At 38.2% G+C, this 71,003-nt stretch overlaps 4 protein-coding genes and 2 pseudogenes across 9 annotated transcripts; 3 read left to right on the top strand and 3 right to left on the bottom strand.

Moving 5' to 3' along the window:
• LOC147280504 (putative carboxylesterase 18 pseudogene) overlaps positions 1-134 on the top strand; it is a 1,602-nt pseudogene extending 1,468 nt beyond the window's left edge.
• Positions 135-1,902: 1,768 nt separating this feature from the next.
• Positions 1,903-8,221, bottom strand: LOC147280503 (eukaryotic translation initiation factor SUI1 family protein). Of its 5 annotated transcripts, none has more exons than XM_086249710.1 (9): positions 8,043-8,221; positions 6,814-6,925; positions 5,707-5,897; positions 5,490-5,584; positions 4,972-5,400; positions 4,677-4,785; positions 3,211-3,856; positions 2,546-2,680; positions 1,903-2,209 (listed from the first exon to the last, which is right to left on the bottom strand). In XM_086249710.1, the coding sequence occupies exons 1-8, from the start codon at positions 8,175-8,177 to the stop codon at positions 2,556-2,558; spliced, it is 1,842 nt and encodes a 613-aa protein (XP_086105836.1). In that variant the 5' UTR covers positions 8,178-8,221; the 3' UTR covers positions 1,903-2,209; positions 2,546-2,555. The 5 variants fall into 5 exon arrangements, with proteins under 5 accessions (XP_086105836.1, XP_086105835.1, XP_086105837.1 ...); XM_086249709.1 differs by having other exon boundaries at positions 2,551-2,680; XM_086249711.1 differs by having other exon boundaries at positions 2,551-2,680; positions 5,707-5,846.
• A 1,754-nt stretch (positions 8,222-9,975) lies between these two features.
• Positions 9,976-11,187, bottom strand: LOC147280502 (uncharacterized). The gene is made up of 4 exons (XM_086250899.1): positions 11,047-11,187; positions 10,866-10,942; positions 10,397-10,609; positions 9,976-10,266 (listed from the first exon to the last, which is right to left on the bottom strand). Exons 2-4 carry the CDS (start codon positions 10,932-10,934, stop codon positions 10,213-10,215), a joined length of 336 nt encoding a protein of 111 aa, XP_086107025.1. The 5' UTR covers positions 10,935-10,942; positions 11,047-11,187; the 3' UTR covers positions 9,976-10,212.
• A 5,824-nt stretch (positions 11,188-17,011) lies between these two features.
• LOC147280501 (two-component response regulator ARR17-like) lies at positions 17,012-22,609 on the top strand. Its single transcript, XM_086251988.1, has 5 exons — positions 17,012-17,329; positions 18,477-18,556; positions 19,575-19,652; positions 19,925-19,995; positions 21,896-22,609. The coding sequence occupies exons 1-5, from the start codon at positions 17,206-17,208 to the stop codon at positions 22,089-22,091; spliced, it is 549 nt and encodes a 182-aa protein (XP_086108114.1). The 5' UTR covers positions 17,012-17,205; the 3' UTR covers positions 22,092-22,609.
• A 12,881-nt stretch (positions 22,610-35,490) lies between these two features.
• On the top strand, positions 35,491-46,597 carry LOC147280500 (dynamin-2A-like). The gene is made up of 22 exons (XM_086250689.1): positions 35,491-35,943; positions 36,712-36,762; positions 36,850-36,970; positions 37,267-37,359; positions 37,460-37,521; positions 37,630-37,747; positions 37,981-38,317; positions 38,718-38,865; positions 39,728-39,829; positions 39,923-40,042; positions 40,513-40,596; positions 40,731-40,858; positions 41,417-41,501; positions 41,666-41,804; positions 42,901-42,977; positions 43,526-43,582; positions 44,248-44,389; positions 44,489-44,643; positions 44,905-45,018; positions 45,107-45,174; positions 45,328-45,503; positions 45,911-46,597. The coding sequence occupies exons 1-22, from the start codon at positions 35,800-35,802 to the stop codon at positions 46,147-46,149; spliced, it is 2,760 nt and encodes a 919-aa protein (XP_086106815.1). The 5' UTR covers positions 35,491-35,799; the 3' UTR covers positions 46,150-46,597.
• Positions 46,598-47,291: 694 nt separating this feature from the next.
• Positions 47,292-62,261, bottom strand: LOC147280499 (putative glycosyltransferase At5g03795; annotated as a pseudogene). The gene is made up of 6 exons (XR_015123393.1): positions 61,941-62,261; positions 61,588-61,841; positions 60,891-61,243; positions 60,286-60,384; position 59,009; positions 47,292-48,057 (listed from the first exon to the last, which is right to left on the bottom strand). The product of XR_015123393.1 is annotated as a putative glycosyltransferase At5g03795 (transcript).
• Between the last annotated feature and the right edge of the window lie 8,742 nt (positions 62,262-71,003).

Raw genomic sequence — 71,003 nt, 5'->3', positions numbered from 1 at the left:
ATAAAACTAGTTATTAGAGTGTACAATGAAAAAGCTTTTTTGTTTTTTTTGTTTTTGTTTGGGAAGATGTACAATAAAGGCTTTTTGTTATGGCTTTTGTAGTTTTCGCCCCAATAGCATAAAAGTTCTAATTTTGTGTTTAACCAATTAAGGATACGACACGTGTATAGAACATTGACTCCAAATACTCATATGTAGCATACTTTTCTCTCTCTTGCAACCTCAGCAACCTCTCTCTTCTCTCTCCTCTCAATTAATTAGTTTCGAGTAAAGTCTTAAATATTGGTATCAATGCAAATATTGAGGGTCCAAAAATATGAAAATTTCAACAAAATATCTTATTGGCAAAAATTATAGAAAAACAGTCAAAATTTGGAGAAAAATAAGAAAATTGAAGAGACCTTTATTTAATTAATAATCCATTATTTTGACAAGAAAAGTGAAGAAATTTAATTACATAGTGAGTTTAGTTGATATGGGATGAATATAGTGCATGTTGAGTCTGTTGACGACACTATTACTTAGAAAATGTTCACTATTATTTTGTACCATATAAGATATACAGCCTAATGCATGAGGTTCAAAATGTTCATTCTCTTCACCATTTCTATGTGTAGAGTATAGAATTAATTCAATAAATTATATACTATGAAAGTCCCAATTCCAAGAGAACAAAAATAGTAAAATTTGAGTATGAAATAAGTTTATATGATTTGGACAGTATATGATGCATGTTGACAAAAATGTACTCATAAACTGTTTAGTAATCATTAAATTATTATTTTATTTATAATGAATACTTTAATGCAATTGTTTGTATGTGATATATATTTTATATGTTTAATTAAGAGTGTGTAATTAACAATAAAAATCATAATAATAACATTATTTTAAAAGATTATTAATCCAAGAAAGATATGTTGTTATCTAATAGATTGAAGAGAAATGTATGTAAATGGCAAAGGAAGCATAAGATAAGGAAGATTTAAGCTGCACGTTATATTTGTTAATAATTATTTTCAAATTGACAATGTTAAGTTGTTAACAAACAAAGTTGCTGTACCGTGGGGGTGGTTGGCAAACATATTGGTTGATATTGGAGGTACTATGTCCCGATTCACAGCAAACCTTTTCATTTCTTAAAAAAAAAAAAATTGGTGCCGGACCCAATTTTTTTATTAGTAGCTCCAACATATTCTTTACACACACCCTTATTTTAAAACAATTTATAACTTATTAGTAAACCCAACATATTTTCCTAAACTACCCTTATTAAAACTAATATCACACCAAATAATTCTACTTACTATACCCAACAAACATACTCAACCCCAACATCATCGCCACCATCTCCCAAACCAAACACCATCACCACCACCTCCCAACCCCAACACCATTAACAGTTGCTGCCCCTGCAACTGCCGCCTCTCATCACCATCGGAAATCCTGATAGACCTTCGCAAATACATTTTTCTAAACCAAATTTCAACATTCATAACTAGATCAAAATTCAACTACATAAAAAATCAAGTTGAAACTCAAATTATTCGCATGTGCGCACTTGGAGCCCAGAAACACGCTACCAAGAGATCGGTAGATGCAGATGCCCATCTACATCTGAATTTTAGGTTGCAAATGTCTGTTTTTAAGTTATAAATGCATCTTTTTAAATTACAAATGATATATTTTAAATTATAAATATAGATTTTAGATTGCAGATGCATTTTTCAAATAAAAGTTTAAGTTGTAGATGCATGTTGTAAATGCAATTGCCGAGCACTCAGTAGGATTTGTGGGCTTCTACTTAAGTTTTATTCATCATAGAATCCAACATATAAATGAAATGTAAATGGGAAAGAAGAGTTGAAGCAAATAACATCTTCTTAAAATAATAATAATAACTGAAAGAGTGCAAAACATATACATATACAATTCCATAGGTCAGCTGAAACGCTAGAATTATTAAGCTAAAAATATATCTCTCAACTACAGATAGCATAAAGTAAACAAAATTGAAAATTCCATGGTACCTCTGCATTTTCCATATCTCCTCAGTATACAATCAAGTTCAATAAAGACATTAAACCCTTCTCATTTTTCAGTTCTCATGTATGGGTTGTATCAAGCACTTTTGTGCACTCCACTTTCTCCACAACAATCAACAATGCCAGTACCTCCCATCCCAACCATAATCTCTTTGCAATATTACCTGAAAAAAAATGAAAAGAGAAAGCAAGAAGAGGGAGAATAGATAAGATTAAAATTAAAAACTGGAAACTGTTTTAAAAACAATTATGTCTTCTTTATTCTTCATTTTAAAACTGGAAACTATTTTAAAAACATTTATTTCTTCTTCATTTATCCTTTTTTATTTCTCTCTCCAACCTCAAACTCTTTCCTTAATTAGAAAAAAAATAAATAAATAAATAAACATAAACATTACTGAACGGGCTCTTGCAGATTGACAAGCAATAATCCACATGCATTAACAAGAATAATTTTCCCAGAGTTGCCTCTAACTACCATCAAGAAGAATGATGTATACTTAACCTTTCTCAACCTCTCCTGGTTTTATCAAGGACCTCAATATATTTCTTCGGGACCCCATATTGTTCAATCATATGTTTCGCCAGATCATCAATCACGCCACCTTGAATCAGAACCTCATGCCCTTTCTTACCTGAAATGAGAAACATGTTGTGTATTCATCAAGCCCTTGGGGTTAGCCCAAAAGGTAAGGATGGGTGGGGTAATGGATTAGGATTAAAATAGGTTTAGGGTTCAATTCCCTCCCATTTACAAGAAAAAATGTGTTCATAAAAAATCCTAGGAAGGTATCCTCAACTGTCAAAGCAAATACCATCCCCAGACAATCAAATTGGCAAGGCGCATTTTGTAGCATTGGAGAAAGGTTATCAAATTATACTATATGCGGGCAGAAACAGTATTCACTAAGCCTAACAGGAACACTGATAGTGTCTTACTTGGCATGGCAAAAAACAGGATCCTAATGTTTTTCAATATAAAAAAAAAAAAATCACTTCTGCATATCAAACAAAAAAAAGGCAGATACATAAATATTATCTACTGAAAAATTTCCTCACATTCTAATTTTCCTAATAAAATGCTACACACACATGAAGAGTGAAAAAGAGAAAAGATAATCTCTAACAAAAATTAAATTCAGTCTACTGTAATGAAGAATTGCACCTGGTAGTTCTGCCACCGTTGTACTGCAGGCAAACTTCTTCTGTAGCTCTGATGCCAAAGCTTCAGGATCCACCAAGAAAGTTTCCAGCCCTGATAATTTAGTGACTTTTTTGTTACCTTGCCGCCTTTCAGTCATTATCTGGATTGTTTTCAAACCACCTTTACGGACAACCGAATCACTTCCCCTCGTCACAATGTGATGGGCCTGCATCCGGTTTACAAATGCTGCTCCTAAATCTCTCTTATGAATTTCTGTTGGGTATGTTGAACCTTTCTTTATGGCTCCCTTGAACAGTGCATCACATAATATTACATCCAAAACTATAACAGATTTATCCGTTGGTTTAACCAGGTTTTCTTTTTCAACATATGTAAACACAATATCAGTGGCTTCTGAAGCACTGTACAGCTTTCCTGTGTCAGCTCCTACAGAAGCTAATACTGGATTTACATGTACACTTGGTTTATAGATCTCAGCCACTTCAAGCATTTTGGATGACCGACTTTCACTGGCAGTATGCACACCAGTTTGAACAGTTTTCTCCACTTGCCGTTTCTCTGGCTTGAAAGATGAGTAATCTTGATGTTTGCGGTTAACAGATAATAATACAGACTCCTTTTTATATTTATCTTCTTTCACTGTAATCTGTGCATGTTTTAGCACCAAAATGAAGAAACAAACATAAGCAAAGAGAATGTGGATTAATCTCAGTAAAACTTAACTGTAAAAAAAGAAAAAAGGGTACAAGAACATCAAAATTTAATCACCTGTCTCTATTAAATTCTACCTTGCTTATAAGCAAAGATTATCACCCATTTTCAGAACAAACCAGAGATTTCTCTAACAAGTTAAGCCGAGATATGAACAGAACTCAAAAGTCAGGACTAATACCTATTACCACAAAACAACTTACCATCTATGCATAAATCCATAGAAAAGTGGTCCATGAAACATTTTTTCCAATTATATAGATTATCAAACTAAAAAAACGGTACCAATTTTTTTTTTTAACAAGCATATTTTGTGTATGAACACACCAAGGGGACATCACCTAAGAACACAGTATGTATACAACAATTACTTGCTAAAGCCTCACACCTCACTTCCACATCCTATGCATTTATCATTTGGTCCACTTCAAACAATACCTCTTAGAACTCAGTTTACGAATGAGATCATCATATGCACCAAAAAATGGTGAAAGAAACTTACAAGGAAAAATGAAACTTTCATACAAGCTGAAACAAAAATAATTATGATTGTCAAGCACCCAGCGCAACAAACATACCCATGCACAAAGTACAAGAAGGTACTAAGAACAGAATAAACATTCACAAAATGTGTTCACGGCTTGCCCAATCAAGAAAATCAAAAAATACCAATGCAGATAAAAGCTCTCATAAATGACAGGTAACACTTTCATAGTGTTCTCTGTCAAGAAGAAGAAAATAAAAGCAGTACGCACCAATCCTGTAGAAGACTTAGCTTGTAACCACTTCGATAATTTCTTGTACGATGATTTCTTGATGTCTAATGTGATGCCTGAAGGCCTACAAGGTAACACATGGTTGGACCTGCAGTAGCCACAAAACAGTGACAGAATTTTAGATAAATCTAGTATATACATGAGAGAGACGGAGCGAGAGAGAGAGTGAGAGAGAGCAGGCGCGAGAGAGAAGAGAGGGAGGGAGAGAGAGAGAGAGAGAGAGATATATATATATATCACACAAGGTTTCACAAAAATTATATGTTTACCATACCATAGTGTGCTTCCAGGCATGGGAAGGTCTTTATCTTTGACAGTTGTATGCAATGCTTGCAAAAGGCATTTTTCCAAAAGCATGTCCACATCCTCAGTGGAAAGATGATGCCGATCCTCCCCAATCGACTGATCAGCAGAAGCATCATCTGTTACCTTCAGATCACCAACATGTACAGTTATTTCTTCAGCAATCTCGTTCCCAGTATCAATCTGTGTCACTGAAGCGGAACTAGGTTCAGAGTGCACATCAGCAACATCAACAGATCGCCCCATTTCTTTATCATTAGTGCCATTCTGTTGATCATTTGCACCATCAGTTGTAGCATCATATGAATCAGAAGTTTGAAATGATGAGAAGGTGGGATCTTCAAACACAGCATCCTCATAAAAGCCTGCATTTGGCACATACGGGCATTCAACTGATTCCCTGGAAAAAGAAGATTCCAGAAGAATGTTAGTTACAAAAGCTTTTCAATTATCTATCAATCTCTAAGCCAGTTTCCAAACAATACTTGCCAAAGTAAGTCACGATAATAGTGAGTAATTTTCAAGGCCTTCCCTCGCAACCCAGCTTTTAATGCTTCAGTGGTGCTCATAGTGGTAGTCCCCACCTGTAGAGATATTGACAAATAAGAAGATTACGCCCGAAACATAATTTAGACAAATAAATGAAATACAGCTTGTCTTGACAGTCCTAAAAGCATAGCATGTCCTATCTGCAGGAGAAGCTTACAGCAATGGGAGCTGGATTTCCTGGAACTTTTACTGCCCATGCTTCCCCTGCTATAAACGAAGGTAGACCTTCAGAAGGTATGCTGATACCGGGGAACATCAAATCCGCCCCTCCAATGACATATCGAGAAACCTCACCCCCTTTCAGCATGAAAGAAGGCAAAAGATCAGGGACCTTCCAGAGAGCATAAACTGAAATGGAAAACCATCAACCACACAAAAATGTGAATATCGTTCCAATATATTGGAGAATAGCATATTTTCACAATTTCTCGTGCTCTATCAGAGGCTTCTTCAATTTTTCATTGACCCAAATTAGGAAGTGAAAAAGCATAGCTTATGTTTCTTAAGGTTCCTAAATTCTTTAAAAAATTTCCTACGTACTTTTATTTTCCTTCGTCATACTTTGCAGCCACCATTACTCCAAACCGAATTTAGGGCCACACTTTTCACCTATATTATTTTATTTGCTTTATCCATAGGGTGTAGGTGCGGTGTTTTCAAAAAACCTCTTAAGATAAAATCCATTAAACATTGATTCTAGATCAGTATGCATCTAAGAACTAGTTAAAACTAGGCAAAGAATACATGATACAAATATTGTACCTCTTATGGAAACCTTTCAAACATAACTTGTACAACTTATAACCCAACCTAAGCAAATCACAGAACACTAAAACAAGCCATCCTAGTTCAAAACAGAAATAAAAGATAGCTATTTCAAGAATAAGAATTACACTTCGCAACTTCAGTAGAATAGTTAATTTAAGAACAAGTCAACATCATGTTCCATAATTTCCATTTGTAACTATTTCTTTCATCAATGGAAAACAGGAACTCAAGTAGCATTGTTACAGCATGAAAAGTAGATCACATTAAAGCAACTATATATCTTATAAACCACAAGTTTCTCCATATAAACCACAAGCTCAGCATGATGTAATGTAGGACATTTCATGCTTAAGACAATCAGATTTTAAAAGAAAATAATAATAAAACATTTGAACTATGTTATATTAGAATTTATTTCTTTGATTAGATTTTCTTCAAGAGTTATCATAGCAATCTACACATTAAGGAAAGAGTAATTGACAAAATGGCCTGATACCTGTGGGAAAAATTTCTGTGCCACGCCCATCAATATCAAAAAATATAGGAAAGCTTCCCTCTACACTGTATACATGGACTCGATTTTGAAACTTCGAAACCGTTATCTCCACCTAGAAGATTAATTTCAAACAAAATATGCAGTATTCAGTAACTAATATTATTTTATCCTAAGTTCATCATTTCCAACCAATAAAAAAAAAACACAGTTCAACATTTCAAAAAATGAATAAATCCATTATCAAAACTTCTCCCACTTATTTATTTTTTAATTCAGTACAGGATGTTTAACTACCAGAACTACCTTAAGAATAATTACATTTTAGTTAATGGTACAAGCACTCACTGTCTTTGGTAATAACTAGGCGCAAAATTTTACTAAGGATGGCCATATATCATGACAGCACATAACAAATGATAACCAAAACAGGGAAATTAATTGAAATAAAAAATAAAAAAAAAACATAGGGAAAAAAAGTCTAGCAAAACCCAAATAACAGGCTAATTTCCAAAAAGCTAATTGCCTACCAAAGTGAATGTACAAAAAAAAAAATGAGAATCCAAATGAGAGTACATTATACATTTACAAAAAATAATAACATATGCATTAATGTATAACCTTCATTTACATTATCCATTCATATTAAAAAAGAATTGGTCATCTTCTTCCACGAGGCATGCCCCTTGCGCCGCCTCATCATCAAAGCGAGCACCTTATGGGACATTTGCTAAACCCACCCTGCGCCTCAGGCAGTTTGCCGGCCCCTCAAGGCGCACCTTGATAAAGCATTTTAAAACACTGGTCACCAATTGGGTCTAAGTACTATATGCACCAGTCACAGCGAATACTACGAAACTAAAATTCTGGAGAACATTGAAAATGGCCTTGTTTTCAAATGCTAAACTAATTCAATCAGGAAACAATAGGGTATTCGAACCGATCAAAAGTATTAAAACTAAATAAATTAAAAACCAACAACTAAAATCACAACAGCCCTATTTCCAAAGAGGCTTCCAAAACAAACCCAGAATTCAATTAACAATAACAGAAAGCATTCAAGTTTATGGAAAAAATCATGAAACAGAATCAAATTTATCCAATACATCAATCCCAAAACCAAAACCCAGAAACACACTGAACTCACTTTCTAAATGGAAAATGCAAAGCACCCCATAAACCAATTAATCGAAAAACGGCAAATAAAAGCATCATTGTGAATTAAAAGCGACCTTGGGAGGGAGTAAAGAATCGATATCTGATTCAGAAGCTCTGGGGAATTTGTCTTTGACGGTTCTCTTGAGCTTCTTCCTATCTGCCCCGGACAGTCTCTGGTGTGACCTTGCTTCCACTGCCTTCTTGAACATCTTTCTCTTTTCTCAGCTCCTGCTTGCTTTGCTTTCTGGGTGTGTGTGTTTTTGCGTTTCAGGGGGTTTGTGGGCTTTTCTAATATCAACATGGGTTTAGGGAGTCGAAGCTTCTCGACAAAACTATTAGGTCGGTGCGTTTATGCCCTCATGTTGGGTTGAAAAATGGGCTAGTCTGGGCTGGGAAATGGACCGTTCGGTGCTGATCCGGCTCATTTAAGTTGGGCCCATTAGTGCTTTGTGTTCTAATCATATGACAACTACTTTAATAATTGTGTTATATTTGTGCTGGCATAAATAGTTAAGAGTTAAGACCTACATCTGGTACAGTATTCTAATCATATGACAATTCATTTAATAATTGTGTTATATTTGTACTGGCATAAATTGTTAAGACCTACATCTGGTACAGCCCACGACCAATAGCTCATTCATACTCGTGTTATGACTTACCGGCCATCGGACCCTTTTTTTCTTTTATTTTCTTACACTTTGAAATTTATCTTATTCTACTTTTTTTTTTTTAATTTTACTTGAAAAATGAAAATTTTCCGTTGAAGCGTTTTTAAAAAGAACAAATTTTGAAGTTCGGAATTTTTCTTGGCGATGGGTGCATATAGAAGCCTTTTAACTTATTTGACCATGCCTATTTCCGTAACGATCTTGGAGCCAATTTAAGTTGCCAAATTTGGCATATACATACATTAGAATATTAAAAACCTTTTCATGTTAAATGTGATGTTTTGTAAATTGTAACTCTAATGCTTGTTGGCCGTTTCTGTTTGAAGATTTTATGGGGTTTACTAGAGGTCGTTTGGTGACCAGTTAGGTTTTTTTTTTTTTTTTTTTTTCTCGTTGTTTTTTGTTTCGTGGGCCGTTAGGCCCCATCTTACCAAAAAAAAAAGCTCCAGTTTTTAGATTTTGTAAACAAGAAATCTTGACATGTTAACAATATTTATCCATTCAAACAATTGAGACGAAACTGCTTTTATGTAATAGTCATACATTGAAATTAAAAAAAAAATCGTTTTTATCAAATGCTTTGTTGGACTTACTTGGACTTTGTTGTTAGTGTTGTGCCTATTTCTTCTTAATTGAAACATTGTAACCTGGCTTCTCTTCAAGAATGATATTTTACAAGGCCGGGTAGAACTTCAAAACTCCATGCCTTTCCAATTATACAAACATTCATTCCATTCGGTAAAACCCGCCCTCAAGCTTTCATTTTTACACCCTCTCATGAGTCTTGAGACACATTAAGACCCTAAATCCTAAACGGGAAATGGAGAATTTTACTCTTAATTCGTAAATGAGAAGGATTTTATTCACCCCACAATCCCTATTTTAATTTCAAAGTTCTTCCAATAATATGATATAACCCCAATTGCCAGACTGCCTGCAACAACTTCATATGCAGTAACAATGTTGCAGTTCACTAGAGAGAGTCATACCATCAATCGAGAATAAGGGCTTGTTTGGAAGTAAGTCTGTATAAAGCAATTTTGCTTAATAGTGCTTTCACTAGAAGCGCTTTTGTTAGAAATTTATAAACTTTTTTGAGAAAAATTCAAAGTGCTTTTTGTTAATATACTTAGAAACACTTCCTAAAAAAGCACCTACCAAGGGCTTCACCTAGAAGCGCTTCCACGTGCTTTTAGAACTCAAAAGCTATTTTTTTTTTTTAAAGCTTCTAAAAGCACTACCAAACAAGCCCTAAACCAAACCTCTCACTATCCTATACCAAACATGCATAACAGTAAAAAATTATAAAACCACCGCAAACCATTCAATTTAAATATCAAACGGGTAACATAGTTATATATCCAGAAGCTCAAATGCAAAATATTCAAAACTTTGATGTGCATCAGATAACTAAAAGTCAGAACAATTTGTCTATCATCAATGCATATAATAAGCCAAAAAAAAACAAAAAAGAAAGACAAGCACTACTACATTGATAAGGTAAACTAGTCAGTCTCAAAGTACCAAAAACAAGCAAACTGAATGGACTATCATATCATGCTGAAAGGAGCTCCTAATCAAACAAGCTGAATCCCATGTCATCATCACTCTCTTCCTTAGGTTCCTCCTGCAAAATCAAATTCGAAAACAAAACAAAAACCCACATGCACAAATCAGAAAACCCCTCAAAGACTGAACAATTAGGGAACCACATTTGATAAAAACATCATCATCATCATCAAATGAGCCAACAATACCTTCTTCTCCTCAGCTGCAGGAGCAGCGGCGGCAGGGGCAGCAGCACTGGCACCTGGGGCAGCAACGGCAACTGCACCGCCACCACCACCGGCACCAACATTCAGGATAAGATCCCCAATGTCTCGCTTCTCAGCAAGCTTGGCGAACAAGCTAGGCCAGTATGATTCAACTGTGAGATTGGCAGCTTTCACCAAAGCAGCAATCTTCTCTGCCTATTACAAACAACTTAAGGAGAAACACAGATCCACAAACAACATTTGTATTGTACCCACTTACAACAATTAAGCCACAAACTTAAACTCAGTTAAATGAAAAGAAATCAAAGTATAAACCCATATTAACTTTATATTAGTATTTAGCTTTCAGCCAAAATAAAAAACAAAATACGAAATAAGCAAAACACAATTATATGAACACATACACAAGTAACAAAAAAGAAAACCGTGAAGACTATGCAATAAAGGATACAGATATGGCGATTCCATCGTCGTGGAGGAGCAAAGTCGCGTATGTGCAAGCAAGCTCTGAAGTCGACATCGTTTAAACTACAACCCACAAACCACACCCAAAATTACTTACTTTTTTCAATACGAATAAAGTTTATAGTCCATAATAAGAAATTAGTCGGAGCCATTAGAGAGAGACTCACCTGAGGTAGACGAGATCTGCGATTGATGGCTGAGTGTGGTATCGAGAGAGTGCTGCGCTGCTGCAATACCACAATGCTTCTGCGCTAGGGTTTCTGTTTCGCAGGCGAGATATAGGTTTTAAGTTTCACTGAATTGGGCTCCCCTGATTCGTTTGAAGCCCATTTGGATCCAAATATGGACCGAGCCCATAATAAACACAGATTATGCGATGGTAGTTCTTGGGTACACAAAAGATTTCGAAGCCCATTTGGACAGTAAATTGAGTTCATTTCTGTTCAGTATCTTAAGTTTGCTTAAAATTTCAATTTAGTAGCTCATATTTAAAATCTTGCAATATCATATCTCATCTTTTCAATTATTGCAATGTCATACCTCCGTCAGTATGATTGTTAAGAGATCTCTTAAATGCTGATGCACTTACGTGACACTCTCCACAATAATGACTGGATGTCACATGGCATAAAAATAATTAAAAATCTAGAAACATGACACTTAATTATTAATTTTTAAAAAAAAATTTAGATTTTAAATTATTTATGCCACGTGGCATGACGTGTCATGTTGTCAAATCACGTGGCATCCAATCAGTATTGTGGGAGTGTCACGTAAGTGCCACGTAAGTGTCACATCAACATTTAAGAGATCTCTTAACAGTCATAATGACGGAGCTATGACATTGTAAGAAATTGGAAATATGAGGTATGACATTACAAGATAGTAAACATGAGGTACTAAATTGAAATTTGAAGCAAACTTGAAGTACTAAACTAAAATTAACCCTAATTCTTTTTTACGATACCAAAGAGGTCTTCTTCAAAAATTTGATTTTGTTTAGAGATTTTATGGACACCCGCTAGTGATTTTTGAACACTTAGAATTTAAATTGTTTACCAAAACAAAAAGGCCAAATGACACTTTTGGTCTATGTACTTTCATGAAATTTTCACTTTAGTCATGTTCTTTTAATTTTGGCAATTTTTGTCCTATACTTCCAATACGATAACAATTAATTCCAAATCGTTAACCTCGTTTAACTTGATGATGAAAAATTCGATGTGTATTGCACGTGAGTGGCATTTCAGACATCTTACTCCACCTAGATGCCTATATAATCTCATACATGTCCTTATATGCAATCAGTATGAAAAAATAAGAAGTTTCAATGTCAAACTGAATATGTTAAATGATGAGTAGGGGCTTAATAGGCATCTAGGTGGATTAAATATTCGAAATGTCACTCATGTGCGAAGCACATGCTTTCACGTCGAATTTTCTGTCAACAATTTAAACAATGTAAACTATTTGGACTTAATTGCTATCGTATAAAAAGTACAGGATTAAAATCGTCAAAAATAAAAGTACAAAACCAAAGTAATAATCTCATGAAAGTATAGGGACCAAAATTAACATTTGGCCAAAACAAAAACACTTAGAATTTAATTTCTTTTGTTCAAAATATCTAATTTTATCTTTATAATTTTTTTTTGTTACATTAGAGGGAACTGAACTTTAGACCTAGTCTAATCTTAAGTCTTACCCCACCCACCCTCACCATTTGAGATCTTTATAATTTATTAAATTTTAAAGTCAAATAAAATAAACAATAAAACTAATTTGGAAAACCTGGCCACCTCACCTATTTTGGCAATTTGCTACCAATGAGAAAATTTGAAATATAAGAAAATTACTGGCTACAACTTACACTCTTGAGATTTCATTTAGGGTGATTCACAATTTGCATCATATTTTTTCAATTGTTTCAATTTAGCAACCAAAATTTTATTTTTGATATAATTTGGTATTACCGTTTGTCTAATTACATGTCATGTGCAAGACCTTCATTTTGGCCAACTTGGAAGATTGACCAACGTATGACATCACACTTCCACAACCTTTTTTTTTTTTGTCAAAAACTTGCACTTTCATTCTATAAGCTAAAACAACCCAAAAGTGGGGGTACAAATAGAAGGCTCAAAGCCAAGCTCAAACCGAGCAGGAACAAGGACAGAACCTAACCAAAAGGAGACAAAGACAACAAAAACTAGCACAAGCAAAAAGTCAAGTAACCCAAAAAGAGAGCTACCAGTCACTAATGATGTGCAGTGATAGGTTCTGAAGTCGGAGGGCAGGGGAGGCCGTCGCGAGATAAAATGAAGACCAAAGAGGATGAGGGTCTATAGACCCAAGTAACGGGGCACATCCTCTTACAAGCTTTGGCAGCAATGAAATGCGCCGCCTGATTCGCAGCTCTGGGCACCCAAGACCAAGACGCCGCATGGAAGGAAGATTGAGCTTAGTGAATGGCATGAATTAGTGGGAAGATTCTCCAGTTAGTATTTGGAGTTGTTCTAGAAATAGCTTGAATGAGACTTTTACAATCATATTCGAACAAGACACTGGTGAAATATAGTCTTGGGCTAAAATAACTGCATCCAGAGCAGCGGTAGCATCAGCTTCCAGAGCCGAGGACGCAAAGAAATGCCTAGAGGAGCCCGCCATGATGGATCCCAAGTTTTTCCGGGCTATCACACCCCCCCCCCCCCGGCTTCAAATGTAAGGGGGTTCCAAGCCCTATCAAGGTTAATTTTTGTGAATCCCGATGGGGGGGAACCCAATTCTGGCGAGAGGGAGGGGGCAATAATAGGTCTTGGCGGGGGTTCAAAATCAGGAGGCTTCAAGAGAGATAAAAAGACTTTATTGGCCGTACAATCAGCACGGGAAGCAGCGACAGTAGGGCACGGGGGAACAGCTTCAAAAACAAATTTGCAACGCTCTTTCCAAATCTCCCAAATGAGGAAGGAAGAGATAGTGAGGAGTTGTTCATGGTTAGCTTTGGAAATATCTGCAAGAAAGGTTAGTAAAGAAAACCATTGTTGAAATGAGGTGAAATTGCTATTCAGAACTCTATAAGATATAGAGCTTGCAAACCAAGCTCCTTTAGCCCAGGGACATAGGAAAATAACATGCTCAATTGTTTCCTCGGCTTCACCACACATACTACACATGGGGTCTGGAATAATTCTCCTTCTGAAAAGGTTTGCAAAGGTGGGGACAACATTGTTTAGACACTTCCAAAGGAAAAGGCGAACCTTAGGAAGGGTAGTGAAATTCCATAAACGCCGCCATACTTTAAGATCCACTCGAAAGGAGGAACTCGGAGGTGACAATGAGGGTTAGACAGATAGAGAGTAAGCAAAGTGGTAACCAGAGTTGGCTGTATACATACCATTCTTGTTACGAGACCAAATGAGCCTATCCACCCCATTTTCGGAACCCAGAGGGAGGGATTTAATGGCAAGTATAGAGCTCTCATCAATAAAATTCTCAATTGAGGAAAGGTTCCAAGAGCGCGTGGACCAATCAATAAGCTCATTGACTGTAGTCGGAGTAGAATCAGAGATCGTAGAAGTAGTCCCCACCCTGCCTGAGAGGGAATTAAGGAGCCACCGATTATCCCAAATGTCAATGTTTGCACCATTTCCAACCTGCCAGATAACCCCTTTTTGAAGTAAATCTCTCCCAACTAAAAGGCTGCTCCACGCCCAAGAGGCCCTGACACCTTTGCCCGCAGAGAAGAGGTCTCCCTCAGGATAATAAAGGCCTTTAATTACTCTTGCACAGAAGGAGTTAGGCTGGTTAATTAGCCTCCAACATTGCTTGGCCAATAGGGCATCATTAAAGTCGAATAATGACCTGAAGCCCATACCACCATGATCTTTAGGAGTACAGAGGTGGTGCCAAGACTTCCAATGGATCTTAGTCTCAGTATCAGTCTGGCCCCACCAAAAGTTAGAGATGTGGGAATCAATTTCCTCACAAAGCACTTTGGGGACTTTAAAGCAATGCATTGGGTAGTTTGGGATAGCAAAGGCAATGGCCTTGATAAGGACTTCTCTGCCAGCAAGATTTAGAGATTTCTGCTTCCAGCCCTTTATTCGACTTAAAATTCTCTCCTTGACAAAGCACAAAGCCTTCTTCTTAGATCTGTCCCAAAGAGTAGGCAGGCCCAAATACTTGTATGGGTCTAGTGTAGCATTCACTTCCAGAATTGAGCACAAGGCAATTCTAACTGTGGGGGGGGGTATTTGAGGAGAAAAAGACATTAGACTTGTGATAATTGACTAGATGGCCCGAAGCTTCACAAAAGAGATTGATGATAGATTTCAGCTAGGTACAGTTGAGAGCAGAGGCCTTAAGAAACATGAGTGAGTCTTTCCACAATGTGGGCCCATACCACCATGATCTTTAAAGTACAATTGAGCCTTTCCACAACCTACTTGGAATCTAGGCCCGCTGACCACAATGCAAGACATCATGCTACTTGTCCTTGCTTTTCTTCAACTTTGTAAAGATGTAGACTTGTAGCTGTCCAAAATGTGGGCCACACACATGACATGTCAGCATTTAATGTGTAACTTGACTGTCAAACAAACAATATCAAATTGTATCAAAATTAAAACTTATCAAAATTAAAACTTAGGCATTTAAATTGAAAAATTGAAATAATAAAGTGTAAGTTGTGATTTAACCCAAACATTATGGGTGTAAGTTGTAATTATTTATACAATTTTAATTGATGAAGAAGCTTCAAATAATGGGAACCCTTCATATTTAGGACATTATTCAAAGATTAATCTTTCAAAAATGGCCAAACTATTTAGCCAATTAATTTATAACCATCAAACATAATTTATGTTATGAATAGTTAGTAAATGGATGTACATATTCATTAATGGATGTCATCCAATGTATTTGATAATATGTAGTAGTTTAGTCCATATAGATTTGAGAAATTGAGATGCTTATCCTGATTCATCCTTATAGCCTATAAATAAAGGACTTATGTAAAAAGAATGGGTTTTCTTAATTCCTGATCACTTCTATGTTTATAATATTATATTTAGAGATAATTAGGCTTGAGTTCTTTAGAAAAACAGTTTTTAGATGGAGATCGAGGGTGTTTTAAAATTTATAATGAAATCATTTTAATTCATAATAAAGTCTTTTAATTTATAAGAATTTTTTTTTAATTTATAATAAAGTTCTTTTAATTTATAAAAAAATTCGTTTAATTCATAATAAAGTCTTTCCCTGATTTGAAGGATATTTCCCTAAATTTGAAGAGTATTTCCCCTCCTAGGGTGTAGAGTGGGCTTTGTTTGTCCAAAATTTCGGAGTTAAAACCTAATATAAAACCGTCAAAGAAGAAAAATAAAAGAACTTTATTAAAACCTCTAAATCACTACCGGTTTTAGTTTAGGAAATACTCATACAATGGACTGGACTCTGAGTCTCCTTATATTTATAACAATTTTAATTTTATCTGATAAATTATGTTTATTTACATAGTTTAATGACCAAATAATTACCTATTTTGGTTATTTTTACATTTTACAATAATGACCCTTAAGAATGAAATATCTTGAAAAATAGACAATTGTAATAATTGAAATGCATTGTCCAGTGATCACCGTAAAGGTTACAACAAATTCTCATAATATGTTATATGAGTGTGAATGTGGGCTTAGGGCTATTTGAACACAACTAATTACTCAGTGTGAATGTGGGCTTAGGGCTATTTGAACACAACTAATTACTCACTCACTATATGTCTATACCACATTACCACCCACCTCTAATTGTATAATTATGCACAATCATAATTCATACAGTATCTCCCTTTCAATCGGTTTAGCTTCATCAAATATTCCAATACTAGTATTTATAAAAAAAAAAAAGGAAAAAAAATTCCAATACTTGTAACTTGTCTTCTACTTGTAGTCGTATCACATATTATGCAGAGAGAATTGAGTAAGCATTCGTCAAACTGATGGTGCGTTTACAATGCAAGTCACGATCAGCTGAAGGTGGGTGCAGGTGCAGAGTACAGAGCAAGAATTCAAGATTCCCCGACAACGCGATCTAATGATATAACGCTTTATCCCAACACTTTCGCATACCATCAGAAACCAGACCCCCTCTTCTCGGCAAAACGTCACCCCACGAACTCCATGTGGGGCCCACACATCACCCCCCTTCAACTCTCACTTCACCATTTCCACCTCCTCCTCTACATATAATAAATAAAGCCCCCTCTGCTGCATTAAGCTCAATTCGCCACCTTTCTTTCTTGGGAGTTGAGACTGAGGCATTCATTCATGGCCGAGCTTTCTGATCCTCCTCCTCATCAACCTGCCTCTCCCGTTCACGTTCTCGTTGTCGACGACTGCTTGCTTGACCGGAAAATTGTCGAGAAGCTCCTCAAAGCTTCATGCTTTAAAGGTAATTAAACAACCCACATTGCCTTTATACCATTTCAATCTCTTGGATTTGCTTTTTTTTTTTTTTTTTTGAGACTTTTCACAGCGCTTTTACCATTCCAATGTGGGTTTTTCTCTTCTTTTCTTTTTTTTTTTTTCCCCAGGAAAAGGTTGAATTTCCCCAGTAAATTGTCTATATATTTATGTTTTTTGATTTGTGCATGTGAATGTCTAAATTTGATTTACCCATTGGCATACAAGTGAAGCCTTGACCCTTGAGTTCTGATTCTGGAGATGCAATTTTGGTTTTTTTTTTTTTTCTTTTTTTTATGTGTAATATTATGCCACATATGGAATGCCCTACTAATTTTGGCTTTGCATTTACTTACATTAGTTTTCATGGTCTATATAGAAGGGTCAAGCTGAAAAAAGGTAGATTATTTTATTGGTTGCGTGCAGTTTTTCATTGTAATGATAGCAAACAAGATTAACAAAGTCAACTATTTCATTTTAGCATTGTGCACCTTAATATATGTAAATGCTACTGGTGCTGATGAATTCCTGCTAACATTGAATTGTTGAATCTTTGTATAATTGTGTCTTGATACAAAGTTTGGGTTTGCAAAAAGCTTCATTTTTTTAATGTTGGAGCCAGAAAACTATGTTCTGAAGATCATCCTAACTCTGCTTCCTGTTTGGTCGGAAATGATTTGTATGATTGTATCAATGGCTGAAATTGGTCTTCTAATACTTTCCCTCTGAATTCGTATGAAAACTGCAAACTAAATTAACTAATCATTGGAGTAATATGAGTTAATTCTTTAAAAAAGGAAATAGGAGGAGGGTCATAGACAACTTGCCAGCAGTCTTAGTTATCACCGTGATTAATTTATACAAGGTGCATTGGGTGCATGTACAATGGATTGCAGTGAGTTTCAGGTTCAATTTTGTAATTATAAATGCTAACTTGCATTTGTTTTAAAGGTATCTCCAAGTGAACAGTACCAGCAACGATTTTTTTTTCCTTTTGTTTTGGTCCTGGGATGTTTGTGAGCTTAGGTTTCCTAATCCGTCTGATAGGTTCTAAAAGTCATTGTTTAGTTGAACATGTGCATTTTGTTTCAATACTGGTACATAAAAGGAATCCTGGGCATCTGGTTTCATTGCAGTGACTACTGTTGAGAGTGGAAAGAAAGCGATGGAGGTTCTTGGAATGAAAGAAGAGAAGCTTGACAAATCAAGTGTTAATGTAAGTCCTCCTGCTTGCATCATCTTAATGTCTCATTATAGGCTCTGCTAGTAAATGTGACCAACCGACAGATCCTTTTGACCTCATCATAACCCAAGCAAGTTTCTCCTCTCTCCGTGTTTTTAGTTTGTACATAAAAATGAATCAATGATTAATTGTTTGGTGGACCAAAGTGCAGCATGTGTGTATTTATAATTGTTGGAGTAACATTATAATTTTCTATATTTTGGCCTTTAAGAACCATAAACAGTTTTTTCATAATGAAGTTAAAATAAATATGATTTATGTTTGCAATCCAGAACCTTAGATCTTTTGGTTGTCAGCTCTGTCAACTGGTAGCATTGTATCAAATTCTTTCAAGGATATTGTTATTCAAAATTCAACTTCATCTTTAAATCATTACTTCCAAGCTTCAACGTAAGTACAATCTTTGCTTGTGGTTTAAAGAAGTATAACTGGAAGTAGTAGAATAAGCTTATTGACTTGCTTCAAGGACTTGGAGTTTATACAGAGAATTAGATTTGGGTTCCTTGTGAATTTCAGTTTGAAGTATAATATGAAGTGACATTGTTTGAGATCAGCATTCTTGGGCAAAATCATTTTTTCCTTTGCTAAATGTAACTTTGGCATGGGATCGACTTACTTAAACTGACACTAGATATGCGGGGATGATGACCATTGGTGATTTAATAAGAGACTGTTATGCAGACAATACATTTTTGCATCTTTTACTGGCCAATTATTGGTGTTTTACCTATTGGAGCTCCTCATCTTGAAGAAAGAAGGGGAAAAGAGGCCACAGAGCTGCAAGTTGCTTTTGCAGAAAACTATGAATTAAAAGTCGTTTACTTATACAGTTGGTTAAAAACCAAGGGTGTTCTTATATGAATGATGTCTGCGTTGATGCGTGCTGATTAGTTTATCAACAATTACAAGTTCAGCTTTCATATATTCTTTATTGCTTTCTGCATCTATCGATTGACTAATCATGCTTTGTTATTTTCTGATTTTTGTGCAGGATCTAGACATTAACATAGTCCTCACTGACTATTGTATGCCCGGGATGAATGGCCATGATCTTTTAGTGGCTATAAAGGTAAATAGGACCTCTCTCTCTCTCTCTCAATTGTAATTGTGAGTCCCCTTGGTCAATTGTGACTGATGATAATGGCTGTATATAGTCATTTGGGCACATGCCACCCTATTTGAGCACATGCAACCATTTCCAATTGATTTTGCAATTTTAATGTGGTGGAACTGGTAAATAAGAACTCAAATGAGGCATTTGGCTCAAAAAAATGGTTCACATTGTTATTCATCATCCCTGAACTCATTTCTGCCTTCCAACTTCATCTACTTGATCCCCAGGAGGACAGCCTCATGAAATCAATTCCTGTGGTCATAATGTCTTCTGAATTTAATCCACAGAGAATCAACAGGTATTTGCTCCCATTGTAATCTGTATCTTTTATTAGTTGTTCTTGAATCATTGAGATCATGGCCATCTCAAGTTCGTTACTTAGTCATTATCTCATCTGGACATGATTTGCAAAATAAATGGCTGCTTTGTCTTCTACTGTTCTCTATTCTGTATTAGCTTGTTCATTATGAACTGTCAACATAATGTACAGTCAAAGAATTATAAAAGGATTTTTCTCTGAAAAATTACTTTTCCAATACACGGTTACTTTCATTATAGCTGTCCCTAATTATCTTTTCACTCAACTACTGATCAATAGTATGGAACCCCCTTCAAATTGTGGTAAGCATATAAAAGGATAATAATAAGAAGGCCCAAATTCTAAAAGGAATGCATCTCATTTGAGTGGCCTCTGGGTTTTCACAGTAAAGGAGGTTTCATGCTATTAAACTCATGCATAGCAGACTTGGATTCACAATTTGTTACACATAGTTATCTGTATACAAGACTGAAAAAAAAAGAAAAAAAAAAAAGAGTTTAGTGATTTAACCCATGATATGCATAGTTGTTCCTTGAAGTAATAAGCTGTTCTTGTACCAAGTGAAGTGTCGATGATATGAAATGCAAAGTGTTGATGGTTATGTACTTTGATTGCTTGAATGGTTACTCTTAACCTTGATGGTTGACTGTAAAAGACGATGGATGAGTCATGGTTGTTGATCACCATGAGTAATTGAACAATAGGACCAACTAGCACGTAGCAATAGAGAAACGATGCAAAGAAACTCTGGAAAACAATGTGGCAATATATGACAACGCACACACATATATTTTTATATATAGAATAAGACACTTACCATGTTCTAATACGTTAGATAATCTGACTGTTAATAGAGCATAGGCTTAAAGCATGTAAATAAATGACATGTAACTGGTGAAGATTCATCCAACGGCTTAGAACATGGTAAGTGCCTTATAAAATACTGACCGGTAAGTGCTTTAGCATTCTCTTTCTCTCTCTCTCTCTCTCAATCTACTCACACAATAGTGTTCAAACACGCTTACAATTAATGTTTTACTAAGGCAATATGAGAAAGACTTAGAGAATGTAAGTAAATGACACGTGTTTAATGATCATTGTAATCTTCACCAGACAGAATCTGTCAGTCTCTTATTAAAATACTGACAGGTAAGTGTCTTTAACACTCATATATACAAATATAGCGAAGTTTGCCAAACAATTTTTTCTCGGAAAAGAGGAACAATTTTTCTTTGATAGATTTAGGTCACGATTTGATGCTCTGATACCATGTTGAGAAAATAGAAAGAAAATCAGATGCATTTTTTAATCAGATGCATTAAATAGAGTATTACCATAGTCACATTAGAAAATAATAGCTAAATTACTTAATTTAGAAAACTAGATTACACCCCTAAACAAACTTGAAAAGAAATATTCTAACTAACTTAGAATCCTAATTACAATAAAAATTTATTCTTCAATATTGTCCATCAACATACCTTTCTGCAATGCTATTGTTCTATGATATATTGAAATTCCCCATTCCCATGGTTACTGCTTCTTGTACTGGCATCATGCCCACTCTCTAGATTGGGTCTTATCATGGCTTTTAATCCTCAAATCCTCTTGGTTAACTTATATTTTATTGTGGATGTTTTCTTAGCTTCAAAACCAAGGGTAAGGCTTTAAAATGTTAGAACTTATATAATAGTGTATATTTGCTTAGCTGTTGGTGTAGTCTTTGCCGAATTACTTCCACTGTACACTAGAAAAGAAGCTGAAACATTATAGCTTGATGTGGTCTGGTCAAGGTTGGTTTAAGTGGTGTCATTATAGTATCATATATGGTACACCGTGTCTTGAGGAACCATGTAACACTTGCTTTTGGACTTTGCAGGTGTCTGACAGACGGTGCTCAAGAGTTCTTACAGAAACCTCTTAAAGTGAAGGACTTGGAGAAGTTAAGAAGCTATGTAAGGCCAGCAATGCCAGTGCCCAAAATGGGAACAAAAAGAAAAATTCTAATTGACTTGATGCGAGAAAGTAATGAAGCAGAAAGGCGGCCTTGTCCTGCTGGAGTTGCTGTTGCATAACCTGATGTCTTTAGTCCGCTACAGGAAATGGCCAGGTGCAGCTAGCTGGAACACACAAGTTATTTTGGGGCTTTTGTTGATAAGTTGGGCTGCTTCTTCTTCTTCTTCTTTGTTGGTGTTTGGTGATGTGTTCGAGTTTTGTTGTAGAAATGTGCTTCTGCCATGTTTGTACCATAGAGCCTTCCATGTGAACGAATAAGAATAATTGCAAACCTTGCCTCTGCACTGGCATGCTCCAATTGACTTTGTTCAAACCATGTGTCTTGATACTCAACTTGAAGCTTAAAGCAACTTCTTTGCTGCCAAATCCCACCTGAAGCACATGTGAACAGTGCGCCATGTCCATGGATTTATTTACTTTTGGTTTCTTTGGTTTGTCGCATGCATATTTGTGGTTTTTTTTTCTTTTTTACTTTTGTTCTCGAGTTCAAGTTGTGTTCATTAACTGGATTTGGGTTTATTATGCAGTCTATGAGGACCATAAATGTTCAATTGTTAGCCAAGATGACATTTTATGTTTTCAGACTGTAACTATTTGCTTGGTGAATTCTAGTTTGACTATTATCTAGATTGAAAATTTGATAACATAGCATGTTTCACTAACTCTATTAGAACTACAAGGTATGCGGTAGTTTTGTTTCATACTTAGATGATGATGGAACTAAAACATGGGCTAGTATAAGAAAGAAAGTAGAATTAATATGATATCTTGATTATCATAAATTTGCATATGTAAATTTTTGGCTCAAGTACATTACATCCACCAACTATAGGGTTCATTTCAAGTTGGTCCATAAATTATAAAACATTTCAAATTTTCCCATTAACTATAGGGTTCATTTCAAGTTAGTCTACGAACTATAAAACATTTCAAATTTTCCCCATTATATTGAATAAAAAAGTTGTAAGTTGTTTTTTGCACATGTTGGAGTTTGAACTCATGACCTTGTGAGAAGAGTTAAAGTATGAATTTCCACTACACCACTTAACCACTTATGAAATTCAAGTACATGCAATATATTTATAGGCATACTGATACTTGAAATATAATAATTTATAAAATTAAATATAGTTAAAAAATATATCATTCCTTTTTTTTTTTTAAAGATATTATTTTAGGTCTCTATTTAAATATTATCATTGCAAAAAGTCTAAAAATTTTACTAGTTTATATTTTATATAATTTATAGTGTCTATATTGTCAACATATTACTAAAAGTCCAAAACTATAATTTATAATTTATATACTAAAATTATTAGAGTATAAAGTTAATTTTTAAGGTATAAGGTTTCAGATTTTATGGTTTAGTATATAAGGTTATGCTGTAGAATACCAATTATAATTTTATAAATTATTATATTTCAAGTATCAGTATGCCTATAAATATATTGCATATACTTAAATATCATAAGTAACTAAATGGTGTAGTGAGAATTCGCACTTTTACTCTCCTCAAGTGGTCATGGGTTCATACACAGCATGTTCCAAAAACACCTTATACTTTTTTTATTCAAAATATATAACTTTTATTTAATAAATAAAAAAATATATATAAATAATCCGGTTCGATTCGGTTTTTTTGTTAACTCGGTTTTATCTACCATTTTGTATGTTTTTTGTTAGTTCGTGAATCAACTTAAAATGAACCCTATAGTTAATGGAGAAATTTGAAATGTTTTATAGTTCGTGGACCAACTTGAAATAAACCCTATAGTTAATGGAGAAATTTGAAATATTTTATAGTTCGTGGACAAACTTAAAATGGACCCTATAATTGGTGGATAAAATATACTTGAGCCTAAAATTTTATAGGCTGGTTTGAATTCAAGTTCTCTTGGTGCCCTTTAGTTGTCTAGTTGAAAAGGAAAGGTGGAAAACGAAAATACTCATATCTTGTATTATATATATATCTAAATCTAAAATTCCCTTGATCCAAAAACTGCCCTCATTCAACAAACTAGAGACCTTGGACAGTTGCATAGGCTGTCAAGCCTGTCATATGGTAATGTCGACCACGCGCATGGATGTATTGGCAACTGCCATTGATCCAAAAAAGACTTCTAAGAACTCCAGCAGCAAAGAAAATATGTCCTTATAGCTACTAGAAGTTTTGATTATTGGTGCTTTTTTGACTCCTGGGTTTGACCGGACTACTTTTCCAAATATAGTATTTATTGCTTTCAAAATACATTTGACTTTGTCTGAAGTCTAAACCTTTTTCATGGTTGAATTGAATTAGGGATTGCAGTCTTTGGACTAAGGTGGGTTTTTTTTTTTTACCGTAACTCATCTGTATTATTATTAAGAGAAGACATTTATCTACCGTTGTTACGGGAAAATGTCAGTTAATTTATGCTCTTATTACAAAAAATAATTATTTTTTAAACCAAGATTATTATGGTAATTACACATTATCCAACTCTAAATTTACATGCTCATAATTTCCATCACATCAAAGCTTCTAGTTCGATTGAAGGAGATAGGAGAAACTAGCTTAAATGGCTATGAATTATGAGGTTGGGTACTACATAACATCCAAATTTGTTGCAACCTGGCTTAATTGTGTTGAATGACTCACTTTTCAATGCAACAGTACAACAACCTGTAGGTAGCAAATGATTATTTTTTTGTTTGTTTAGGTAGCAAATGGTTGGCTGTAGAGTTTCTTTTAAAATATAACTACTTAAAAAGCCCATAAAAACTTTGAGGGTTGCTATATGCACACCTCATATCCTCTCAATACACACCACTTTTAATCAGTTTGTGAAATAACAAATTTACCTCAATACAACAAGACCATAGTGGACAAAATTTAAAAAAAAAAAAAAAAAAAAGAACCACCATCCGATCCTAACCCCCCTTCCATGCCGCTGCCATGGAGCTCGCCGTCGGCGCTGGCGGTTAGACCCCACTGCCTCTCATCCCCTCTCCTTCTTTCCTTCTCTTTCCCTTTCCCTTTCCCTTTCTCTCTTTCCATCTCTCTCTTTCTCTTTCTGCCTTCCCCATTCTGTCTTCGCACTCTCCATGTTGGACGGAAGGGGACGTCGCCATAGGGAGTAAAGGTGCGAAGAGAGAGGGAAGGAAGAGAGAGAAAGAGAAAGAAAGAGAGGGAGAAGGAAGAGAGAGAAAGAGAGAGGGAGGAAGAGAGAGAGAGAGAGAGAGAGAGAGACAGAGAGAGAGAGGAGGTGCGTTGGCGACGATGACGGCGAGTCCAGCGGCTAGCCGGCAGAAGGGGTGGGTTGGGTCTTGGGCTTTTTTTTTTAGTGTAGGATTTTTTGGAAATGTTAGGATGTGAAATGAAAAATTATGAAAATAAAAAAGATAAAAGGGAGTGTAAGGAGAGTGTAGTGAGAGGATATGAGGTGTGCATATAGCAGCACTCAAAACTTTTAGAAAGGCAGGAAAGTGACCAATTATTCTTTTTAACTAATAAGGACATAAACGACGTCTTCTATCCCAATAACGCATTTCTCTCCGTTCTTCCCTACCTTGCTTCTGTTAAGCCCGCACACCTCCGCCTCTTCCTTTTCCCTCTCAACCATCCTCAGAAGTCAACCGACTCCAACTTTGGCGACAGTAAGCCTAAGAGGTTTGATGCTTTGAATTCGATGCAGATCTAGTCGCCAAAAAGGTTCTTCTCCCACAACTGTCGTATCAATTTCTTCCTCAAACTTGATTTTCTCTTCAAGTTCGATCAACCTCGTCAATGACCTAATGATTTCTCAGGTGTTGAGAGGCAAATCTACAAGTTACAGAGTTGCAAATTGCCAGTGGTGTCAAGCCAATGACTATCTATTAGAGAAAAAGTGATCATGCAATGCTAGGTGCAATTGCAGTTCAAAAATAAAATAAAATTTCTCCTACTTTCTACTTGTTTGCTAATATATTTTTGGATTGTTTTTTGTGTGTTTTTAGATATGATTTGTAAGTTTTAGGGGATTGTTGAGTTTTAAGATTTAAAATTTTGAGTTTTTTTAAAGATATATTAGTGTAACTGCATTGCAAAAAAGTAGTACTGCACTGCAGTAGCACATGCTCGGCGTAAAGTTCCGAGTGCTCGACTTCTTTTTTGTCCTTAAGAGTTAAACAACTCCATATATTGGCGTTTTAGTAGAATAAGTATAAATAAGGGACTTTTCAGTCAAAAGCCCTTCTTAAAGACGGACCGAATTGAAACTTATAAGGAAACTTTCACATCCCATGGTGGCGGTAAAGAGCATGCCTGCAAACATAATGTCCCATTCTTGGAATAACAAAGATATCTAAGTCACCTAAAAATAGTGAAATCCTAGGACTTTCTTATCCATTAAGATGAGAGATTTATGAGTCTACAATCTATGTGAGAGCTAGAGAGTTTTCCACTTTTCCTTCTAAGAAAAAAAAAAAAAAAGGTTCTTTAACTTTTAGGCCAAAAAGCACTTAGATTTTTTTTAAAAAAATTTGTCTTTCTAACAAAAGCGCTTCTAGTGAAAGCACTTTCTACAGAAATACTCCAAACAAGCCTTAACACTTAACACATCCAATGCGAGACTAGTACTCGACACTCTCTTACATGTGGACATACACGTAGGGAAATGGTCCTTTTTATGATTAAGATCGAGTTCTTATATGTAGTACTATTAAGGGTGATCTACACTTGGTAGCTCTATTACCATATTGAATATTCATCATAAAGATGGTCCTTTTTATGATTAAGATGTGTTAAGATGTATTAGGGAAATGGTCCTTTTTATGATTAAGATGTGTTAAGTCATTAGGTTGAGAGACTCAATGAGTACTTGGGCCTTATTTGATGTATAAGATTGGATTAAGGGCAAATTACACATTAGTATCTCAATTATACCCAGTTGTTCAAGTTAGTACCTTAAGGGCATGTTTGGTATACCGTATTAGACTCTGGATAGGAGTAAATAGTCCATATCAGTTGTTTGGTGTGAACTTGTATTATTTAATTATCTGACTATGTAAACCAGACTGGGCTTTAATACTCTCCTTACCTGATTAACTAATACAATCCACACACGCATGATTAGATTATACACGCTTATCTATAAAGACTTGGGAAAATAAAAACACGCTTTCTACTTAAAAACCAACAGACGCTCTTTTCATCTTCTTCTCCCTAGGGTTCTTCTCTACTATCTTCTCCACAAGTTAATTCTCTTCACTATTCTCCAGGTATCCATCTCTCATTCTCTCTCTCTCATACTCTCTCCAATATGCTTCTTCTCTGTTTTTTTCTCAGAAACCACAACATGGTAGCAAATTCCCTTGAGTCTTTGCTAATTAATGAAGAGAGCAATTTTTTTTCTTGGATCAGAAGCAATTTTGCTCTTTGAATGAGATGAAAAGACATGGTTGAATCATTAGGACGGTCTATAATGATACAAAATTGTTCAAGTCCATCAATATAAGCCTGCTGATTTCTTTCTTATTTTTTTTAATATATATTCGTTTATTTATTTATTTGTTAGGTCCTGACCAGAACCAATTTCTTCTTGTTTAATTATTTTTCATTTTCTTTTAGATTTATTCAATAGATTTTATTACATTTTTATGAGAATTAGGATATGATTTTTTCTTCAAATAGGGTTTTGTTTTTCTTCAAAAAGGGTTAGTTTATGTCCTCTTGTCCTATAGATCTTGGCAAAAACAAAAGAAACACAAATTTCTTGTCATATGAATCTTGCCAAAAATAATATGTGTCATATGAATTTCAATTTTCACTAAGTTATCAAAGAATTAAAAAAAAAAAAAGTCTGATTCACTGCTATCCGATGGAGCTTCAAACACAATACAACTTAGTCAAACTATTTATCCGGAACAGTACCAAACGCTTGATAATATTCTGGATAAATAGTCAGTACTCTCCGAAATAGATTAATACTATCCGACATAAATTAATCAGTACAGTCCAACATACCAAACGAGCCATAAGTTCAACAAGTTGCTCAAACATGTCTCAACCCTCATTTTTTGACAACTATATATCTCCGTTAGCTTTTTTATTAGGAATACCGTTATTGTCGATGTGGCACACACAGACCCCACAATTAAATGTTGACATGGCTTTAAATAGTAGCCACACAAACAAAAAATAATAATAAAAAAACCAATAAACTCTTAAAAATAAAATAAGTGAAAAAAAAAAAAGAAACAAAAGAAAAAATTAGAACCCACCACGTACCTGCAGCCTTCCATCCTGCCCAAATCCAATAACCCTCCTCCCTCACCATAGTCACGTACCTGCAAGACTACCCTAAGCCCAGCCCACCCCTACGCCCCAACCACCTCTCATCCCTACCACACTCACTGGCGAAGAAAGGCGCAGCAGCAACAACGAGACCCACGACTCGAGGAGAGTTGCAGCAACACAAGCTCGTCGCCGGAGAAGAGCTCGTCGGTGAAAAGCATGACGACCAGATCTTGAACTTGGCAACAGAGATCTTTAAATTTGGCCCTCTGTCCTGCGTTTTCTTCGTCGACGGCGAGGACTCGCGACTTATAATTGTTGCTCTTTATTATTCCTTTTGATTGTGCCAATCTTTCTTTGATTCGAACTCAATTATTGCGTATTTTTGGATTGGGTTTTCTCTTTGTGCTTGAAATCGTTGCAGATCTATGGATGTTTGTTGTTTTGCTATTATTTCATGTCGAAATCAATATGTTTCGTGGTTTTTCTATTTGTGTTCAATTGGAACCCTCAAATTGTGCAGAGAGTTAGAGGGAAAGAAACTAGGGAAGCCCCATCGAAAAAAGAAGCCTCGTCGGTGTAAGAAAGAGGCTGCTAGGGTTTGGGGGCAGGGGGTGGGATTTGTTTTTTGTTTAAATCAATTTATTATTTCATTTTAAAGGGTTTATTGATTTTTTATTAATTTTGCCATCCAAGTGGATATATTTTAGAAACCAAGTCAGCAAATTCTTAACAAAAAATCTAATAGTGGTATGTAGTTGTCAAAGAATGATAGTTAAGGCATGTTTGAGCAACTTTTTGAACTTGAGGTACTAACTTGAACAACTAGGTATACTTGAGGTACTAACATGTAATTTTCCTTTGGATTCATATGTATACACTAAATCTAAATGTCTAAATTCATATGTATTTAAGGAAGAAGATGAATTACATGGCCAAAAAAAAAAGAAAGAAGATGAATTAGCCATAAGTTAAAACTTATCCCCATTAGTCCCACTATTTTTGTGAGGATTGGAAGGAATAAGTTTTCTCTTATGACTAATTCATCTTCATCCTTCAAGTTAGAAGCTTCTTCCTTAAATACATGATTCCAACCATTTAAAATATTCAATCTAATCCTATGAGTTTATTAGACACTTAACTCATTCGATGGGGGATTAGTGCTCCCACTACCCCTCCTCTCTCTCTCTCTCTCTGATTTATGCCATAGAAGGTGACACTCTAATCTACTGATGGGGTTTTGATCGATGATGCGAAGGCTTTAGCTTATCCTTTCAAGTATATTGGTTTTAATTTGCTCTTTTAATTTAGATTGTAAGATTTTTGTCAATTCTTCAATGAGGCATATTGTCTTTTCTACCATTGATTTTGATTTAGTTGTGACCACACTTAGTAATTTTTTTTATAGATGAAAGACTGAATTTTATTAAAAATCAAGATCTATAATAGGATACACCAATTAAATACAATCTATAAGCTACACAAGGTCATCGTCTAACTAAAAGGACATACCATGTTCCTTCAATATAAAGCAAGCAGTCCTACTACGCTTTCTCTATTGATAAAAAAACACGAAAGATTGGCTAGAGCCAACAATTATCTTACCTCCTCCGTATGATGATTAACCATTAAACACGCTTGAAGAGAGTATGACTCCACGATAAAAGGCTTATACCCGCATCTACAATGAGTTGCACGCTCTGTTTGATTGCTAAGAAATCTAAAACAAGAAATCTTTGAATCCCCAATCAACATTGTAGTTTTCCTAATTGAATCACAATCATTTTTTATTCATAGGGAAAACCACAACAGACTTCTTATCAATCTACTATGTATTGAAAACCTTTTCTTCCTTCTCACTTCAAGGCTACAAAATATGACGTAGGCTTTAGAAAATGCATGACCACAATTTCTGTGAGAAGAATCAAACTAAACAAAACTGTATTTTATGATGAACCCTAGATAAACCTTTTCTAAGATCAAGAAAGGAACACATCCAAACTACACTCATTATCCATTCCTAAAAAAATTCAATCATTTTTTACTAAATAAGAAAATATAGCCTTTGTACCTCAATTCCACCTTAGTATCTGTAGTTTCAATATAAACAATAGTACTCTTTATAGCTCAAAGGTGCTTAATTGGGTCTAAAATTGCACTTTCATTAAATTGGTTGAGTAACCTTTTTTATCCTTTTAAATTGGTTGAGTAACTTGACTTGATGAAAATGACACATGCTTTGTTAAAATAAAAATAAAAATGACAAGTGCTTAGTCAAATGAAAGTGCAAAAGTTTAATTTGATGATAGATTTTTGTTCTCGGCCCAATTTCAATGTTTTAAAATTCTCTTAATTCCCATAATTAATTCCCTTTTTTCATACCCTTTGTTTTTATAAAGAAGTTCCTAATACCCTTTTTGAATGACCTATACAATGGGTGAACAACCATAACTCATATATCTTAAAATTGCACTTTCACCTGTTACATGACTAATATATATAATTTCCATCAATTAATTTGAGGAAACTAAATTACTCTTGTATATAAAGAATTGCTTGGTCCCCTACTGGCGCATCTCATTTAGAAATTTTGCCGAGCCTGATAACGTTTGCTTGTAACTAAGCAGAACATTAAAGTGATTGGTTGTATGAGATAAGTTAAGCAAGTGGGTGAGGCGTGTTGTTCAACACGTATGCCCCAAAACCCTTGGGTTAGTAGATCGAGCACCCTACCCACTATCGGCGAGTAACAAAATAAAGAATTGACTTGATCGAAACTACATGATTTAAGATTGAACCAAGCTTATAAGCCCTAATTGAATATAGAATATATCTCTTTTACAAGAGAGAGTAGAGATTTAAATTTGAGAACATGTAAAGTACAATGCATTCAAGGACAAAATTTACTTCAAAATTTATTAATTTAATTATTGCATTAAATCTAAGGATAGATGTACTGTCCCTCATATTAAGTTCCAATTTGAGATCAATTTGTTATGGGCTAAGAGTTTCAAAAGTTGAGAAATACCCATACAAAATAAGGTGAATTTGTTAAAACTCTAGAAAATCATGTGAATTTAGACACAAATTTTACTTAGTTATAAATCACACATGGCGGCTTAATTTATTTTTTTCTTATAACATGGAACATTGCCTTTTAATTTTTTCTTCACTCACTAATGGAACTGTAAGTTACAATTTGGTTATTTTAACGTTATTTACTATTATTTTAGAGTTTGGTTTAGGGTTTAGGAGGTTAGGATTTAGTATTTATGGCTCCAATTTTAAATTTTATAATTTAAATTCTAAATCAATTTACTTGAAATTCTAACTTTTGACGAGTAGCATTTTGTTGAAAATTTTACAAAAAAGATCTCTCCATGTTTTATAGCTTTAATAAATAAATTGGAAATAATTTTGTGGTATAAAAATAAATAGAAAAATGTTTGGATTTATTGCTCAAAAGAGTTGCAATTTAGGACTTATAAACTAAAAAGACCCTAATTTTAATACCAGTTTAATAAATCTTGTCTAGTAGGTGTTTGAATGGTCACCTAATATGTTTTAATAAATCGAATTGTGACTACTCAGACTAATGCGTGATTGTCATGCAGTCTCATTTATAAAGGTTAAGATCTATAATAACTTAGAGCTTATGATTTAAATCCCAAAATATAGAGACTATACTATAACCTTAAATATATATAAAAAAATTTAAAAGAGTGTTTCATCTTATATTTAAAACCAAATTTTTAGCTAATGACCATTTGGTGTAATGGATGACACTCAGTTATTCTTTTGTTGGAGGTAGTCTTGAGTTCAAAACTCATGAACTACAGCTGTTAATCAAAAAACTAAATTTTCACATATTCTAAATCCTAATTGTTCAAAAGAAATTCTTTAAAAATAAAAAACTTAAACAAAAAAATGCCTAAATAGTGAGAGTGAGTGGAGATAATGGGTCATGATTATAATCTCTCTCCGTTACATTCTCTCAAAATGTAACTAGAAAAAAAGCTCATTTTTTGATTAGATTAGTTGATAGTTAATAAGGAAAATTAGAGTTTAGTCATTCTTATATTTCTTTTTTGGATTGAAATCTTATGGCTTTATTTTTTTAAATAAAATCTCTGTTTTTCTAAATAAAGTCATTTAACTACTGCCATGTCAAAGAAATATGTCATTTTTTTTTTGGTTAATTTTAGGAAAAAGACTCCAACTTAGGTGACAGAGCCAGATCAGAACTCCTCCTTCAAAAATGTATTAGTCAGGACTACTACTTTACTTAAGCCTCAAATGAGGATATTTCGTCAAATTCATTAACATTTTCTATTAAAAATATTAAAATATTATTTTTTTCACTATTAAAATATTTATAAAAAATTTAAAAATAACACTAAAAGAATAAAATTAATAAAAATGAAAAAACAGAAAGAAGAAAAAATATAAAAAATATTTATTATTATTTTTTCCATTTAACAATTATAATATTTCTTCTTCTTTAATTTGTTTTTATTTTTTCTTCTTTTAGTTTTTTTTATTAATTTTCTTATTTTAGTGTTATTTTTTTAATTTTTATAAATATTTTAATAGTAAAAAAAATAATATTTTAACATTTTTAAAGGAAAATGTTAACTGATTTAACAGAATAACCTTATTTGACGCTTAAGTGAAGTAATAGTCCACTTTTGAAGATGGAGTCCTTATCTGACTCTACACACAAGTTGGAGTCCTTTTTCTCAAATTTTCCTTTTTTATTTTTATTTTTTGAAGATATAGGATACATGTTTATCCTCATACCCTATTAGGGTGTAGAATAAGGTTTGAGAAGACTGCATATTATGTTTTAACTCTGAGATTTTAGGCGAAGCCGACAAACAATTATCGAGAGTTTGAAGCAAAAACAAAAATGCATTACCAAACACTTGACAATAGGCGTCGAGTGCTCGTTGCTTGGTATACGTAAGAAAGAATAGAAATTAATGGACCAATATTATATAACGTGGAATATTTACATTATTAAAAGTTTGTATTATGTGATTTATCTACCTAATTAACTTGATTAAATCCACTGTCAGCAATCGGACCCCAATTTTTGTTTTATATGATCATTCAGGAACTAATCAAGCAGACACAACTCTGACGACACAGCAGCTAAAATCAGAAAACTCAGATTGACTTGTAAATATCACAAATCAAACCACACCAAAGAATTGAGTGACAACCTATGCACTCAAATGATCCATCAATGTAGGCATCCTAGTGCTATCAACAACTAAAGTGGTGTGTGGGCAGATTATCAAACTTCCATTTAGCATTCAAAGGTTAAGTTAACATGCTAAGGTGGTGTGTGTGATCTTTTGATATAATTTTCAGATTAATAATTAGCAACACAATGAAAATAAACAACAAACAAGGCACAAGATTGTTCACCCAGAAAACCACTAACGGTTAAAAACTGGGAGTTTTTTTCAGTTGACCAAGCAATCCAATATCAAGGGTTTCAATACAAGCAATCACACGACAAACTCAATCACTCTAGTCCTAATACTAAGTGGCATCTTATTACCATTGTGCATCCTTGTGCAAACACCTTGAAGCTAGCAATCAATCATTCATGTCGTTGGCAGCTCCTCCTTGAGCTCTTCAACGCACAGCACCGATCGCATCCAAGTAAGTGGATTCAATGATATAGATGTGAAATGATATGCAAATCTGGATTCTATAAAAATCAGCTTTCTCAAGGAAGAGACATGAAAAGGCTAATGGAGAATTCTTAATTTAAAAATCTAAATGAAAGTGTTTATGAATATGTGAAAAGATTTTGAACAACATTCAAACTCATTCAGATTTTAGAGGAATAACAAATTAAGAAAATCATTTAGGTTTTGAAAACCAAAGCATTTTTTTACTTGATAAAAAATGAGCACTCACCCAAAATGCCCAAGCATAAACACACGAAAAATACCTACTGAAAATATGCTCATCAACCCACGAAAAAAGTCTGAACCGATACCTCATATACCCGTACACCACACACACACTCTCACAGTGTCTGCTTAAGCCACGTGGAAGCCAATCAATCGCTATCCACAAGAGACAAATGAAGGGCATATTCCTTTTGTCCTAGAGAGTATTATTGTTAATGATAAGAATGAGGCGCTGTAAAATCAAATATTGCTTTATTTTGCAAAATAATAATGCTAGTTGTCCCACATTTTTTTTCCCACATTTGTATCCTACCTGATGTGTCATTACTTTACTGGAAGGGTATTTCTTTTTTCTTTTTTCTTTTTTAGGTTTTATTTTTTAATTTTTAGTATCCAATGTATGAATGCCATGTAAGATGGTATAAAATTGTGGTATAAAAATGTGGTAAGTGTAGCATTACTGTTTGCAAAAATCAGAAATGAAGAAGATGATGAATAGTGCTGAGATGTGTGAGTGAGTGACGTGAAAGTCATGAGATGCAATCAGATCTGATTGATTCAGTGAGGGAACCAAATCATGTGCTGTGCACATGCATGTTTAGAAAAACATAAAATGAGCTTTCAATGAAATGAGCTTTAATAAGCAAAACCCGAAATGGCCTCACTGAAGTGACTGTCACTTAAGTGTCAACCACTGTATGTGAAAAACATTGTTCTTTACGTTCATTGAATGACTAGTCAAATAGGCAAAAAACTTTTATTTTCATGAAATGAATGAAGTGCAGTATACCTTGGGTCTTTGTTCATTACTACTTCATTTTTGACTTCTTCAATACAATGGATCTTGTCCTTAATCTAGCCTAGAGCTTATGAGTGATTAAATAAAATTAAATACAATGATTTTGACAAGGAAAAAAGCTAATATATCAAATTCTATAAACTAACAATTATAATTGGAGTTTATTTAGAATTTTAAAAGTGCTTTAGTCTATAAAATGTAAAATTAAATGACCTGAATGGTAGTTTCTTAAGTTAATATATCAATTAACAACTGATGATAATAATTATTAGTACAAAACACATTATTATGGTATAATGCGATCACAAAATATGATTCAGCAGTATTCATCAAATGAAAAGGCTTAAAATTTAAGGAAAAAAAACAACATAGAGAAAATAGTGGAGCAAAATCATTAGATAGAGAGTTTAAAATTGAGAAATAAAGGAAAGAAACCGAAAGCCGAACCCAGCTAAAAACTCAAAACAAGATTCAAAATAAAAGAAAGCAAGTGAGAGAGAGAGAGAGAGAACGGAGAGAAGAGATTTCAAAACGCTAGAGAGAGAAAGTGGGAGGAAATAGAAGATAGAGACTTCAGAGAGAAAGAGGGCTTCTCCCACATTTCCTCTTTCCTTTTATTACTTGTCTTCCTTGGCAGTTTCACTTGATTTCTCTGAATCCCCAATTACCTCTCGATAGCAACAGAGAAAGATCTCTGATTTTCAAATTCCCAATCTCTAGGGTTTCCATCACATCAGATCCATCGATCTCTCCCTCAGATCTTTGACCGTCAATACTCTGCTGCCATGGAGGCGATCGAGGAGTTGCTGCAACTTTCAGAATCGATGCTCCAAGGCTCGGCTCTTCTCGCAGACGAAGATGTTGACGAAAACTCAAGCTCCTCTCGTAGGACTTCCACTTTCCTTAACGTTGTCGCTCTCGGCAATGTTGTAAGTCAACCAATCCCCTTTTGGATTCGATTCGTTGGGAATTTGATCTCTTAGATTTGGCTTGCTGCGTTTCCAATTAGCGATCTTTGAATCTTCGGTTTGTGTTTTGATCTTAATTGATGTGGGTTCTTGAATAGTCTGTTTGTTGTGTGTCCCAAACTGAGGACTAAGGCAAACATAGCTCCCAAACTCAGGATATTGAATCTGAAATCCAAACAGTTATTTGACCCAAAAAAAAGAAAAAGAAATCCAAAGAGTTAATGGAGGTTGATTTTGATTTGGGTTATCAAATTGTGTAATCTGAAAATGATCGACAATCACAATAATGATTTGAAGGCCTCAGGCAGTTTTGACGATCTGCATCTACTTCGCGAGCCGGACATTTCATGGTTCACTTTGCTTTGTGACTGTGAATCAACTGAAGGAAACAGTTTACACTGCTGCTATTCTCCTGTTTCCTTGTTAACAGGAAATAAACAACTTGCTTTTTGAGTCTATGCTGAGCTTATAGCGTGTATATTTTTGCTTGTCTGGATATGTGCAATTGTAGGTGCATTGTGCATTTGTATCTTATAGCTTCCTCAGGAATTCTAGATTTCAATAGTAATCTGCATACATAAACTATGATGAACTGCTTGTATTGTAAAACATTAAATATGGTATACTTTTATTTGTCTGTGACTATTCTTGTACTTGGCATACTGCCTTCACTGTCTGGAGATCCTCATATTTTTTTTTTTTTCCCCCTCACATGGTTGATGTTGTCAGGGTGCCGGTAAATCAGCAGTTTTGAACAGTTTAATTGGACATCCTGTTTTGGTAAGTACATAAAGTTTGTATTTACATGTGACCAAATAAGTGCTCTATTTTTATACTAAGGCTTCTTCTCTCTTCTTCTTCTTCCAGCCAACTGGTGAAAATGGTGCTACTCGGGCTCCCATTAGCATTGATTTACAGAGGGATGCTTCTTTGAGCAGCAAATCTATTATATTGCAGATTGACAATAAATCTCAGCAAGTTACTGCAAGTCAGTAACGACACTTTTTATTCTCTCATTAATTCAAGTTCATGTTTTATGCTGCTTTTGTTTAGATGTCTTTGGTCAACATTAGAAACCTCCTTTGACAGCTTTGACAGTATAATTAACCTGCTCTTTAGTTTTGAATGGCCTCTAACATATGCCGGTTGAAGCCTACTACATGACTCACAACCCTATATTATTGATGATGTTAGAAATACTTTGTGAAGTTTTAAGATTAGCTCATTCTCATTATCCCATTTTAAATTTCTAATGTGCCTTCCATGATTGGTGTTGTTATGCAGGTGCTTTACGGCATTCTTTGCAAGATAGGCTAAGTAAGGGTTCTTCAGGAAAAAGCCGAGATGAAATTTATTTGAAACTACGAACAAGTACAGGTTAGTTCATTATTGATAGGTAGCCTCCAGTTCTCTTCACTTAGTAAACAATGGTAAGTGGTTGATTTCATTATCGTTTCTAACATGTTTTTTATTGCAGCCCCTCCCCTCAAATTGATTGATTTACCTGGGCTTGATCAACGGATCATGGATGAGTCTTTGGTAAGTGGTTGCTTTCAGTTCTATGACACTGCCACTGCCTTTGATGAGTTTTTACTTGGTACTGAAAATGAATTCTTTAGTAGTAAAGTTTCAATGGTCCTTTTGTAGGTTGGTGAATATGCTGAGCACAACGATTCAATTTTGCTCGTTATAATACCTGCATCACAAGCGCCTGAAGTTGCTTCATCTCGAGCCCTCAGAGTTGTTAAGGAGTATGATGGAGATGGTAAAACATTGCTCTTTAACTTCACCTGAAGTTGCACATGAAATGTCGATTTTAATTGTTTTAATAATAATCAGCTGTATATTAATGCTTATGAGGCATTGCTATATCAGAGTTCCTATACCTTAATCCACTCCCCTCCATGCATCATTCCTTTTCTTCACCACATTCTCTTGTGCTTTGGTTATTGTTTTGTTGTTTGAGTGATTGAAAGGACAATCAAATGTTGATTACAGGTACCAGAACTGTTGGTGTAATTAGTAAAATAGACCAAGCTGCTTCAGATCAGAAAGCACTTGCTGCAGTCCAGGCTCTTCTTTCAAATCAGGGGCCATCAAGAGCATCTGATATTCCATGGGTTGCTTTAATAGGTCAATCAGTTGCAATAGCTTCTGCACAGTCTGGTGGTTCTGAGAGTTCACTGGAAACTGCATGGAGGGCTGAAAGTGAAAGTCTGAAGTCCATTCTGACTGGAGCCCCTCAAAGTAAGCTAGGAAGAATAGCATTGGTGGATGCTCTGGCGCAGCAGATTCGCAGTCGTATGAAAATCCGGCTTCCAAACATCCTTTCTGGGTAATGTTTCCTGAATTCTGTATTTGTTTTTTATTGTATTCTCATGCATCCTCGTACTCATGTGTTCTTTTGTACTTATTCTGATTCCTAGTGTTTTGCATTTCTATAATGTTTCCTGAATTCTGTTTATCTTTTTTATGGTATTCTCATGCATGCTCGCCATTCATATGTAAAAGTACTTATTCTGATTCCTAGCGTTTTGCATTTCTAAGTGCTGCTCGCATCACACTTGGCCATGCTAGTTGTATTGAAATAATAAAATTAGCTCAATCAATAGTAAAGATATCAATATCTGCTTAAGGCTTGCCAGTTGTATGACCCTACAGCTATTGTATTTTTTTTAAAAATTATTTTACTAGTAAATTGGTTTGTTTGACCTTCTATCTTTTATATTTGCCAGGTTACAAGGGAAGTCTCAAATAGTTCAGGATGAGTTGGTAAAGCTCGGTGCACAAATGGTGCAGAGTTCTGAAGGCACCAGATCTCTAGCTTTGGAGCTTTGCCGTGAATTTGAGGATAAGTTTCTCCAACACATTACATCTGGTGAGGTGAGTTCTTTTTGTTAAATGTTCACTCTTATGTTTTCTAAGTATTTTTTAAGTATTTTTGTTGTATATACTTTTCTATTTCCTTCAAATTATTAAGAAATACAAAAACAAGAAATTGGCTTTATAGAAGAAAGGAAGAGAAGTGGCAAAAATATACGATGCCTCTCAATGCCGCACCCCTCCTTAAAAGTGGATGTATGTTTATTGTAAAATATTTTGAACTAAAACACCCTCACAAAAAACCAAACCAAATCTTGTGAAGTACTAAACCCTCTGTTTTAATCAAGAAGTTTGGTCCATTGTTGTTTGACTTTGAGATCTTTCTAAAGGTAGGTTTAAAATCTCATTATTTACTCTTGGCCTTGGGTTTTTAGCTGCAGTCCATATTGTAATGTTAGAAGGGTCATTCTTCAGTATCTAATGCGTGAAAGTTAGCAATCACTCAATGATATAATGTCTCACTAGAAGCCGTATATTTAGAGAGGGAAATGATCTCTGCTTTAATTAACTTTTTAAGCAGGTAGGATTTGAAGGTTCTAACCATTCTCCTGACTAGGGTTAAGGTGTTGTTCCAAGGCCATGCTTTTCTCAGTTGCTCATTCTATTTGTTCTGTCCCTCAAAATGGATCATAATTTCCATTAGCTTCAAGTTTCTGTTTTGGTCAAAATAGCTCAGTTGCCAAAACTTTGTGGTTTCTCAGCTGTCTTCACTATTTTGAGAATAATTGAATCTTTTCAGGGTATTTAGTACTATTTAGTTTCCAAGATTTTACAATGATGAGATAGAAGGTTGCCGGTTTAGGTAATTGTTGCGGTGTTTCTTGACTTTTTAGCTCATCTGGCATTATAATTTTCTTTGCAGGGTTCTGGTTGGAAAATTGTTGCAAGTTTTGAAGGAAATTTTCCCAATAGAATAAAGCAACTCCCATTAGACCGACATTTTGATATCAATAATGTGAAGAGGGTATGTTTTGTCTTTGCCTTTTTCTCTTTTTCTCTTGTTTAAAAATTCTTTGAACTTGACATGACATTTTCTTTTGCTATCATTTTTTATCAGATTGTGTTGGAAGCAGATGGTTATCAGCCATATCTTATATCCCCTGAAAAGGGTTTGAGATCTTTAATAAAAGGTGTCTTGGAGCTAGCAAAAGAGCCATCACGTCTCTGTGTGGATGAGGTAAATCTAGACATGTCTTGTTTCTGTTGTAGTATGAGTTTGAATTTCTTGTCCCTTACAGTTTTCAAGTTTACAGAATGCAACTGTGTAATCTTTCCATTCTTTCTTTCCTCCTTTCCTATTGAGTTCAGTGCAGAGTGTTATGCTTTTCTGTTTGCGGAACGATGGAAATATACGACTTTGATCTATCTATGAGTCTTGAAGACTGTATTTTACTGTATAGTATTCCTTGTGTTGGATTCATCATTTGGTCCACACTGCCTTAGGTTTATTCTTGTATCAAATGCATAATGGTGAAATAATCTCTTTTGAATTTGACGTGCCTTATTATTTGATATGAATGGTTTTAGAGGGCTAGACCTACAATTAAAATCAGCCATTCACTACTGTGCAATCAATAGTATGAGCAATTGTAAGCCAACTCTCCAATAAATGCTTTATAAGGAACTCCTGGCTCATTGATTAAACAGGTACACCGTGTTCTGGTAGATATAGTTTCTGCTGCTGCAAATGCTACACCAGGTCTTGGAAGATACCCTCCTTTCAAGAGGGAGGTATGGTAACTTAATTTTGTGCAGTTTCTTTTTGCGGTTTTAGCTCTTTTGCTTTGCATAATTTTACAGTGTTTAATCTGATGAATAGAATAGGTGTGGCTTAATTAATTAATTTTTTTCCAATTTATTTCAAGGTTGTGGCCATTGCAAGTGCTGCATTGGATGTGTTTAAGAATGAAGCAAAAAAGATGGTGGTTGCACTAGTTGATATGGAGCGTGCTTTTGTGCCTCCCCAACACTTCATTCGCTTGGTGCAAAGGAGGTAGTCTCTATATTTTGTTTGACTGATAACACGTAATGGTCATTAAGGTTCCAGGCTCTAACATATATAAGCTTCTATAATATATTGTCATTATGTAGTATGGTTGCAGTCAATTCCTTTTAACTGTAGGTTTTGTATTGAGAAGAATCCTTTTATTTGTAGTTTTATGGCATGTTTAGTAGTTTCTTGCATGTTAAGATAGGCTCTAACATATATAAGCTTCTATAATATGTTGTCATCATGTAGTATGGTTGCAGTCAATTCCTTTTAACCGTAGGTTTTGTATTGAAAAGAAATCCTTTTAATTGTAGTTTTATGGCATGTTTAGCAGTTTCTTGCATGTTTAGATGGAATAATGCTTAATTAGCCATGTCATTGTCTTATAACTTTTGAGAGTTCAGATAATGTGTGTGAACACACACACACTGTGCCTGTACATGATTATGTCTTGTATCAACGTGTCCTTGTGGTTTTTGTATGAAATGGTATGTTTTTGTTAGGACTTTGTTGTAAATATGCAGCTTGATATATGATACATCAATTATTGGTCTATTACAGGATGGAGAGGCAGCGTAGAGAGGAGGAAGTGAAACATCGAGGATCGAAGAAAGGACAAGAGGCAGAGCAAGCAATACTGAACCGGGTATGAGACTCTTTCTAGTCTGCGAGTGTATGAAAGGGATATCTTAAGTAGAAAAATGTTGTTCTTTTACATATAGTGTGCTAAATATTTTGTTTTTCTTTATTTTCCTTTTCACTAATCTTATGAGCTTTTTAGTGACTTTTTTGTTTTTTATCTTGTCTTAGGCAACTAGTCCTCAAACAGGGGGTCAGCAACCTGGTGGAAACTTGAAATCAATGAAGGATAAATCTGGTAAGGAAGAGAAAGAAGTACAGGAGGCATCTGGTTTGAAAACCGCAGGTCCTGAAGGAGAAATAACAGCAGGTTTGTAAGCCAACTGTTATGCCCATTATGAACCCTAGGAACAGGAACAGGGGGCCATTGATATATCACACATTTGATACGATGAACTTGTAGTTTTCTGAATATCATTAATGCTTGTTCTGTTAGTATTAACAGAAGGCCCCGCTGCTGCCATTTTTTTCTTGAAGAAAAAAAAAAAGGCTTTTACGGACTAAAAGCTCCATTTACTGTATTATATAAATATATACCATATTTACATTTAGCTAAATACTTATTATAGGAGGTCATGTGAAATGGGCTTTTTTCAACTTAGAATTACCTACAAGGTGCTCAAGGAGGCAATTTCCTTTTCCATGCATGTTGGAAGTGCGTTATGCTCAATTTAGCATCCTTGAACAATCTTCAGCGATTAGCAGAACAATTACTTTGAATTCAATATAATCTTTTGCAACTATGCATGAAAATATACGTCAGAGACCTTTGAACCCTTTAAACCAGTCACTTTAGTCTGGAAATGTGGAAATAGCTTATCAGGTCTTGTATGCTCTGGTTCAAATCCCCGCTCCCCCAATTCTTAACTAATCAGAATGGTGGTATTAATTCTTAAGTGAGAGAACTTTGAACTTTGTGGAGCACCTGCGCAGTAAAAAATGGTCTCACTTTAGTCAGGAAATGTGGAAACAGAGGTATCAGGTCTTGTATGCTCTAGTTCAAATCCCCCCTCCCCCAATTCTTAACTAATAAGAATGGTGGTATTAATTTTTTACTGAGGGAACCTTGAACTTTGTGGAGCACCGTGCGTTAAAAAAGAAATGGTCTCATTAATCAGGGAAATTTGGAAATGTATATTTCTGGTCATTTATTTGTTTTGACAACTTTGCATCACTACTTTAGCTGTGTGAACTTTGAATTTTTAAAAGCACCTGTCCTACATTGTTAAGTTGGAATCCTTATTGTAGCTGACTACATTTCCTTTAAGTATCAGATGACCAACTTTAAATTTGACACCATCTTGTGTGGGTTTTCTATGGACCGTGCCATTTGCTTAATCATGAAGATCTTGTAAGTTTTATGTACAAATTGCATGTATTAATTTTAAAATTTCAACTATCTGCAGGTTTCTTATATAAAAAAAGTGCCAAAAATAGTGGATGGAGCAAGCGATGGTTTGTTTTAAATGAGAAGACTGGAAAGGTTTGTAAAACTACACTCCCCAAGTCTACGAAATCTAGGCTTATATAATTACAATGGATTATGGTGTAAAATTGTTCTCTTTGTTCTACTTAATGGGGTATAATTTCCATTTTATCACTTGGTTACTTTTGTGCTTATGTTTTGTTCTACTTAAACTCTTCTCTTTGTTTATTGTTGTCAGTGAAGAAAGCCTTGATGTATAGCTGTACATGGGTCTATTTTGTCAAGTTTTTTTAGTGATTGTGCCATATATATGTTCTTGATGCCTTTATTTGAGTCCTTATGAGATAGTCTTACTGCCAGATGCCAAATACATGTTAAATTCTGATCCAAGCAGTCTTATAAAGCATGGTGGCAACATGTGCAAGCTTGTAGACTGTATAATGTCCAAAGATTTAGGAATTGAGTCTTCTGCTGGCTTGTCTCACTTTTACTTGTCTGTATTTCAATTCAGAATTTTGGATGTAAATGTGTTGCTGTTGGTATTGCTACTTTTACTCTTGTGAATTGTTATCGGTAGGATTTACTTTGACTCCTTGTTTACACAGCTTGGTTACACCAAAAAGCAAGAGGAAAGGCATTTTCGTGGTGTCATCACTTTGGAGGTATGGAGAACCCTTCAATGCCTTATCTCTTTAAATATCAGATTGTTAGTTATGTTATTTCTCCAGTTTTAAGCCTTTTGTGGCATTTTACATTGTATCAGTTGGGCTTGCATAGGAAGTTACTGGGGAGTAATATGTGGTGTAGTTCAATGTAGAGAAAAGATATGTTTCAATGCCGATTTTATTCTTTCAAGTGTTTTGTTCTCTGAGGTTCTCAGGATAAATGTCACCAGATTTCTTGACTTGGTGGGCTTGCTTGATTATGGGTTTGTGGTTCAGAGGTGCTAACTGTGTTACCCTTGACTAGGCCTGAGATTAGTATATGCACTGGTTGAGTCTTACAAAACCAAGTTAATCCTTTGAAAGTATAATAGATATTTGGAAGTGCGAAATTCTTTGTATAGAGTTAAATGCTTGTTGGAGTTTAGTATGTGACCAGCATTGCAGATGCTAATGTTAATTTGTCACATCTCTTTCGTCTTCACTTAAAATTTAGAGTGATTCAATGAAGTATCAGCTTTATCATCTCGGTGTATGTATGAAGGCATTATATTGAAAACGTGAACACAGCATTTGCATGCTTGTTAAGGGTGTTCTGAACTTGCACCATACAGTATGTTACTGCACCAGTGGAAATGATGACCAAATTCATAAGTATATTGCAGGAATGTAATATTGAAGAGGCTTTAGATGATGTAGAAGAACCCCCTCCATCAAAGAAGGACAAGAAGGCTAATGGACCAGATAAAGCACCTAGTCTTGCGTTTAAGATTACCAGCAAGGTTCCATATAAAACTGTTCTGAAAGGTATATACTTCTCTTTGATCATTGTACTTCTCTGTAAGTGGATCTGCCCGGTTTTCCCACACAAGTTCATTATCAACTTGATTTCCATTTTTCTTGCAGCACACAGCGCCGTTGTATTGAAGGCTGAGACTCAAGCAGACAAGGTTGAGTGGATAAATAAGATTGGAAAGGTTATTCAACCTTCTAAAGGACTGAGGAGTGCACCAACTGAAGGTGGTCCTACCATGCGTCAAAGTCTTTCTGATGGTTCTCTTGTGAGTTACTGACTTGGGTCACTGTTATTAATTGTGATGTTATTAGTGGATGATCGTGCATTTGTGGAGTTTTGTTACATCATTATGATTCATTCATTCATTCAATGTTGCATTATTTTCTTGTTTTGTTGCCTGTTTTATCTTTTTTTATGCAGGTGTAATTTCTTATATGTCAATGCCCACTTTAATATTAAGCACCTGTAGCTTATTTTTTTTTTTTTATATCCAAAGTTCTGGAGTTTCATTTCAACCTTTTTTTAGGATACGATGACTCGAAGACCTGCTGACCCTGAAGAAGAACTCCGGTGGATGTCTCAAGAAGTTCGTGGTTACGTTGAAGCTGTTTTGAACAGTTTGGCTGCTAATGTCCCTAAGGTAAGCTTGCTACATCAGCTATGTATTTTTGATTCTAGTAATTGGCCATTTGGACAGTGCTTTATACATTTTGTGATTGGTTGAGCAGGCAGTTGTTCTTTGCCAAGTTGAAAAAGCCAAGGAAGACATGCTAAATCAGTTATATAGCTCTGTCAGGTTAATATAATATTTTCTTTCCTTTTATCTCTTTATTTATTTTTTTGAACTTGGACTTACTAAGCCCCGACAGGCTGCCTTTCTTTTGTTATATGTATCTGCTCCTCTAATTATAATTGATAATTAATTCCAATTATATTTGTATGTGGGTAGTGCTCAAAGCACAGTAAGGATTGAAGAGCTGCTTCAAGAGGACGGGAATGTTAAGCGTCGGAGGGAAAAATACCAGAAACAGTCCTCTCTCCTTTCCAAATTAACACGCCAACTCAGCATTCATGACAACCGAGCGGCTGCTGCCTCTAGCTGGTCCAACGGTGGTAGTGGAACTGGTATGTAGTTAAGAGCTGTCCTCATTTCATTGGGCTTTGCTTACAGACATTATCTAATTTAGACATTATCTAATTTCAAGCTTTGCTTATCCTTGTGTGACTGAATGAAAAAATAGATAATAAATATAAAGTGCTTATTGTTTACAGCTTATCTAGCCGATCTTACCTTCGTAAGTTGTAGGTTCCTTTTCTTTTTCTTTCACCTGGATAGACCTCAGATGTTTTAGTCCATAGAATTTATATGTAAATGTATTTATTTTTTGAGAGTATGTAAATGCTTCTTTGTTCTCTTAACAACGGCGGCTGTTAAATTCTTTGGAGCCTAATGTTAATTAAGAATATACCTTTGCTCTCTTGACTTTATCTACTTATTAATTAATTGATATTGTATGTTCTTAATTTTGCAGAAAGCAGCCCAAGAACAAGTGGTCCACCAGGTGATGACTGGAGATCTGCATTTGATGCTGCTGCCAATGGTTCAGTTGACCGTTCAATGTCCAGATCTTCATCCAATGGTCATAGTCGACATTACAGTGACCCAGCACAAAATGGTGATGTGAACTCTGGTTCAAACTCTGGTAGCCGTCGTACTCCTAATCGGTTGCCACCTCCACCACCTGGTTCTTCAGGCAGCAGATACTTTTAGACTCGCAACTAGACTGATATTAATTGATTTATATTTTCCTTGCATTCTTGGTGGGTGAGGCTGCTCTGCCCTACTTCATGATTTTTCTAGTAGGATCGTTAGTCGGAAAGAGGGTGTGTACATAGAAGAATACATTCCTATCAGGTTCTTACGGCTTGGCCCAGTATCACAAGGATGGATTCAAGGCATACTTGAAATCACTATCATATATTCCTCTATTCAAACTTTTTATTTTTATTTTTTCTGCTTCTAGAATTCTATTTTATTTTTCTTTTCTTTTCTTTCTTCTCCACTCATTTTTGGGTACTATAGCTGTATTTGCCTGTCATGATTTTGATTTGATATGTACTTTCAAGCTCTGGTGGCTCTGTAACATCTGGATTGTCCTCTTTCGGAGGATGGATATATATTATAATTCTCAATGTCATATATTTCGTTTTCAAGTTCACGTTTGTGCCACAGAGCTGGTCATGTGATGTATGTGTGATTTTTCAAGTTCACCTTGTAGTGATGTATGTGTGATTTTTTTTTTTCTTCTGTTTTTTGTGCCCTCTTGTACCATGGAAGATTAGTATAAGTTGATGAAACTACGACTCTTTGATTTTGGTTTTTATGTTGTCATCTGATGCAAGGTATACAGTGCATAGAAAGCCATCAGCTATTAGAACCTTAAATCTTATATACAATCAAATGAGAACAATAAAATGTGTGTTAGGATTTTAGTGTCGTTTGTCAGCCAATTTGATTAAAAAATGTTACAGATTTTTGCCATATCAAACTTGACAATATCAATGCCCTTGTTCTGATTATGCTTTGCTTAAACTTGGTGTATACAGTCCTGTGTAGGCGTTTTTTTAATTATTTTTTTTATTGTTGTTTAAAGTACAACAACTACATTCTTTTTTAATCCTCTGAAGAAACTAATAAATAGTCAGAAGTGCTCACTTACGAGACTTTGAATGTGAGAAAATATTTAATGGTTAGATTTGATACAACTATTAAAATCGATACAACTATTATAATCAATAATTGATTGGTGTGAATCCTATTGTCGGCCCAGCGCATTACTGAATAAATAGTAACAAAATCAATGTGATTGCTTTTTCTTTCTCTAAAGAGGAGAAAAAAGGAAAAAAGCAGCAAAATGTTGTTCTTGTTTTGTAGCTTTCTTTCTCTACTTGTTTGTGGGAACTTGGAAGTTGATCTCTTCCTTGAAAACATTGTCAATGTAGCTTCCCCCCCATATCCCCCATATAAAAAAATTGTTAAGCAGTCCCATATATCAAGGTGACAAGCTAATGGGAAACTCAATTCTTTTTGAAAAAAGCTTCTAAAATTCATCAACTTGATCCTCAATGTGAATGTTCAACCTCCTGAGCCAAATAGAATGAACAATCATATTGAAGACATCATATCTCTTGGAGGGTCCATTCAACACAAAATGCCTTTGCACCTGTTTCACTCTCCTATGCATCCTCAGGTACTGACTTTGAGATATTCCCATTAGTATTCTCTTGATGTTTGGTATATCCTTCACTTGTACTTGTACAGAAAATGACTTCCACTCAAGAACATCACTGAATGGTGGCACATAGCTATCTGAAATCAACACTGGTACACATTCTGCATATATGGCTTCCACAATTCTTGGGCTTGCCACTTCATAACCACTGGGGCATAAGCAGAACTTGCTATTCTTTAACTTTGATTCATAGGACACTCCATGAGGAAGTTGGTCATAAACTTGCACATCTTGGTCTTTTTCTTTCCATTCATTTAGAAGCAGGTACCTTATGTGGCCGTGTAGCCGGCCTGCAAAGAAGCCAAGAATTGACCGGCGAGATGGGGAGAGACCGCCAAGAAGTCCTTTTGTTTCGCCAGTTCGGAGATGAATTTCTGGAAATGAGACTGTTTGTGGGAAAACCCACATCGACCCGAACAGCCAATCACAGCTCGACACGTGGCTGGTCAAACATCCACCTCGGAGTTGATTCTCAGTGGTCAAACTTTGACTTCCACGTCATCACTGATCAACACTTCCTCTACCAGCTCAGACCGGATCTCCACACCGCCCCTCCTTGTTCGGTCCGAGCCGAACCGATGATCAACATGGGGTCCAGTGTCCATCTTCCCACGATCATCCCGGCTCGGCTCGGCTCGGCACAAGAGATGGCTTCCTTCCGAGTTCTGGCGTCGACCAGTTAGGGCTCGGAAAGACTCCAATCTATGGACCGGCTCGGCCTGGATTCCCATGCCCGATCCGACCACATATGGACTTCGTATCTTCGCATGGGAACATGTGTTCGTATCGGCTCGGCTCGGCTCTCCGCCGCCATTCCCAGGAAGATCACACCAGGATGAACCGCCACATTTAAATGCACCTGACACATTCTTCTGACGGATAGAATATCAGGCCTGCATTCATGAATGTTGGAGCAGTCTACCTGAACCTTCCAACCTTGCATTTAATGGAGCATTCAATGCAGCATTGAATGCTGAGGAAGCAAGCAGCTGAGCATACAACTAGGTCTGACCAGGTGCGTGGGTCTCTGGCAACCATTCATTCGCATGCAGGTATCTTACTCATTAAGGTTTCCTTTGCTTATATATATCGAGACGTATGCACAAAATGAGGTATCTAGCAATCAACGCAACCACACACAAAACACTTAAACAAAAATTCTCATTCACCAAAGAGCTTACCCAGCTTGCTGAGAATAACCCAGAATATTTGCCTTGTTCTTCCCATTCTCCCGAGTTCTCCCTTTGCTCTTCCTCATCCACCATCAAACGCCACCACTGATTTTATCATCGGAGTGTGTTTGGCTGGTACCACACCGGTCCATCTCCTTTGATCTTGTTTTTGTCTACAGGAAGATCTCAACCAGCATCCACTTCATCATCCAGCAAAGCACCTGATCAGCCAGGTCAACTTATCTAAGTTGTTGCATTTACCTTACGAGAATTTGCATCAACAGATTGGCGCCGTCTGTGGGAAGTGACTTCAGCCGTTGTGTTCATCACCGCAAGCGCTAAGCTCTTCCTTCACGCGAGTCATCATGACTACCATCTTTCGGGACACCAGCTCTTCCTCAGGAACATCTCAGAATGATGAACAACATCAGCCTGAGACGCCTGAGAAAACGAGGGGAGCACAACTCCCCAGGACATCAAAGTCCAAAGGTCCCTCGAAAATCCGAGCTGCTCATAAACTCCTCAAGGAGAGCCGGCGACATCTAGCCGCAGAGAATGCACTCCTGAAGCAGAATAATGAGCTGCTTGCAAAACAGGCCGAGCTGGCCGGCGAACTTGCACGCCATCGTGCTCAGCTCGAGAACAGCGGGGGATCGGGTTTCCGATCGCGCCGAACCCGAACCGAGCAGGAGGTCCTTTCACCATCTCCCTCTCGGCAAAGCACCCCTGCTGAGCCGAACGACCAGACCGATCGGCAGGACTCGGATCACGTCTTCCCGGGCTTCGAGGACATGCCCCCGGCTGAACAGGCCGAGTGCCTGAACGCCCACCGTCTTCTTCAACGAAAACAGGCGGCTTTCGGGAAACGTGTCCTCAGGAATTCGGACGGAGACCGTGCCGACCCGAATACAAACCGACGACCCCCGGCCCAATCAAGGTTGGGAACCAACAGTCCAGTCGGTTCGGCTGAAACCAGGGTCCCGATTGGGGATAGGCTCGGCCCCATCATCGGCCAGGATCCTTCCCCATCAGGAGCTCACTCAGGGAGGCGATCGGTGAGTGACCGACTGGGATCGACTATGATCATGTCGGATCGACGACCGGTCAGCGAGAGGATCACTCGCCAGCCGGTGAGTGAGAGACTCGGTAACCAGGCCGAGTGCTCGGGGGAAAATGCGGCCGAGCCGACCCCGCCCGACGTGGAAAATCTTGTCCGGACTCTGGTCCAGGACCAAATCCGGAGCGTCCACGATCGGCTCGGCCACGTCGAGGTCTCCAGGGGGTACACTGGTAGGGCCGACCACGGAGAGGAACTCCCCCTCCCGTACACCAACAGAATTCTGGATGCTGAGGTCTCCCGCGACACCAAACCCCCCAAGATGGATCAGTACGATGGGACCAAGGATCCCTACGACCATCTTGACAGCTTCAGATACGCCATGGAGGCTCGCCAGGCATCTGAGGCCACGAAGTGCAGAATCTTCCCCTCGACCTTGAAGGGCTCGGCTCGGGGATGGTTCCGAACTCTCCAACCGAACTCCGTCGATTCATTCTCCGACCTCCGAAGGGCCTTCCTGGCGAGATATCGGGTTGTATCCGAACGACTCTACAACTTGAACGATATGTCGCTCGTTAAGCAGCAAGAAGGGGAGAGCCTCAAGGCCTATCTGATCCGCTTCAACATCGAGTATACGAAGTGCGACGATTGCGACGATAGGTCAGCAAAGAATGCCCTCATGCAAGGTCTGCATGCTGGGGGACTCCGCTCCCACCTAATGAGGAATCCTCCCTCCACTTACGATGAGCTTTCTGCCGAAGCCACTAAGTGGGCACGGGCTGAGGAGTGGGACGCTCAGGTGGAGGCCCTGAATCCCAGGCCGACCTCGACCAAACGGAAGGAGGGAGAGGTCGCAAGTCCCAAACCCCAGGTCCAACCCAAGAAGACCAGGACCGAGGAGCCACGCCAACTTCTGGGCAAGGGACCCAAGTTTGTCCAGTACACGGAGTACACTCCCCTCAACGCCGGTCTGGAGACAATCTACTCCAAGGTCAAGGACCAACTCCCAGTCGCAAGGGAGATCAAGGGACCACCCCCAGACAAAATCAAGGAGGGCGTCTTCTGCAAATACCATTCCAATCACGGCCACGTCACGGGTGATTGCTACGCCCTCCGCGACGGGATTGAGACTCTTGCCCGGGCGGGTAAGATCAATCAATTCCTGGCCGGTGGGCCTAGGGTGCCCAAGGCCGCGCCGAAGAAGCCCACCAACACCATCGAGGTCCAGGATGCTGCCATCGGATCAATCGGCGGGGGACCGACCTTCGTGGGAAGCTCTAACCGATCCCAGAAGGAGTATGTCAGACAGGCGGCTCAAGCTCACGAGTCCCTGTCAATCCAGGCAGGTCAGCCCAGCACTTCAAAAAGACAGCGGAAGGACTGGGCGCCGGTCACCTTTGAGCCGAACGAGGCAAACGAGATCATCTTCCCCCACTATGATCCGGTCGTCATAGTCGCTGAGGTGGCCGGAACAACCATCGCGCGTTCCTTCGTCGATGGAGGGAGCTCAGTCAACATCCTCTACCACTCTGCGTTCGCGCAGATGGGCATCGGCGAGGATAAGCTGGAGACCGATACACCTGCCTTGGTCGGGTTCGGGGGAGAAGTGGTTCAACCCCTCGGACACATCTACCTTCCCCTTTCGCTCGGGAAGGGGCCGATCAAGAAGACCTGCATGACGTACTTCATTGTCGTCAAGCGGCCGTCAGCCTACAACATCATTCTGGGCAGACCGGCTCTGGTCGACCTTGACTGCATCGTCCATTACGCCAACCTCCTCATCAAATGTCCGGTGGGCGACGACTGCATTGTCATTCAGGGAGACCAGTGCTCGGCTCGGTCATGCTACGCCGCTTCGATCAAGCAGAAGGGTCAGCTGCCGAACTCACAGGAACTCGACTCCATCGCTGATTCGGGCAGGTGGCTGAGGGCGGAGACGTTCGATTTCACTTCCGAGCCGAACCCAGAATCTCGGCCCCTTCCCGCCGAGGCCTGGGAAGAAGTGCCGATCTCGGCCGAGACACCGGATCGGCTCGTCCGAGTAGGGACTCAGATCAGCCCCGAGCAGCGCTCCGCCATAATTGACTTCCTCCGTGCCAACGCGGAAGTGTTCGCCTGGTCTTACGATGACATGCCAGGCATATCGTCTGACGTGATCACCCACAGGCTGAACACTGACCCGGGATGCAAACCGGTCCGTCAGAAGAGGAGGTCATACGATCCGGTTCGATACGCCGCCATGGCTGAAGAGGTAACCAAGTTGCAAAACAACGGGTTCATCCGGGAGGTCAACTACCCCGACTGGCTCGCCAACGTGGTCATGGTGAAAAAGAACAACGGGAAGTGGAGGATGTGCGTGGACTTCACCGATCTGAACAGGGCTTGTCCCAAGGATAGTTTTCCCTTGCCCAGAATAGATCAGCTCGTCGATGCAACAGCAGGACATCAGCTCCTCAGTTTCATGGACGCCTACTCTGGATACAACCAGATCCTGATGCACAAGTCCGACCAGGAAGGCACATCTTTCATAACTGATCGCGGCATGTACTGCTACAAGGTCATGCCCTTTGGCCTCAAAAACGCCGGAGCCACCTACCAAAGGCTGGTCAACCACATGTTCAGATCTTCCATCGGCAAATCCGTAGAGGTTTACGTGGATGACATGTTGGTCAAAAGCATCAAGGCGGACGATCACGTCAGGGACCTCTCAGACATGTTCGGGGTCCTGAAGGAATATCAGATGCGGCTGAACCCAGCCAAATGTGTCTTTGGGGTTCGGTCAGGAAAGTTCCTTGGCTACCTGGTCAGCCAACGGGGGATTGAGGCCAACCCGGAAAAGATCCAGGCCTTGATCAACATGAGGTCTCCAAAGACACGCAAGGAAATCCAGAGTCTGACTGGAAGAGTCGCCGCCCTGAACCGGTTCATCTCAAAATCCACCGACCGGTGCCTCCCTTTCTTCAAAGCCTTAAGGGGAGCAGGGAAGGGCGTAGAATGGACCCCCCAATGCGAGCAGGCTTTTCAAAATCTGAAAAGCCACATGGGGGAACCTCCCATCTTATCCAAACCAGAAGAAGGTGAAGAACTTTTTCTCTACCTCTCTGTCTCTGACTCGGCTCTCAGCTCAGTTCTAGTGAGAGAGGTCGGCGGTGTACAACACCCCGTCTTCTATACGAGCCGAGCTCTCGCCGATGCCGAGACCAGGTATCCAAAGTTCGAGAAGATGGCTCTCGCCCTGGTCAGCTCGGCTCGGAAACTGAGACCCTACTTCCAGGCTCATTCAATCGTTGTCTTGACGGATCAGCCGCTCAGACAAATCCTGGCAAAACCCGAGACTTCGGGTCGGCTCATCAAGTGGTCAATCGAGCTCGGCGAGTTTGACATCATCTACCGTCCCAGGACGGCCATCAAAGGTCAAGCCATGTCGGACTTCATCTGTGAGTCGATCACCTCGACGGAGGATCCACCTCGCACCGACGCTATGCCAGCGGCGTCTGATCCGAACTCAAACGGCGATCACAGCCAGGTTGACCTCCTCACCTGGACCCTCTATGTGGACGGATCTTCCAACACCATGGGAAGTGGAGCCGGGCTTGTTCTGATCTCCCCAGAACAAGTTGTGATGGAGTATGCCCTTCGCTTCAGATTTCAAGCATCCAACAATGAAGCGGAGTATGAGGCCCTCATCGCCGGACTCAGACTGGCAAAGGAGCTCGGCGCGACCAAACTGAACATCTTCAGCGACTCCCAACTCATCGTCAATCAGATATTGGGGGAGTATGAGACTCGAGAACCTAGCATGACTGCCTATCTCGAGAAGACTCGTCTGCTGCTTGGGAACTTCCATGAGTACAAAATATCCCAAATCCCGAGGGCAGAAAACTGCAGAGCCGACGCCTTGGCACGTTTGGCTTCGGCCACAGACACCGGATCCGCTAGACACGTTCCAGTTGAAATCCTGGACAGACCTAGCACCGCCGAAAACGAAGTCACCGTCATGCAGACCGAGGCCGAGCCGAACTGGATGACGCCGATCATCAATTACTTGGTCTCCGGGATCCTTCCCCCGGAGAGAAACAAGGCACGTCTCATCAAGACGAGGTCGGCTCGGTTCAGCATGATCAATGGTCAGCTCTACAAAAGGAGTTTCTCCCTGCCCTACTTGCGGTGCGTCACTCCCCAAGAAGGTCAGGATGTGCTGAGAGAAATCCACGAGGGGATATGCGGAAACCATTCTGGAGGAAGAGCCCTTGCCTACAAGACAATCAGACAGGGTTACTTCTGGCCAACGCTGAACAAAGACGCGGATCATCTCTCTCGCACTTGTCTCAGATGCCAGCAATTTTCCGCGGTCCCCCATCAACCTCCCCAGGTTCTGACCTCCATATCCAGTCCCTGGCCGTTCGCGCAGTGGGGACTCGATCTGATCGGTCCTCTGCCGAAGGCAAAAGGGCAAGTCACCATGGCCGTAGTAGCAGTCGACTACTTCACCAAATGGGCCGAGGCCGAGCCCCTAGCCACAACCACAGCCGAACGAATGGAGACCTTCGTCTGGAAGAACATCATTTGCCGATTCGGCATGCCGCACACTATCATTGCGGACAATGGCAAACAGTTCGACTGCAAGAAGTTCAGGAGTTTTTGTTCGCGTCTGAACATCAACTTGCGCTTCACCACGCCTTACCACCCGCAGTCAAACGGGCAGGTCGAGGCCATCAACAAGATCATCAAGAAGACCCTCAAGACTAAACTTGATAATGCTAAGGGGAATTGGCCTGAACTCTTGCCAGAGGTGCTTTGGTCTTATCGAACTTCCTATCGCAACTCGACGAAGGAAACACCCTATGCATTGGCGTTCGGAACTGACGCCGTCGTCCCGGTCGAAATGGGGACTCCTTCATTCCGGACCGGCACATACAATCCCGAGACCAATGACACCGGACTTCGGCTCGGCCTGGACATGATCGAGGAGAGGCGAACCGACGCCAATCTCTGCCGAGCCGCCTACCAACAGAGGGTAGCCAAGTACTACAATCAAAGGGTCAGACCCAGAAGCTTCGGATTGGGCAATCTCGTCATGAAAAAGAATCCCTTTGCCATCAAGGAGAGCTCGTTCGATCCGAACTGGACCGGACCATACAGAATCACGGGCATAGTCAAGCCCGGCACTTACAACTTGGCCACTCTGGCTGGTAAGCCTCTCAAGCATAGCTGGAACGCTGAACACTTGAAGACTTATTACCAGTAAAAATGTAGTTAGGGTCGGGGACTGTCCGACCTAACACCCATTCCAATCAATGAAAGGATGAGCACATTTCTACTCATTTTCCTACTTATTTTTCGAAGCAAACACTGGGGACTCCACTCCTATACACTTTTAACAAAGAGGAAAGATCTAAGTGTTTCCTTCGAAAAAAAATAGTAAACCCATGTGCCGAGCCGAAGTGCCATTTTCGGCCCGACGCTCGGTGCATTATAAACTCATGTGTCGAGCGGGCGCGCCATTTCCGGCCCGATGCTCGGCATATTACAGACTCATCAGGTCTATAAACTCATGTGTCGAGCGGGCGCGCCATTTCCGGCCCGATGCTCGGCATATTACAGACTCATCAGGTCTATAAACTCATGTGTCGAGCGGGCGCGCCATTTCCGGCCCGATGCTCGGCATATTACAGACTCATCAGGTCTATAAACTCCCGTGCCGAGCTAGCGTGCCACTTTCGGCCCAATGCTCGGCATGGTACAGACTTATCAGGTCTATAAAAATCCCTGTCTGAGCCGAAGTGACTTCCTACAGTCCTAACGTTCAACAGGATATTTCTAAAAGAAAAATATACACTCCAACCAAAACTTTCATCGTGCATACCGAGCCGATCTGAAAGTAGGTTTGAATATTTTTCTCAAAAAACTGCATTCCTAAAATATCCCAATGGGTATGCCGAGCCCATCCGAGATGACTAGGGTCTTTAAATTTTTACTTATCTTGGTTATGCTTATCAAGCTGATCCGAAGACAATTTCTAATATATCATTACCATTCATTTTCATCGCGATCGGCATGCCGAGTCGATCTCAAAATGCCTTGGTTTTTATTATGTTTTTCACTTTTATCATTTTCTTGCCCATGTGTTATTAGTTTTGTCTTTTAGCTTAATTCCCGAGCCGAACTGACAGCAACTGGTATCATAAAAAGAAATACTGATAAATAAGTAACATAAAACCAAATACAATCTGTTCCAAAATTAGTCAAACCCGAGCCACACCTCGGCTCGGGAAGAAATATAAAAACAAGACAACATAAAAATTAAATAAAATCAGCCATCATGCAGATCGCTCGGCAGGGCCCTCCTGGATCGGCTCGGTAGACTCCTCAGGCGTCTCCTCGCCGAGCTGCACCACCTCAACCCCGCCGATCTGCATCTCATCATTGGGATCGGATTCGGGGACTGGGGGAATCGGGGTCGGCTCGTGTGCGGGCAGTGGAGGATCTTCCGGAGTCGGCTCGACTTCGGCGTGGACTTGGCGATCGGGAGAAGGAAGCTCATCCTGTTGACTTCCCTGGGTGTCTTCATCGTCATCGGACTCGCCAAGGAATGAGACATCCCAGTCCGGCCTCTTCGATTTGATCGCCTCCAAGAGCTCCTGATACCCATCAAAATGGGCATCAGCCAGTGCCTGGGCGCTCGGCACTTCAGCTCGACGTCTGAGTTCGGCATTTTCGACCCTCCGTTCGGCAGCCTCGACGTCTCGCTGAAGATCGCCGACATAATGCCTCAAGTCCGCCACATTTTGCTCCGAGGAGGCAAGCTCCTTGCCGAGCCGACCGACCTCCTCCTCCTTCCTGGCCAGCCTGGATTGCAGACCCTCCGACCGTTCGCGCTCGGCATTGACCGTCCGCTCGGCCTCGGCCAACTTCTCTTTCAGCTCTACGACCCGTGCCCGAAACCTCTCCAGTTTCGCCTCGGCATCGACGGCGGCCTTAGCAGCTTCGAACTGCCTCATGGCGAGCTGCAAGAGAAACAAATTCATCATTAGTCCGAACCGAGCGAATAGACGAAATCCGAAGTAAAAGAGACTTACCAACATGGCCTGGCGGGACGCGATCAGAGCCTGGTGGCTGAAGCCCGGCTCGCCATGATCGGCCCACAGCCCCTCCTGCACCCTCGCGGTCATCACGCGCTTGAGGCCCATGACGAACGGCTCGAGGCCGGGGTCTACCTCCACCGCCTTCAGGGGCGCCGAACCGGATGCTCCGGCACCAGAACCGCCGGGCTCGGCCCGAGCCCTCTTCTCCACCGGGGCCTCAGCCTGGGGAGCCTTCCTCTTCTCTGCTTGCCGAACCGGTCTCGGCGCAGGAGATCTAGGCTGGGCTGCCGCTGGGGCAGGAGCCTGTACCGGCTCGGCAGGGGGCCGCCCCGCTGCTTTCTTCTGGACGCTCCGAGCCGCCCTCCTCCTAAGGCGAGTCTCCAATTCGGTGGGCGCCATTCCCCTCTCGGCTCGTGGATTCCACCTGGGCACAAACCAGGAGATCCCGCTCGATCGGATCTGAGTCTCCCCGAGCAGAAACTTGGTTGACAAATACTCTGCTGGTGAGTCCCTGATCGTGGCGATCTGATCCTTAAGCTCGCCTCGGAGCTTGAACTTGCCCCAGCTAACTGCAAAGACGAAGCCAAAAAGAGTTAGACAAAGAAAAAATGCAATTATTAACAAGACATAAACGAATTGTCCTCGGATCGGCCCCAAATTCCCAGTACCCACCTGGAATTCTAAAAGCTCTGGGGACCCGAGCCGAGGTGGTTCTGTTCGGATCGGCGAACTCCCAATCCCCAGAAACAAAGAAGTATCTTTTCTTCCATGTCTTCTGGGAGGAGGGATTCCCACCGAAAAGTGGCCCCGAGTACGCCTGGAGGTTGTAGAATCCGAGCTCGCTCTGCTTCGACCTCAGCGCGTAATTGCAGAACAGGATATCTTTATCCGGCTCGCATTTGTGCACCTTGTACCACAAAATGTGCATGGACAGGATGATCCTGTACACGTTGGGATTCAACTGATGTGGCGCCGCGCCGATCATGGCCAACCAGTCCTGCAGGAATGGATGCAGGGGAAGCCGAACCCCGTTCTCAAACATTTCCGGGTACATGGTCACCCATCCCTTAGGAGGTCGGCTCGGCTTCTCCCCTTCCATCGGCAGTCTCATCCGCACGGCCTCGGGAACGGAGTACCGAGCCCTCAGATCCTCGAGATGAAACTCGGTCATCTCGTTTTGGATCTGATCGGCCTTCCACGCCAACTCCTCGTAAAAGTCCGGGTCGATCGGACTCCCTGTCACTTGCCGAGCCGAGGTCGACGCGTCGTGACCCCTGTCCCTTTCACTTGGGCCCGAGGTTAACCTGCTCGGGACAGTCACGATCGGCTCGACGTCAAGGGGCTCCTCGTCGTCGCCCTCGGCCGCCTCTTGTTCCCGGTCGGAACTCGGCGCTTCGAGGTTTTCCCGATCCTCTCGGGCTCGGCGCTCCTCGCCTGGGTTACGATGCAATGCCGAGATGACCTCGTCCAACTCTTCGGACAACCCATCCCAACTTGCCTGGCCCGCGGGAGGACTTCGGCTCTGATCGGCATCACTGTCTCCATCAAACGCCTCCCCAGAGCCGAGCCGATCACTCGAATCGGATTCAGACATTGCTAAAACACCTTTTTTCCGTTTTTCCCTCACTTTTTGGATTGAAAAGTGTCTTTTTCAAGAACACTAAGAACAAACCCAGAAAAACCCGAAAAACACAAAAAACTCAAAAGTGGACAGAATCACTTACTGGTTTTGTCCGGCCAAATCCCTCCGCCCCAAACACCCTCGGAATCACCTCGCCTATCGCCGTACCCGGTCGATGTTGGGATCGGACTACCACTCCAACGACGGTGAGAGAGAAGATTTCACGGTGAGAGAGAGAGTTTTTGCAGGAGAGAGAGTGAGCTTCAGGAAAATGAAAGGGAAGAGAGAGAAATTGCCAATTTATATCCTCATGCAGACCGATCTCAGCCCTTCATTTCTGGCGCTTCAAATGCCAGATCTTGACACCTGTCAAGCATTCAAAAATACCCATAATGAGGTGACCCTTACGTTCCCCCATGCAGAAATCAAACGTCCCTTCACCTGTCCCAGAGATTTTCTGACCAATCACAAGTCGTCATGTGCTCGGATCTTCGGGAACATGGGCTTGTAGGGTTCGGCTCGGACCAAGCGAACACGCCATCTTTGGGATTACACTTCAACTTCCAATCCACCACTGCCCGCTCGGATCGGAAGCTGGGGGACTCCTGTTTGTGGGAAAACCCACATCGACCCGAACAGCCAATCACAGCTCGACACGTGGCTGGTCAAACATCCACCTCGGAGTTGATTCTCAGTGGTCAAACTTTGACTTCCACGTCATCACTGATCAACACTTCCTCTACCAGCTCAGACCGGATCTCCACACCGCCCCTCCTTGTTCGGTCCGAGCCGAACCGATGATCAACATGGGGTCCAGTGTCCATCTTCCCACGATCATCCCGGCTCGGCTCGGCTCGGCACAAGAGATGGCTTCCTTCCGAGTTCTGGCGTCGACCAGTTAGGGCTCGGAAAGACTCCAATCTATGGACCGGCTCGGCCTGGATTCCCATGCCCGATCCGACCACATATGGACTTCGTATCTTCGCATGGGAACATGTGTTCGTATCGGCTCGGCTCGGCTCTCCGCCGCCATTCCCAGGAAGATCACACCAGGATGAACCGCCACATTTAAATGCACCTGACACATTCTTCTGACGGATAGAATATCAGGCCTGCATTCATGAATGTTGGAGCAGTCTACCTGAACCTTCCAACCTTGCATTTAATGGAGCATTCAATGCAGCATTGAATGCTGAGGAAGCAAGCAGCTGAGCATACAACTAGGTCTGACCAGGTGCGTGGGTCTCTGGCAACCATTCATTCGCATGCAGGTATCTTACTCATTAAGGTTTCCTTTGCTTATATATATCGAGACGTATGCACAAAATGAGGTATCTAGCAATCAACGCAACCACACACAAAACACTTAAACAAAAATTCTCATTCACCAAAGAGCTTACCCAGCTTGCTGAGAATAACCCAGAATATTTGCCTTGTTCTTCCCATTCTCCCGAGTTCTCCCTTTGCTCTTCCTCATCCACCATCAAACGCCACCACTGATTTTATCATCGGAGTGTGTTTGGCTGGTACCACACCGGTCCATCTCCTTTGATCTTGTTTTTGTCTACAGGAAGATCTCAACCAGCATCCACTTCATCATCCAGCAAAGCACCTGATCAGCCAGGTCAACTTATCTAAGTTGTTGCATTTACCTTACGAGAATTTGCATCAACAGAGACATCCTTAGAAGGATTGAATCCTTCAGAAGTGTTTGCGTTGCATAGTACTCTTATGGACTTGTTATATAAATGAGGAACATACAAAGATGTGCGCGGCCCCTGTAGATAGGTAAAGTTATTTCAACAAATGTGGTACCACTATTTTAAGCTTTAATTTTAAATCATAAGCTATCCTCAACAAAAGTGAACCAAAAGCTCGTATATATGGTGTTTGTTTAAGTTATTAAGGAATGAGGGCAATACTGTAAGTCATAATCTCATACGTAGAGATTACATGTAGGTACAACCTCATCCTACACCTTACAAATTAATAAATAAAGGGTACGAGAGATTTGAGGGCTTCGATCTCAAAACCTCTTGAAATCAAAACTCAGATAACTTGTTAGACAATCACTATACTCTTAAATTGTTACAAAAGTCCCAAATTAAGGAATATCAAAGAAGTAGATTCTACTAGAAATTAAGCTAAATGGTACTGGTGGCAAGTTATAGAATCAACCAATTGACCAACCATATGGTGGAATATATTTAATTAAATAGGAAAAAAAAAGTGAGGGAAAAAGTTGGGGGGGAAGACTGGAAGAGGGTGAGAAATGATTCCTTACCCAATCATGGCAAGAAAGCATAAAGTGATCAGCACCAAGGCTTCGATTCCAAAAGGGATGCTTATCAGAAATGACATTGACATATATAGTCAATGACAGCACGGCCAATGGACTCTGTGTCATGAGACTCAGCCACATACAGGTACTGAACCAACATCACCACACTAAATGGAAGAAAATAAACAAGGGCCTCATCTGGGTTTGTGGTTCTGTAAATATTGCTCATTTCCATTTGATGAATAAACCTCCCTTCTGTAGAATATATGCTCTTGCAAGGACCATTGTGAAATATTGGTGGATCTCCTTCTTTGTATACATATATCTTGAACAGCCTTTCCATCTCCAAATAACTCCTGCAGTAGATTTTATTTTCTCAATTTTATTTTTCTCGTATTTATAAGGAATAATTAGACAACCATTAATTCAAAAGCTTAAGCGCTTAATAGGAAATGAGTAACAATGTATATCAAATTAACACTATTTCTCATGTGCAAGCTCATCCTTATAGATACGGGCAAATAAAATAAAAACATATAGGTACTGTCTCACATCTTGCAAATCAACACAAAAGTGGAAGGACGTGAAGGTTTCGAACCTATGACTTACAATCAGAACTCTTATATTGTTCAACAAATTGACCCCAGAAGCTTAAACAAGAGGTGGAGATTATGGACTAATTAAACAAGATAATATATACCTGTGAAAGGCATTTGCATTCCTATATATTGGTCCTCGAGGAACATAGTCTGGATCTTCATGGGTAGAGGTTAGATTTCGAACTCGAGCAGCTTCTCTTATGGAAGCTCGAACTCCAGCCAAACTTGCTTCAAGTCTCTCTAACCTGCTATATCTCTTTACACTACTTATTGTTGCAGAAGCAGTACTACTACTCCCATTAATTTCATCATCAGATCCTTTATCATCAATCAATACTATATCTTCTTTTTCTACCTGTGATATGATATACAAAAAATACCAAGAAATTAATTAAATAGAAACATATATATGCACTTCTGAACTTGAAGAAAGACATAACAAAAAAAATCTTACAATTTTATTGGGGAGAAAAGCTGTTTCATTTGGTTTTGATGAAGAAGTACTTATATGATGTTCTGCTGCAGCTTCAAGCACTTGAGAAGGCCTTGATGATGTTGTAGAGAGAGCTAGTGATGAAGAATAGTCAGTACCCAAAATGCTACCGACTCTCCATGACCATGAAAACGAAGTACTTGTGACACCCAAAGTGCAAAGAAGCACTGATATCATAAACAAAGGAACAACAATCACTAGAATCAAAACTGAAGAAGAAGATGATGACCACAATGGTGAAAACAAAGAATTATGTGGCTTATTGTTGTTGAGAGGCTTCATCTCTCTCTCTCTCTCTCTTTAATCTCTGTTACACACTATGCACAGCTGTATATATGGTATTACTGGATTAGTACTGATCGAATGAGCATATTGTTGTGTGTTCATTACTTAGAATGGTAGTTATTCCTTGCTGCTCATAAGCGTCATTCTTTGGGAAAAGGCCAGGTTGTGTGGCAAGGCTTTTTGATATGAGAACCATGCAATGCTTCCTTGCTACTTGATGCAAATTTGGTTCTCTTTCCCAAAGTTACACATGCTTTCATAGTTTCATATATATATATATAAATATATATATTTACACATATTTTTTCTTATTCAATATGGGGTAATTATTAAATCTTGCATTTGCAAGGGGTGACTAATTTCAAGGGATATATAAGATTTGGATTTCTTGCAATACTTGTTTTTGTTTGTTTCAATAAAAATTTAAGCATAATGAATTTATAAATGTGACCCCGCCCATGAAACTAATTCTCTTTCACTCATATACTCTAAATCTATAATATATATACAAACTAAAGCAAAAAATCTGTGCCCAATCGGTCATTGTATGTGTCTGTGTGTATATATATATATACACATATATACATACAATCACCAACATAAATAAGTAAATAAGGGGATTATAAAACCATGTATATAGAACGTGTTTATTTTTGCTTGCAAATAACGATGCTCTTCTGAATACAGATATCAATTCCCACTAATTAAAGATGGTAAACTAATCAAATTAATATTAATTAACTCAACCTATGCATTCTCAAGTATGAGAAATGTGTAGTTTAAGTGTTTAACCCAATGATATAGCTGTTAGCCTGTTACTGCTGCATTCTGTAAATGAATATGAGCATATTATAATATTGGCAGGGAATAAAATAATCAGTTTCTAACATTCAAGTACAGAAGAAATTTAAGAGCCCATTCTTTGATACAAAAAACTATTAATTGGGCATATATTAAATTATTAATTACATGCACTCAAATTCAAAATGGAACCTCTTCGTACGAAGCAATCTTGGGATGGCCTCAAAGTCTGACCTTCTGTCCGTCACCGTCACGTTCGCTAACTTTGATTTTTGTAAATTTTTGGTATATAAATGATATCATAATACCAGCGTCTCTTTACTCTCTTATGAAAGTTGACTCTTGTTTCCTTTTAATTTTCTATTTAAAAGATGGATACTGCTATTTACTTTTTCCAATCTACAGTTACATACTAAACAATGTCCAGTTTAATTGATTTTTTTGCATAGGTGATCTCCATAGAATAATTTAAAAAATGAACGATTCTGATCATGAATTTACACTACAAAATGAAAATAACAAAGAAAAAGGTCGGTAAAGAAGGTAGATTGGAGAATGTGGATAGCATTTCTCTAAAAGAAGATATATATAGGCCCCTTCAGGTGTGAGATCTCACATTTAGTGTTAAATGTGGGATGGGGTGGATGGGCCCACTCTATATAGTTTTTCAATAATCCGAACCGTCTATTTTTTAAGTCTCCATTCATAGATCATCATTGCAAAAAATTAGTAAAATCGAAAATCATTTGTCTATTTAACTTTAGTATCTATTTTTATTGATTGGTCCTTACACTCTCCCTTTGGTATCAGAGCCATAAGTACGTGTTGTGTTTATTTATCTATTTATCCGCCCAAGTGGTTTGTTTTCTGAGCTGTTTATTTAGTTCTTCCTTGTCTTCTATTTTCCCCTGACTATATCCAACTTCTAGAGAATTTTTTCTTTCCAAACAATAGGTCCAAGAACAAACAATAAGTCCTAGGGTGAGGCATGAGCGGATGCGGCATGAGAGGAAAAAGAGAAAACTTTATTAGTTTCATATATTCTTGGCCCTCAATAGGAAACAAAGACAATTCTGATAATGTCATAGAAAATTTATAAGCTTGGAAATATGAGTGGATATTTTAGATCCAACTCTACAGCCAGTAGTTCTTGGTGTGGTTTAAATAGAATCCCATACATAGTAAATGAAGAATATATTGAGTACTAGTAAGATGATCACATTGATTTTAATGATTGGAATATACCTAAGGTCCCTAGTAAAGAAATTTATAGAAAGAAATGATCAATGTCATCCTTCAAAGGTGAACATCATGTTAAAACAGTCGAACACGTTTATGCTTTAAGTAAAGAACACATAACCTATCAACTCTTCAATCCTGAATCAATTAAAAAACACAGAAAATGTGGTTACAATTACCTTCATATTGGATTAGACCAAATTGCAGTAAAACCCTTAACAAGGAAAGGTCTTAATGCCTCTGTTTTATTGTGTTTACGAGATGCAAGATTCACTAATTTTAGTGATAGCACCCTCGGAATCATTGAATCAAGTTTGAATAATGGTCCATTCCATTTTGATTGTTACCCAGACTTTACAATTAGTTTAAGTGATCCACACATGTTAAAAGCTTTAACTTTAAATATAAAAACCTCAAGATATCATGTCCTAGAAGGAGTTCAACCTCTAGCTTTAATTTATAGAGTTTAATATAAATGTACTGGAACAAATATGAACTTCCAGGCCATTTCCAAGAGTCCAAAAGACTAGACTTTATTAATTCAAAGTAGTCAAGAGAATGCAAACATACGAATACCACATACTATTAAATGGTCAGATGTTAGTTTACCAGAAGATTGGTTATTAACAAATGAAAGTCAACAAACTAATATTCAAAATAATTTATTCAACCTTGATTATATCCAACAATACCTTGATGGTACAGTAAAAATCAACTTTGGAAACCAAAACCCTAGGTCCTCCTTACAAATTAGAGATTTTAGATATAGAAAGTCAAATGATCAAAACTAAGATTCAAGCAAGACATTCCTTTGTGGGGTCAACTACCACAGAAGAATTAAAAAGAAGAGATCATGAATTATAAAGAGATTTAAAAAATCTTAAATTAAAAGGACTCAAAACCACCTCACAAGTAAGTTATCCCTGTTACAAACCAAACACTAGTACTAGTTATTATACTGAAACAATTGAAGAAGATCAAACTTCCCCTATTGTCACTAATTTCGAGGTAACTCCTCCAGCAAATCCTAATTATTAGTGATTAACAAATTAAGATTTTAAAATAAATTTTAAAATTCCAAACCAAGATATTGAATCCGTTGGTAACATTGAAAGACATGATAAATTCAGACAAAAATACACTATTGAACAAAAAGAAGATATATTTTAGAAATGGAAAATGATGATGAAAGCAATTAAAATAGAAATATTGTTTTTTGATTTTGTTGAACAACATTATCAAGACAACAACTGACGCAGCGTAACACGCAATTAAAAAAGACTAGGGAAAACCAGCGTTAACCCTAAGAAAGAATATGGAATCCACCAGAGAAATGAGAGAAATCTCAAGGTTTTCTGATTGAAAATAATAATAATTGAATTTTACAAACAGCTAAAAAGGTTGTTTAAATACGTTCAGAACCCTAGACGTTCGAAATTCAAAACGGAAATAAAAATGGAAATAAAGTGCAATTTAGGAAACTTATTCAAAAACACTAAATTGCTTATTTGAAGCCCTAAACAAAGGAATTTGGCCAAAATAGGCCCTCGGTCATCGCCCTAAACAAAGGAATTGGGTATTAGAGCTTGGTTATACGTTTGAGTTGTTTTCATGATCATTACCATAAAGTTTGGTTAACGATTTTCCAGAAAATCGTGGGTTTTGGGTAAACACTTTTCCGCTGCTATATTAGAGGTTTTCTAACCTTATTTTTCCAGTTGATCTTCTGTTGTTTTGCTGCGTGCACGCAAATTCTTCATCATCAACAGCAGACTGTGTTGTGCCGTCGATTCCAGCCTCCAAGACACTCACACCACGCTGTCGAATCCAACCGCTGAGACCTCACGCCGCGCTATTGATTACTTGTCGACCGTGCATCACTCCACGTGCCGCTGCGACGACTTGATCTACTGCTCTACCAGATTGCACAACTGCAACCAATCCCCAACCTCCTACATCTGAACTCACGGGGAAGACCGGGTCTATACCAATCAATCTGGTCTTGGTGTCTTGTGTGGTCGTACTTCTCATCTGTCTGCACATTTCGTGTGATTCTTGTTAGGGTGTTTGTTTATTTTTCTATATATTTAAAATATATATATACTATGACAGGGTCCGGCTCCAACAACAACTCTGAGAAGCAAAAAGAGAAGGCATATTCTTTTGCTTTGCCTCCCCTTAATCCACAAGAGGTGTCCTCCTAAATTACTCCCGAACGCCTTGATGGTACTAACCACATTGAGTGGTCTTTGAATGCGTGAAATAAGATCAGAGGCAGAAAGCGATGGGGTTTTATTTCTGGCACTAAGGAAGCACTAAAGGACATTAATTCGGATGAATATGAGACTTGGGAAGACGAGAATTGTATGGTCGAGTCTTGGCTTCTTGACGTTATGACCAAAGACATCCATTCACTTTTTCTTCACCTATCCACTGCAAAAGAAATTTGGTTCCTCATAACAGACTTATTCTATCAGCCAAGATGCATCAAAATCCTATCAGTTACGTATATTGTGAGGTAATCTCTGTTCGCCAAAATGGCGACTCTGTTATTTCTTATTTTGGAAAACTACAAAAATTATGGCAGAAGTTTGATGCTATTGAGCCTTGCACCATGGAGTGTACTAGGGATATTGAGAGGTATACCACAATAGTTAACTCGCAAAGGTTATATGTCTTCCTGGCTGGTCTCGATTCTCATTTGGATGGTGTTTGTGGTCGGATTCTTGCTACCACACCCCTTCCAAATCTGTAGGTAGCTTATGCCACTGTTTGTGCTAGGAAAATTGTCAGGATGCTATGCTTAGTGCAATACCAAGTGATGAGGCTGTTATGGCTGTTCGGAAATCCTTTGCTCGTGACTCAAAAAAAGGTCTCCGTAAGTGTACTCACTGTAATGGTGATAACCATGTTATAAACACCTGCTTCAAGGTACATGGTTATCCTGAATGGCATCCGAAGGGTAAGACAACATCTCCAGCGTCTTCTAACCCTAAGGCTGAAGGTTCGGCTTCCAGGAGCAACTTAGTCACTGCTTCCGGATTCGTTGCCAAGTCAGGTATGTCTAATTCTGCTCTTAGTCTTCCTTTATTTATTAGAAATAGTGCCTAGATAATTGATATAGGTGATACTGATCATATGACTTGTGATCGTTCTGTGTTTAGCCATTTATCCTCTAGTTGTAACACATTACTTATACCTCTGTTTTGAGAAGAATAATGTATTAGAAATCTTTTCCTCAAACGTATGGTTTTGGTACCAAACATGTTTTAGAAAAGATGTTCAAAACATTGCATCTAAACAGATTTTTGCATGATGACAAGCTATACTAAGTATTTTTTATTTTGAAATTGAATATATATATTCAAGGAAATCAAAATTTCATCCTTGATTTTCTCACCTGGGAATTCTTGCATGGAAAAAATGGCAGCTAGAAGGTCTAATAATCCTTCAACCTCTAGTCACAACTCAGTTTATAATCCAGTCAAACCTGAACCCATCACTCCCTAGTCAATGTTTCAAACAAGTTTACTACTATTAGTAGTACCGGCCCAACTATCATTCTACCTTAGTATCACAATATGATCTTTACCAGTCAGCCATTCAACCAATTCCTCAACCCATTGTCAATTATCAGGCAACCACCTCTACCTATGTCCCAAAAATTCATGGTCAGTCATTATTTTACATTGCATGAACCTTGTCTTAATCATCTTAAGACTCCAGAATTGCTTGAAAAGCATATTTTTCACCTATGCTACATTATGCTCCTAGTCACCCCATCAATTCATTAAAATACTATACAAATATCCTCTTCACAACTGAGTAGTCAAACTTGATTAAACCTATCAAGGATAGGAATAATCCAAATAAAATCCTTTATCATTTGTTACATATTCAAAAAATTATCAATCAATCAGATTGGGGTCCTCATCCTCACTCTCTCTGATTTCTTGATGAGGATGTCACATTCAGTTATTATGATTAAATTGATGCTTGGTACAAGATATTCCTGCATCAAACAGAAGATTTCAGTCACTCCTAGTTCCTTAACTTTGATAAGAAATTTAGAAGAAAATTTCCCCTGTGGTTTCAAAAATGGTGGTCAACCCATGGACCTAATTTTAGTCTCCTACCTAATACCTTGCAAAATCCTGTAAAGTATTTTTCAACTGTTTATACAGTCAACAAAGATGAAGCTAAAATCCCAACTCTCCTCCATTTTGTTTAAAAATACAAAGTGTCATGAATCCTCAAGTGGCACTATGAAATCAATTCTGACATAATCACAAGACATTTTTCAGTAAAATGGTGGGATAAATTCAATCATGATCGCATCATCACCCAAGTCAATACTGAGTTTCCTCCAACAAAAACCCATCAACTGAAACCAACTGTTTCACAGTCATCCATTTCTTCCCTCTCAATAGAAGGAAAGTCCAAATTAGAGTTAAAAGAACTTGCCAAACACATCATGGTCCAAGTAACTCAAATGGGTGGAGAAGATGAAGTCAAAAAAGAAAATTGTTCTCCAGCCTTCTCTGAAGCCTCAACATCCAATGAAGATAATAAGAAGGCTACTAGTCAAAAGAAAAAACACCTTTGGTTAGATCCCTACTACCAAGATGCTCAAGATCCTTATAACCTGAACATCGATTAATAAACTGTTCACAGATCATGAGCCTAATAGTAAACAAGCACTTTCAAGACAAGTTACTATTCATGAATTGTGACTTTTTACTATTCATTAGTCAGGAAAATTTGGCTTCTCTCATTTAGGAATCTACTTTTCCATTCAAGAATCTGTTTTCGGTGTAGACAAAGACGAGTAGTCCATCACCGCAGTCAATCACATCACCTTTCATTCATGTTGAGAATCCAATAATTCCAGCTAATTCTAGCTTGCAGCTCTCCTCTATAAATACCAACCTTCTCAATTGGTCGAGGCAGGCTTCATTCCAGCACTCTTGAAATCTCCAGTTCAAATTAGCAAGCACTATTGTAATCATTCAAGCTTTGAGAGATCGTCCTAGCATACCTGAGATATGAGATTGTGATATTCTAGTATTCTACCACTTTCAATCTTTGCAATTATGTTAATTTTATTTTGAAGAAATTCAAGTAATTTTAGTAAGTTTTCATTGTATTACTTTCTTACATTATTTTCAATATATTATGATCAATAGTTATATTCTTGATTTTACTGTATTTATAGTACTCTTATTTCAAGTTTTATTTATATATATATAAATATATATATATATATATTTATATTTCTGCTCCTCCTAACCAGATTTTTGTTTGGTAAGGAGAAAAATCTTCCATATCTAATTTGTGGTCGAAGAAGAAGTCTTAAGTTAAACCCTAAATATGTGTAGTTATTTGCAAATTATATGTATTTAGCAAACTCAGACTAGTTTTATGCTCACGATAACTTAAATAAGATGTCTAAATTTATAGCTTGAATAAGATATATGTGTTTATAGCTTTGCTTTATTGAACCATCGTGGGGGTTGTACAATAGTACAACCAAAATTTGGGCATGTCCTTTTGCTGGATTTGATTGATTCATTCATGAACTTTGTAACTCTTTTATAGTTTTATCCGGCGCTTAAAGAGGGCTTCAAATAAAATTTTTCATTGTATTGGGAAATTTGCCATTATTTGTATAAGAATAGTGTCTATTTCGTTGTCATTTGGATTCACAAATTGTGTATGAGTTTGCAAATTGCAATTGCATGGTATCATCTCCAAATAAGAGACGGAGGGGCCCGGCCCCGCACTTGTATAGTCTAAAATCGATCAAGAATGCGTTTTTTTTTTTTTTCTCAATTTTAGTACTAAATGTGAAGGCCAAGGAAAATGCTTCTCCCTCTATGCTTGTCCTTTTTTATGCTTGTCCTTGAAATGAAAAAGGGTCGGTTGTTGATTTTGGACCACATAAATGCTACAACATAAAACATGGATCCTCTTACATTAAGTGTAGGGCGCAGGCCCTATACGAAATGTTGTACTTCAAATGAAAACAAACTCTCTTTCATTTTATATAAGCACGAAGAACCTCAAATCTCAATTTACAGAAGAAATTAGCATTGAGAGTCCCATAAGATTCAGAGTCCCCCCAGTAATTTCTAACTAGTTGTGAATTAATACCCTAAACTTTTGATCGACATGGTATTGAAGCTCAAATTGCATGAAGTTTTTGTTAGGAATTTAAGGAATAAATCCCTAGCCCAAGATCACACTAATGAAAATAATGAAAAGATAACTTAAATGAGCAGCAACCAAACACCTTATAATGTGGTTCACCCAATCAATGTGATTGGGCTACATCCACGGGTGTAGGTGATGAATCCACTAAGAGATGAAGAAGATACAAATGAAGAGAAAATAGCCTCTTCCACATTCAAAGTATTCTCTCTTCACTCAGCTCAATTCTCAATAGATAATCCAAATACACCTAATCCTCACTTTTTTGCAAACATCACTTAGATTAAAAGAGAATTCTCTAATAGTGTTTACTTGCTTCTCACATATATTTAAGCCTCTGGTTAATTCAAAACCCCTTCTAAATGACACTTAATTTCTAGAGAAATTATTGTGTTTGACTGTAACACCACGTCATTATGATATGGTGTTACCCATCCACTTAAATTATAGCAAGTGTACAATTATTAATTTCTAAAATCCCCTAGTGAA

This window comes from Dryas octopetala, chromosome 7 (genome assembly GCF_963921425.1).
Source record: "Dryas octopetala chromosome 7, drDryOcto1.1, whole genome shotgun sequence".
NCBI lineage: Eukaryota > Viridiplantae > Streptophyta > Magnoliopsida > Rosales > Rosaceae > Dryas > Dryas octopetala.
This window is presented reverse-complemented; position numbering and strand designations above follow the sequence as displayed.

What these genes read in the sequence shown, in the direction of transcription:
- LOC147280503 (XM_086249710.1), bottom strand. Translation starts at nt 8,177, where the DNA reads ATGTTCAAGAAGGCAGTGGAAGCAAGGTCACACCAGAGACTGTCCGGG. An exon ending in ATTCTTTACTCCCTCCCAAG is followed by an intron (nt 6,926 to 8,042) that starts GTCGCTTTTAAT and finishes TTAATCTTCTAG; the next exon opens with GTGGAGATAACGGTTTCGAA. An exon ending in CTAAGTCTTCTACAGGATTG is followed by an intron (nt 3,857 to 4,676) that starts GTGCGTACTGCT and finishes AAACATGCACAG; the next exon opens with ATTACAGTGAAAGAAGATAA.
- LOC147280502 (XM_086250899.1), bottom strand. Translation starts at nt 10,934, where the DNA reads ATGTCGACTTCAGAGCTTGCTTGCACATACGCGACTTTGCTCCTCCAC. An exon ending in ACGATGGAATCGCCATATCT is followed by an intron (nt 10,610 to 10,865) that starts GTATCCTTTATT and finishes TGTTTGTAATAG; the next exon opens with GCAGAGAAGATTGCTGCTTT. An exon ending in CTGCAGCTGAGGAGAAGAAG is followed by an intron (nt 10,267 to 10,396) that starts GTATTGTTGGCT and finishes TTGATTTTGCAG; the next exon opens with GAGGAACCTAAGGAAGAGAG.
- LOC147280501 (XM_086251988.1), top strand. Translation starts at nt 17,206, where the DNA reads ATGGCCGAGCTTTCTGATCCTCCTCCTCATCAACCTGCCTCTCCCGTT. An exon ending in CAAAGCTTCATGCTTTAAAG is followed by an intron (nt 17,330 to 18,476) that starts GTAATTAAACAA and finishes GTTTCATTGCAG; the next exon opens with TGACTACTGTTGAGAGTGGA. An exon ending in ATCTTTTAGTGGCTATAAAG is followed by an intron (nt 19,653 to 19,924) that starts GTAAATAGGACC and finishes CTTGATCCCCAG; the next exon opens with GAGGACAGCCTCATGAAATC.
- LOC147280500 (XM_086250689.1), top strand. Translation starts at nt 35,800, where the DNA reads ATGGAGGCGATCGAGGAGTTGCTGCAACTTTCAGAATCGATGCTCCAA. An exon ending in TTGTCGCTCTCGGCAATGTT is followed by an intron (nt 35,944 to 36,711) that starts GTAAGTCAACCA and finishes TGATGTTGTCAG; the next exon opens with GGTGCCGGTAAATCAGCAGT. An exon ending in ATATAAAACTGTTCTGAAAG is followed by an intron (nt 44,390 to 44,488) that starts GTATATACTTCT and finishes TTTTTCTTGCAG; the next exon opens with CACACAGCGCCGTTGTATTG.